The 72089-nt window shown below is 36.5% G+C and overlaps 1 long non-coding RNA gene across 1 annotated transcript; it reads left to right on the top strand.

Annotated features, from left to right (window-relative positions):
- The first annotated feature begins 12775 nt into the window (after nt 1–12775).
- On the top strand, nt 12776–30873 carry LOC107977204. The gene is made up of 3 exons (XR_003480860.2): nt 12776–13085; nt 17427–17549; nt 29900–30873. It is a non-coding gene; the product is annotated as an uncharacterized LOC107977204 (long non-coding RNA).
- Nucleotides 30874–72089: the final 41216 nt, after the last annotated feature.

Genomic DNA, 72089 nt, shown 5'->3' on the forward strand with positions numbered 1-72089 from the left:
GGGAGATGCATGAGACATTCTCAATAATGTTACTTGTAAATTTCATACACTTACAAGTAGAAAATTTCAGCATGATGAGGCACAGATCTAAACATCACAGCATAGGGACAAACCTGTATAACTCACCAAGGACTGAAGATATTTTCAAGCAAAATATTAAAATCCACATAGCACTTAGTATAGTGGATTGTTCAAATTGTGTTCATGCTGTAGAGCATTGCCATTTAACCAAGTGTAGTTTTCTATGTTTATTGGCATTAGTATAGATTAGTGCAACAATCTTAATTTGAGGCACCAGTCAAATAAAAAGCAAGTGTGCCATGCTGAATAACACTATATTTAACACCAACCTAGACTATTTCTATGGACAATGCTGCCAGCTAGGACAGCTTTTCTAATGGGGGAACACAACAGATAGTGACTAGAAGTTCAAAGAAGGAAACATCGGGGCTTCCCACCTGCAAGATAACCTGGTCAAATAGTAGGACAAACTTGTGGGAGTAACCAATCAATATTAGATTTGAAATGAAAATACTATTTCTCTATAAGGGAGTCACTCTGGACAAACAAACTACTCTTCAGGTAGGCTTCATATGCAGTAGTAGTTGACCAACAAAAAACATACTCAGTGGTGTCTTTGGAGAGACTTTGTCTCATAAAGTTGTATCAGGGAATTTCTCTTTCTTTTACCTGTCAGTTACTTTGTGTTTCTTATAGGGTTTCTATTGTTGGTTTTTAATTGTATTCTTGTGGATTAATACATAAATACTGTATATCTCTGTTTATTATGTCTTCCCTTTGCTTTTTCTTTGGTCTATTTCTTTTGTTACTTTTTTTCTTATTCTGATTTGTTTGTTTTTTTTCTTATAATAATTTACTTTATTTAATTATTATCCCATAAATGATTTCATTTTCTGTCAACAGAAAAAATGGAGAAGATTTGGTTGAGAGGCAGAGTTAGGAAGGAACTAGAAGAAGCCAGAGGAAGTGAAAATCATAATTAGAATATATTGTATGAAAACTATTTTCAATAAGGTAAAAATAGAAGATTCAATGCAATCACAATCACAATTCTAATGCATTTATCCACACACACTGATGGGGAATGTACTGTGTATGTTTATATTATTGATTGTTAAATAAAATACTGTTTGGACAATGAGACAGCAAGTTAGACAGGACTAGGAGTCAAAGAGGATTCTGGGAAATGTAGTAGAGAAGTGGTGATCCATGCAGGAAGTGACATAGCAAGGGGGCTCATATCTAAGTGAGGAAACAGGAAGTGGTCCCTTTTTCCCATTCACCTCCTCCAGCAGCAGGATGTGATCCACCAGCAATGAGGGACACCATGTCCAATAAGATAAGTCTTATAAAATATATAGATTTGTGATAATTAAGACTGAGCTAACAGATGAGGAATCCTAGTCATTGGCCAAGCAGCTTTGAACCTAATACAAATCTCTGTGTATTAATTTGGGCCATAACTCGGGTGGGCAGCTGGCATAAAGCACACATGTGGCAGCAGGGGTCAGCGGCTTTTGGCAGAAAGATTTATCATAACAACACACACATATATAAAGAAAAGGAACATAAATATTTATATTGAGGCCAAAAAGTCCAAGGGTAATGAAAGCAGTGATGAAGGAACAATGCTCTACATCACCATATCTAATTTCAGGTTATCCTTCAAGGCAACAATCTAAACAGAATGACACTGGCAAATTCTGAGTAATGTAGATCAATGGAATACAATTGCAGATTCAGATGTGAGCACATGCAACAACAGCTACCTACTTTTTTGCAAATATATTAATGAGTGGGGTCAGTGTCTTTAATAGGCGTTCTAGGAAAACTGGATTGTCCCATGCAGAAATGTGAAGCTATATCTTCATTACTTACTGGGCATAAAATTTCAACTTCAAGTGGATCAAAACTTCAACACAAGGCCTGATACTCTGAGATCACTAGAGGAAAACACAGGGAGCACATTTCAAATGTCAAGTAGAGGTCAGGACTTTTTCCTTTGAATAGGACACTGGTCACACAGGAAATAACTATCAACACATGGATCTTAGAAAATTAAAATCTGTACCACAAAGGAAATGTGAAACAAATCAGAAGGCAAACCACGAAATGGGACAAAATCTTTGCAAGCTTTTTCCCTGAGAAAGGATTAGGTTCTATAATATATAAAGGCAAAAGAAATAAAAGAAAACAACAACAACAAAACTCAGCCTAAGCAGTAAGAAAATAAACATCACAGTTTGAAAAGTGGTCTATAGAACTGCCTAGAAATACCCCTACACACACACACATTTTACTTTTTAATTAATTTAATTTTTTGGCTTTTCAAGACAGTGTTTCTCTGTGTAGGCTTGGCCTGATCTGAGACATGTGCCTGCCTCTGCCTTATAGGTGTTGTAATTAAAGGCAGGTGCCATAGCCACTCATGGAATATTCTCAAAAGAACAAATGTAACTCATTAAGAAACACTTGTAGATAGAACCAACTATCTTTGCCTTCAGCCACATGAAATTTAGAGCTATTTTAGACTCAACATCTCCAAAGTAGAATGGCTATTTCTTAAGTGCAAGTTTGCATATGACTGATGTAAAGGGGGACATTACATTCAGTTTGTTAGATTATTAGTTACAATAGACACATTGTTAAATAGTCTTGAAGCTTTTTAAAAATAGAAATAAAACCTCAATTAAACCCTGATGTACTTCTCTTGGTTCTCTTCTCATTAGACTTACTATCTACTACAGAGATACTTTGATTCAGTTCCATTGAATCAATTCACCTGTCTATTTTTATGCAAAAACCAGGTGTTTTTTTATTGCTGTAGATGTGTAATAGTATTTGAAATCAGAGATATTGATCTGTCTTGAAATTCTTTTATTGTACAGGATTTTTTTCTTTCCTGGATTTTTTGCTTTGCTATTTTCAATAATGTTCTTTCAAGGTTTGCAGAGACGTGTGGTGTGATTGTGATGGGGATTCCACTGAACCTGTAGATTACTTTTGGTAATATTACCATTTTTACTAGGTAGGTCAATCCTACAGATCCATGTGCATGGGCAATTTTCCCACCTTCTGATTTCTTCTTCAATTTATTTATTCAAAGTCTTGAATTTCTTGTCATACAAGTCTTTCACTTGCTTGGTTAGAGTAACACCAAGATACTTTATATTATTTGAGGTTATTATAAATAGGTGTTGATTCTCCATCTTCTTTCTCAGCCCCTTTATAATTTGTATATAAGAGGGCCACTGATTTTTTTATGCAGCCCCTCGACTAAAAGGTGGTGTGACATAGGAGTTCCCTGGTGGAGTTTTTTGATTTGCTTATGTATACTATCATATCTTCTTGACTGAAGGCAAGTGGGGTGGTAACATGAGTGATCAGATTGATTGGGTATGGATGGAGCCTACTGAAAGAGACTATTAGAAAGGGGGCATTTCTCAGAGAGAAAAACTCCTGGCACTGTAGAGTCTCCCAGTAATCTATAAAGATGACCCTGTCTTAGACTCTTAATGATAGCAGATACATAGCCTGAACTGGCAATATCCTGTGACCAGTATGATGCCTAGCACAGTTGTCATCACAGAGGCCTCATCGAGTTTCTGGTCCACAGACAAATATTAGGCAGATTTACGGGAATTCTGCAGAAGAGGAGGAGAGAGGGTTGTAGGAGCCAGAGCTGTCTGAAATATCATAAGAAAACTCACAGAATCAACTAACATAGACTCATAGTGGCTCACAGAGATGGGGATGAAAGTCAGGGGAGCCCACATGGGACTGACCTAGGCCTTCTACATATATGTTATAGTTTTATGGTTTGGTGTTCTTCTGGGACTTGTAACCATAGGAACAAGGGCTCTGTCTCCTGTACAGGCTTTTGTGGCCCTACTCCTCAGCCTGAGTTACCATTCCTAGCCTTAATAAATGGGAGGTGCTTAGTCTTAGTGCAGCTTTCTAAGGCATGTTTTGCCAGATACTCATGGGGGATTGCCCTTTCCTAAACAGAAGGATAGGAGGAGTGGACAAGGGTGTGAACAGAGAGGCAATGGGGGAAGGGACTGGGATGAGAGGAGGAAAAGGAAATCGTGGCCTGGATGTAAAATAAATAAATTAAGTAAAAATAAATTTAAAATATCTCAGAGAAATATTCACCAATATCACCCTGTCAAATCATTGCATATCTTCATTACTATATGTGCTTCCTCCTCATTACATTGTGTGGAGTTCAAATTTGTATGTTAGTACTTGATGACACGCTAAGATGCTTTCATGATAAATATCTGTAACAGCAAGTCACTATAGTGGGAAATCCTGCCATCTGATCAACTATTTCTTCTAAGATGTTCATGTGTGAGGTATGAATTCCAAACCTAATGTTTGAAGATCCAACCAAGGTCACATTTTAAGATCAACTATAGGATATGCATTTGGTAGTCATTTAATACAAGAATATGTCACAATTGTCTAATTGCATAGTGTCTGATATACTGGCCAGTTCTAGGCAACAGCCTCTGAATTACCTAAGCTATTTGAATACATGCAAACGCTTATTCCAATTCAATGCATAATGAGTGCTGGGTGGGGCATTGCATCAGCATTCAGATGCTTTCCCAGCATTCTCTAATATTTCCTCATACATCCCACAGTAAGTCAAAAATTTAATGGAAAAGCACAACATATACACTTTCATATGTCTTGCCTACAACTCGCTGCCTTTCAATAGCATCCATGTTTAAAAGAGGAATACTGTTTTAAGGTATACACAACTTATCATAGGATAAAATGAATTCAATGTGGAAAACTCACAAGGAAAATTGACCTTACAATGTGTATTACTCAAAAGTGATATAAGTAGTGATGGTATATGTAAGGATTTTAAAGCAATTCATTCTACCTATATTTGGATATTTGAGAAAGTTTTTCATTCTGTGCTAGGAAACTGTGCATGGTGTAAAAATAATATGAATTTAAATAAAAACACAGCAGGATTTTGCTTCATGAATCCCTATATTAATTTTAGTATCTATTTTAATCAATAATTAAAGTAATTAATACTTAAATATATAAATTTTGTACATTTTTCAGGAATGTCTCCAAGTTCATAGAGTTCTTGTAAAATACTCCCACCATATTTGTTAGTGCCAACAGTACCTTCCTATTGTTTTCACAAACCTAAATGGGCCTCTTTTTCAATAATTGTCCAAATGTAAATTATCCTGATTATAAATCAATAAGTTTTCAATAGATATTGGTATTACTATTGCCTCATTTTATATATAATACAATGATTTGAACATAATATTTTAGTTGTTTGGCAGAATTGTTTTTAATTCTATGTAGATTGTAAATTGTTACATCATTTTACTTAGTCAATAAATAATTGTTTTATTGTGATAGCTTGATTCTTTAAGATGAATCAAGCTCTCCATATCTAACACAAACCACTGGAGTAACAAACCTCCACACTGAGGGCTTTGGTATTCTGACTTCATTTGTCTCAGTGAGAATGGAGGAAAGCTAATAGTTAACTATGCACATGAATAAAATTAATTTGTTTTACATCTAGTACATGTTCCAGAATATAAATGATTCTACATTATTTTTTTGGTTTTCAAAATTTAGAAAGATATAATTATGGATTAAAGAGTATCACCATTGTGAACAAAGTGAAATGATTTAATTGTAGTTTTCAGTCTGCTTCCTGGAACTGGGCTTAATTCCAATAATCAATAGCAAGCTTGATATTCAGTTGTTTTCACTCTAATTTCCTATCCCATTAATAACTTATTCAATTTTATAGGCATAATCTTGGTTCCCAATACAGTGACTTTGAAGAATGTGTTCCATGCTGATATGAGTCACCATAATCAATCTCCAATTAACCAAAACGACAGACTTACTAAAGCTGTGTGTTTCCTCTTAAACGGCAGTACATATAGATTTAAGGGATGAAAATGAAACAACTCAATTATAAAGTGACTGTGTTTCAAGTGTTTCTGAGTTTAATTAAGTCCCCACGTCTCATGCAGAAAGATCTTACTATGCTGGCAACATTGAAGGACACATGAATCCTTAGGTCTCACTGGCCAGTGAGCCTAGTCTATTAGACATATTCTAGGTAGTGAAAGAGGGTGATGAATACTGAGGAAGAATTCATGTTCTTGTCCTCTTGTCTACACACACACACACACACACACACACACATACACACACACACTCATGTGTAGGGAGCTGCAGAAAACCGCACCCAAAAGATGGCGCCGGTTTCCACCCTCCGCCAGCCCGACGGTGAGCGCTCTCTGTGGTAAACAACTCCAAATAAGGCAAAGGTCATGTATCCTCTTAATTCTGCTTGGAGACAACCTATCCTGGCGCGCCACGTAGGGTTAGGTGATTGGTAGATGTAGACTATATCAAGCCCCGTCTCCCTCGGCCCGGGGCCGCCGCCGCAGCCACCGCCGCCGCCGCAAGTGGTGGCCCGTACGGGGACGCCGTCACTGCCGCGAGTGGTGGCCAGTACGTACGGGGAATCAGAACTTCTCACAGTCGGGGGTAAGTCCCCAAGGTAAGTGGAACTGTAAAAATCCGCGGTGAATGCGGAGATAGGTCTCCGGTAAAGGAGCACCAAGGTCCTCGGGAAAGAGGCGATAAAGTCTCCGGTAAAGGAGCACCAAGGTCCTCGGGAAAGAGGCGATAAAGTCTCCCGTAAAGGAGCACCAAAGCCCTCAGGAAAGAGGCGATAAAGTCTCCGGTAAAGGAGCAACAAAGCCCTCGGGAAAGAGGCAGTAAAGTCTCCGGAAAGGAGCAACACTGTTCACGACAAAAGCGAACCGAAAGTAAAAAACCTCGCTTCTGCTTTAATTTGCAGAGTGAGAGTAAGTTAATGGACCCCGCTATTATAATGGTGTTTTGGCTGCCTTTTAACATCGCAGTGTGGGCTTTTATTTTCTGGTGGTGTTATCCGACTTGCAGTGAGAAATCAAAGGAGAAACAGAAAAGGGATAAGAAGCAAGTTTATCCTTCTCTAGAAAGGTTGAGAAAGGAGTTAAAAGAACCAGGAGAGGATTCAGAATCAGAGCAGGATATATGTGAGGATGAGGACATCATGGAGGAAGAGGAGGAAGAGATTATTGAGCTCATGGAAAAACATTCATTAAAAGTATCAGAAAAACAGCGTCCTAAAATGGCGACTGTAAAACAAGGGCACCGCCCTACCGCTCCTCCCCCCTACTGCTCGAAAGAGGAAGTAGGAGGTCCTGGTTGCTCCACCTTCTGTCCGGAAGTGTGGCGTACGGTTCGCACTGAGCTTCAGGTTACTCAACCACTGGCTTATCCAGTTTTTACAGACGGTAACCAACAGAGATATCATGAACCAATTGACTTTAAAATTGTCAAAGCTCTGGCAGAATCGGTACGCACCTATGGGGTGACGGCAGCTTTTACAATTGCTCAGGTAGAAGCGCTCGGTCGCTACTGTATGACACCCAGTGATTGGACAAATTTGGTAAGAGCTTGCTTATCACCAGGACAATATTTAGATTGGAGAGCTTTTCAAATTGAGTTTGCCAATGATCAAGTTGTGATTAATCGCGCAGCTGGTGATCAATATTGGGATGTGGACATGCTTCTTGGTCAAGGACGTTTTGCACAGCAACAAACAGGATATCCTCCTCAAGTGTATGATCAGATTAATCAAATAGCCATTAGGGCTTGGAGGTCTCTGCCTAACAAAGGTGAGGTCAGTGGAAATCTTACAAAGATATTACAAGGTCCTATGGAACCCTTTTCAGACTTTGTGGCAAGAATGGTAGAAGCTACAGGAAGAATGTTTGGGGATCCAGATACTGCTATGCCTTTGATCAAACAGCTAAAGGAAATAAATAGATGCAAGTCATGGGGACTGTGCAGCGTGGTTTACCATTGCTGTCAGCCCTACCCAATCATGAAGAACCTGATTTGTGATGTGTGCAGGATAGTGTTAGGTTTGCTTTTACTTTACCTTCTATTCTCCATACCATTATATGAGTGGGTGGTTTTACCCCAGGGTATGGCCAATAGCCCCACTATGTGTCAGCTTTTTGTGTGTCATGCTATTGCTCCTATTAGAGAGAAATACCCTGCTGTGAGATGTGTTCACTATATGGATGACATTCTCTTAACTAGTAAGGAGTTGAAATTGCTGCACTTAGCATATGGAGATTGCATTGGATATCCAATCTACCCTTAATGCTCAATTGAAAGGTGGCATTATGGTTTTGAATCAACACATTGATCTATTGCAGGAACAATTGGATACTTTATGACAACTGGCACAGTTGGGATGTGAATGGAGAATGCCTGGTTTGTGTATAACAGCTGTTTCCTATCAGAATTATTCCTTAGCAGCAAACATGTCTAAACAACCTTCATAGTATCTTCTAGGCAACTGGTCTGGGGATTTTGACAAGCTGATGCAGGAGCTGAGACTCTCCATAGTGCATGTGAATTCCACCAGGGTCGACATCTTGGTTGCGGAAGGACTGTCTGCGTGGATCACTCAAGCCATGAATCATCTGAAAGAGTGGGCGGGAATGGGTGCCCTGGGAGGAATGCTTATCCTAGTTAGTTTCATAGCCTTATGGTGTATCTGCAGGATGAGGGTCACACAGCAGAGAAGTAATACCATGATTGCACAAGCCTTTAGTTTAGTTAAGGAATGGGCTGGAATAGGGGTTATGTTTTCCATGATGCTGTTAGCCATTTTTGTTTGCCTGTGGTGCCTATGCAGGATCAGGAAGTCACAAAAATCCCAACCTGTTATGTTGGTACAGGCCTTTGCTGCTGTGGAAGCAGGACAGTCCCCTCAAGCATGGTTATCCATGCTGACAGACAAATAGATGTCTGTCTCGCCCTTGCTGAGTGAGTGATGCGTATCTGAATCAGTCATGCTCAATGACGGGCACCTACCCTCATGCTGAGCGAATAAGCATACATGTGTTCCCTTCAACCTAAGACATGAGCCTGTGAGGGCGACACAGTGACTCTTTGACGGGTAAGATAGGGACACTGGGGTTGAACCTAAGACAGAGATGACTGAAATCTGACAACAGATAGATACTGCTACTCCTATAATATTAAAACAAAAAGGGGGAACTGTAGGGAGCTGCAGAAAACCGCACCCAAAAGATGGCGCCAGTTTCCGCCCTCCGCCAGCCCGACAGTGAGCGCTCTCTGTGGTAAACAACTCCAAATAAGGCAAAGGTCATGTATCCTCTTAATTCTGCTTGGAGACAACCTATCCTGGCGCGCCACGTAGGGTTAGGTGATTGGTAGATGTAGACTATATCAAGCCCCGTCTCCCTCGGCCCGGGGCCACCGCCATTATACATTGTACAAAGCAAAGAGGTTCCCGATTAAACTGTGTTTGAAGAAGATTCCTCGGTGTGGCGTCTTTCTTGCTGGTCAAGGGTGGACGCCGCACTCATGCACACTCATGCACACACCCATAAGGTATGGGGAGAGAGAGAGATTTTCTGATATGAACACATATTCTGCTCTTTCTTTTTCCTAACAAATTTAACTATCATTTGTTGTCTATCATGTTGTATAACTAAAGGAAAGATGTTTTTAAGAAAGAATATCTGTTTCTGAAATGAGAGCTCAATGTTTGAAGATATAAAATTATGGAATCATCACTATAATAAATGACCACTGGATTATGAATTCTAGATTGGGAATAAAATTGAAAACACAAAAAATACAGAAACATATTCCATATAAGGTTTTCATTCTTATTGACTTATATCTAGTTTCCTCTGTCTTGTTTTGATGCACTATTTAGACATGGTATCAGGGCTTGCTGAACACACTATATATAGCCTGTGGTAATAACTATGAATGACGAAGCTATGCCTGAAATAATTACCTTATAAGAGAAAAGGTCTATATAGTTTGTACTTTGGAAATTTAGGTGAAAGATTATTTATGTCATTGTCTCCTCAAATGCAGGAGATAATTCCAGGGACACATAATGGAGCAACTGCTCTTATTATGAACTATGATGTATAGAAGAAATGAGGAGGGAGAGCCTGTTCTCATGGCTCATTTTATGACCAATATATCAGGAGTCACTTCTTTATTAATTTTAAGTAAAACATAATTGCCTCATTTTGTCCATTAGAAATTCATCCTTTCAACTTCTCCAGTGTCCCCCACCCTTGTTGCTTCTCAGGTTAATTTCCTATGTAGATAGAGAAATAGACAGAAGACAGATGTATGAAGATGATGTGAGATGGAGGTGATATGTGATAGATAGATAGATGATAGATAGATGGATAGATAGAAAGATAGATAGAAGGTAGAACATAGATCTATACTTAAATATGTGTTGAAATCAACATAGGCTTATTCATATGTGTCACGTGTGAATAGTACTACTATAAAGGAATGCACACTGCTCTGTGACTACTTGACTCTGATTTATTTTGGTATTGTGTGGTAGGATCACATGGGAATTCTATTTTTGTTTACTTTGAGGAAATTTTCACAGTGGCAATACCAGCTTTCACTCCCACTAGCATTGATTAATGATTCCTCTTTCTCCTAGTCTCACCACTATTTGTTAATGATGCTCTTGGTGAGAGTGAAATTTACTGGGGTGAGGGAGAATCTGAGAGTAGCTTTCACTTGTCAAGTGTCCAGAGATAATGGACATCTTTCTTTAAAATACTTATTGACTATTTTTAATTCTTCTTTTGAAAAATGATCAAATCATTTGTCAGTTTCTTCAGTCAATGACTATTTTTGATTAGGTGGGTACGAGCTGAAGGTGAGACTTGCAAATGGGATGTAGAGTAGATTTCAAGACCTGCAGTTAGTCTATTTATTTCCCTGACCAGAATGATGTTTACATATATCTTGACTCCTAAATTTTTGGTTCTTTAAGGTCCAATATGAAATTATGCCTAATATGCAGAATCATGATACAGAATCATGATGCACACTGATTTATCATTTATTAGCAAAAGTACTTAATAACTATCATCTACAAGAAAATATATAAAGGGTTACTTCTACATTAACATAACATTACATGTGTTCATTCATAAAGACATATATCATTAATGAGATCCATACTTTAAACATAATGCTGAATAAAAGACATATAGCAGAAAAGTACACTTCATTTGATTCTCACTAACAAATATGCAAGATTTTCTCCTTTTTTGTTTTTTGTTTCTTGAAACAGGTTTTCTTTGTGTAATAGCCTTGACTCACTAAACAAAAATAGTCACAGAACTCACTTTGCAGACAAAGCTGGCCTTGGACACAAATAAATCCACCTGCCTTTGTCTCCCAAGTGCTAGTATTTAAAAATTTGTGCTACCACGGCCAGCTAAATTTTTTATTAAAAGCAAAATAAACAAAAACCATATTTTATTATTCTGTTCCTATCAATCTATATCTTTCTTAGTTTGTCATAGAACCAGATACTTGAAAACACTGAAAAGCCACAGTTTTATTTCTGTTTATGAATTGACTGTCTCTAACTGGGGTAAATTGTTGTATTAGCTTCTGTTCTATGTTCTCTTCTGCCCTTCCTTGTTTTAACAAAATTATTTATTTTCTGCATAATTTTTATATTCTATGTGAGCAACTTTTGTTATATATTCAATGCCTTATTATTTATAAGTGAATAATAGAATATCTAAAATCACTGGTTAATATGACTTCCTGGTATCCAATTGGGAAAACTTATTTTCTATTTTGTAACTAAATTTTCCTCATTAAATTTTTACTTGAAATCTTAGAAGCTATCAATACTTTAATTCCCTTATCTGAATATTAGCATATGCTTATTATCAAATGTGTTATTAAATGGTGTTTTTATTAATTCACCTTAAAATCTAAGTTCAAGTATATAGCTTTTAAGTAAGTAAAATAATATAATTTTCTAGAGTATGCATAAGTAGCCACTCTGAGTTTTAAAATTATGCATACGTAAGTTCCAATATCTTCACTATAGAAATACTTCACTAGAGAAACAGATATTTTATTTGAATGATGTTCATTTTATGTATTAATATAATGTTAAGGAGTACAATAATGATATAAAAATAATACAATGGAATTTAAAAGGTATATAATTGTTAAAAATGAGTATTGTTACATATTAGAATAGGGGTATAACACTGGATTAAAAAGAGACTGTTAAATTAATATCAAACAAAATACTCTAGGAGCCTAAATTTAGAGAGTGTTTATTATTATGGAAAAATTAATGAACAATAAACATTTTCTATTGAAGATCATGCATTTAGAAAGAATCTATCCCTATTGATTAATTTCAGTAAATAGGGGTTTAACTGTCTGCTTCACTTTGCTCTTGGAGGTAGAACCTAGGAATAGGTCCTATCATCTGAGTGAAGAGAATTGAATTTGACAATGGAGATGGAATGTGTTACTATATGGCAAATTGCCTCTTCAAGTATAATTATCTATTAAAGACATAAACCCAATATAATTCGCTTTGGTGTGCTTCTCTATAGAATTTTCCTTTCATTGTTTTGTTCACCACATGGAATCTATATTGTTGTATAAAAATATCTTCTTTTCAATCTCTCTAGATGTTTGAATTGGATACTAAAATATTTTTTCCATTTCAAACATAGAAGCCATCCATGTTTTTATGTAATCTTGTTTTCAGAACATAAATCTTTGTTGCAAGGTGGAAAACGTATTTTGGTGAATAAATGGATATTTTATGACTTTGTTTAATAGGATATTAACATTTATTTTAATATATGGTTTCTAATAGTTTGGTAGTGGACACATGCAAACATTTGACTGAGACAGGGATATTTTCAAGTCAAGACTCACCTGTGCTTCCCTCTGAATCAAGACTCACCAGTGCTTCCCTCTGAATCAAGACTCACCTGTGCTTCCCTCTGAATCAAGACTCACCAGTGCTTCACTCTGAATTCAAGGCCGCCTTGGACAATTTAATGAGATCTGGTGTCAAAACAGAAAGAAAACTGGAGTCCGGAGATATACCATAGAGTTCCCCAGTTTATCCAGCATGTGTAAGTACTTTTTGAATTTCAGTAAAGTATTCTACATTTTGAAACATTTTTAAGATTATGAAAATTTCTTGTCCCTTCATCCAATTACAAGTAAAGAACTATACCCACTCTCACACACAAGGGGACACAGGATAATCTGGATTTAAGATGAACATGAGACAGATCCATAGAATGAGACCTCTGACTTCATTCTGAGTAGAACTACACTGGAAATATCAGTAAACTAGAGAAAACACAAAGGCTATTAACATAGTTTTACATGGGAATTTTTGGTTGTCTACTTGACTACACTTGGAATTAAGTAAAAGGTATGCAGATAGGTATACCAGTGATGGGCTAGTTTTTTAATCAAATCATTTGAAGTGGCAAGACTCATTGTTAATCTGGATCTTGTGAGGCAGAAAGACACAACTTTACTCTGGACCATATCATAGGGTGACAGCCTACATAAAGCATTCAGGAAAAGAGTGCTTCCTCTCTTTGCCTGCTGGCTTTCACTCTCACTTCAAAGTTCATTCCATGGACAATAGAAGTAACTTTTTCAGCATTTTGGTATATATTGAAAACCAGCTGAGAAATCCAAACTTGTGGGCTCAACAATTGCTGGATTCTTGGATATTCTTTTGGTAAACAGACATTGTACTAGCTGGACCACAACTTTTAAGCCATTCTAATCAGTATTATTTCCATATTTGTATTTATTCTATAAGTTCTCTTCCCTCAAGAACCTTATCTAATACACAGTTCCATGTTATTTTTAACAAATACTATATAATGTGCAACATCTGATTTGCTAAATATTTATATGACTTTGAACAGAGTGGTTTTGCTTGTGGCAGTATCAACACAAGCATGTACGACAATATGACTATTGTGTCAGTACACTTCTCAATTTACTCTAAGATCAATTTGGATTTTCTGTAAATATTGACTTTCAAATTATAGTATATTAGAATGCAAAAATTGACCCAGGCCTATGGTTATATCTGCTTATGTAATGCAAGATTGCATGTGATATTGACATTGCAATGAGTTAAAGGTTTGCTTTTCATGAAGATCAGAACATTGAGATACAGGAGCAACTGTTATTCAAGGGACAGGTGTGATAAGTAAAAGCATCTCATTTAGTTGTTTTATGCCAATGATGCAATGAACACAAGGCTTGACATATGTATATTGTGTTTAAGGAAGCTCTTCAGTTCTTTATTTTAACTATAGTATAGCTAAAGTTCCTGAAGAAAGCAACTGGAAACATTGAGACTTAGATTGAAAATTATTTTCAAAGGCAATTTTCAGATATTATTGCCATTAGCAGGAACAAAGAATGGAAATAGTTACTTAACCTTGGACATTAAGAACTGTCTGTGGGGTCAGATGCTTATTGTGGAAGAAATTTTAAGTCTAAATACACAGGAAACTCAGTTGTCATTTCCTCATGTTCCATGAACACAGACCATGTTTAATTATGGACACTTTCTTCAAAGGCTACATAAGGCTCAGAGATGCAGTACTGAAGTTTCCAGTAGAGAAGTAATGACTATAGAAGTGCCGGCCCTATTTGAAGGTGAAACTTCATGATGACACGAACAGTATTTTTAGATTCAGAGATTTAATCTTCCTAGGATTAAAATATTTCATTGTTATCACAAACTTCCTGATAAAACTAGCAACACATGCTTTGGCTTTTTACAGTAACTGTCCTTTTAAAATTATGGCTATCATAATTAGTACTTATTAAAACAGAGAGTTCAAGGGAAGTTATGAGGCTTTCAGTGAATGCTTTGGATACTTTTCTCTGTATTCTCAGAGTAATTTATCAATGTTGGACATGTTATTTATCAGTAGTATTTTATCATAAAATCATGAGAAATGACTTAAATGTCCTGAAGATCACCTTTCCTGCAAACATAGAGGTACCTGGAAGATTCTGGAAACATATCCTTACTTGAAAACTAACCAAAGAGGAATATTTGATTAGATTGTGCCTGCTGGTTAGGCTCCACCTAATGATGTGGTTGGGTCATGAGAACTCAAGAGGTTTTCATGAACTAGCTTGCTTGTCATCCCTTTGGTAGTCACTTTCTTTAACTACCAAAGTGTTATCATCTCAGCTGACCTCTAGAGCTGATTGATATTCCACACATACTATATATTTTATTAAAATCAAATCATTAAAAGACCAAATGCTGTGAAATCTTTTCTAGATCTTGCCTGGTCATGAGATGGCCAGTTCATCCTACATATACTCTATTTCATTGGGGTCATTCTTGCAGATTGTTGTGACATATATATATATATATATATATATATATATATATATATATATATTCATCCAATTTCATTGTGTACAGAGTTAATAGAATACAAATATATTAGGTAATAATAGTTTTAAATAATATTTAGATGTGTAAAAATAGTTTTAAATGGAGATATTCTTTTGATAAAGAAATTATTTGCAAAATACTACTGTTGGAAAAAAAAGAAAGATAAATCAAGAAAAGAAATTAAAGGATAACCTAATGCAATGTGAGAGAACAAATAAAAGTCTAGGTATGAATCCCAGAAAAGTTTTGTCTCAGCTCATTGATAATGAACTATGGATTTTAATAACTGGGTTAATGTTCCAATAAAGATTGAATATGAGAATAAAATTAGAGAGAGAGTGGCATGAACCATTGTTTTAAAATAGACCCCCTAGAGAGATAATCCCATTTCACCTGGCTAAGCTTCTGTAATGGGCACCTGAGCCCTCCAACCTGAATTTTATATTGTACTTTAAAATATCTTATTGAAAAACATGTATAAAGAAGATTACTTAGAATGCATAGTGAAACTTTGTCCAAAACAGTAGAATTTCCACAAACCTGTAATTCAAGTAGAGAAACCATTCCAGGAAACACAGAGACTCTATGTTGAACTCTGAAATTAATTAATAAATAGCAATTATAAAATGTGCAGCTCCTATTTTCCTAGAGATAATTTCTCATTACTTGAAAGGAAGAAATGTGAGAATTCTAGCATATTCTTTGTCAAAGCATCACTGTATGGGGACAGAGAGAGGTGCAAATATTTTATTATTGTAGATTTGAGCAACACAATTATAAGCATCAAAATCATCAAGACAAAGCCGTATTTGCTGAAATATGAAATTTCATAAATCATAGTACTAAGTTCATGAACCAAAGTGTTTTTAAATAGAGGATATGTAAGTTTTGGATCAGGAAAGATCTGCCTAGAATGGGATTCTCTGAGGGGTAAAATATGCCATCAGTTAAAATCTTCAAAGGACTTCACTGCCCTGGGGAAAAAAAAAAAAAGAGGCTGAACCTTACCAAACCAAAATTTAGAACTAGCTCAGCTCAGCCACGAATTAGGATAAGGATGTAAATTCCTATACTAAGAGAGTATGTAGATTCCTTCATGAGTGAGAAAAATACTGTTGGAAACTTAATCATTATTATATAGGATATGATAGTCAACAAATGAAATAATTATCGCATATTTACTTATAATTTAGAAATCACATTTCCTATTCAATTATATTCAAAACAGCATAGAAAAACCATTGGATAAAATAAACAATTTTGACAAATTATCATGTTTAAGAACTATTTTATTATTATTTTCTAATTTTATGTGTACTATCTTGCTTATGTATATTTGTTCAGGTGCCCTTCCATGGAAGTGATATTCTCATCTACTGCAACTGGACTTACAGTTATGACCCATCTTACATGGCTAATGCAAACTGAACTTCAGTCTTCTACAAGATAGCAAGAACTCTTAACCACTGAGCTATCTCTCCAGCCACCGATGTTCTGATTTTCAAAATAGACTAGCAGAAAGTTAAATCATGAGAATTAAATTTCTAAAAGAAAGGTTTCATTAGAGCTCTTCACATACTAAAACAAAACAGAAAAAGAAAAATATGTCTTCTAAATGATAAACAAATATAATTGGAAATGTAGACTTCTATGTCTAATAAAAGCACCTTCATAAGATAAAGTTAAATTGAAGACAATGTACAAAAATTAAACAAATTAAATTGACCAAAGAAATTTTTCTCTAACATATCTGAATTAGAACATATAATGAAAATTCTCAATTTCTGATTTCAGAAAAGAAACAGAGAATAAAAAAATAAAAAAACTATATAAATAAAAACATTTACCTGTGAACACACAAACTGATCTAATATCTTTGCATGTCAGTAGTATCTTCCTCAGTTCATATTGTTCTATAATGCTAAACTATATGACAATAAGAGACAAAGAAAATGGAAAAGTGTCTTTCATATTAAGATGTGTTTGACATTGAACAGTTCTCTTCTCATGTGCACAGTGTCATTCCAGTTGAATGTGTATGAAGATCGATCAACACCAGGAAATAGACGTGAAGATCCTCATTCAAACATTAGACTAAATTCATGAATCCTGCCCTTTCTTGCGACCGATCCGCAGCTAGGTGAGTGAGCCCCTGGTCTTACCCAACTCCTGCCCAAAGCGTAAGTCACCCAGATCCCCCTGGGCTTGTGCCTGCTTGGAGTAGACACGCCCATGCAGGGAGGAGCTCCCTGAATCTGGGTTCAGGCTACTCTTCCTTCCCTTTCCACCTACCAATCTGCAACTAGGTGAGTGACCCCCTGCTCTGACCCAACTCCCGTCCAAAGCGTAATTCACCCAGTTCTCCCCGGTCTTGGGTCTGCTTGGAGTAGACATGCCAGGCAGGGAGCAGCTCTCTGAACCTGGGAACAGGCCAATCTACCTTCCATTTCCACCAACCGTTCCGCAACCAGGTGAGTGATCCTCTGCTCTTACCCAACTCCCTTCCAAAGCCCTATCCACCCCGATCTCCCCAGCCCTGCTCCTGCTTGGGGTAGAACTGCCCAGGCAGTGGGGAACTCCCTGAGCCTGGAACACCCCACTCCTCCCGCACACACCTGAACCCTCTGGAGGCCTAACTCCTTCAGAGTGAGGAAACTACCAGGAGAGGCAAGACCGTCCAGAGCTGCAAACATTGAATTCCTGGCCTACAAACACCACTGGGTAACAAGAGGAGATAGAGAGACCCCTCCTGCACTCACTGAAAGAAGATATGGAAAGAAGACAGAATAAGAACTCACTCAACAACAGAAAGACCAATATGACACCACCAGAATCTAGGGACTCCACTCCAGCAAGATCTGAAAAGCCCAACATGAAGAAGAGATTGACCTCAAAAATTGTCTCAGCAAGATGATAGAGACCTTTAATGAGTAAACAAGAAAATCCCTTAAAGAAATAGAAGAAAAAGCAAGCAAAAAATTACATGAAATGGAGGAAAAGACAAACTAAAAAATACAAGAAATAAACAAATCTCTTAAAAAATCTGAAGAAACCCAAGAAAAAACAACCAAACAAGTGAATGAAGCTCTTGAAACAGTTCAAAGCATGAAAGCTGAAATAGACACAAAAAAGAAAACACAGAATGAGGCGATGCTGAAAATGGAAAGGCTGGATAAATGATCAGGAACAAAAGATGTAAGTATAACGAATAGAATCCAAGAGACAGAAGAGAGAATCTCAGCTATTGAAGACTTACTAGAGGATATACATTCATCAACCAAAGAAAACCACAAGTCCAACAAATCCCTAACACAAAATATCCAGGAAATATGGGACACCATGAAAAGACCAAACCTAAGAATAGTAGGTATAGAAGAAGGTGAATAAACATTGCTAAAGGTACAGAAAAGATATTCAACAAAATCATAGAAGAAAACTTCCCCAACCTACAGAAGGATATGCCTATGAAAGTACAAGAAGCTTACAGAACACCAAACAGACTGGACCACAAAAAGAAGTCCCCCCAACACATAATAATCAAAACAACAAACCTACAGAATAAAGAGAAAATATTAAGAGAAGCAAAGGAAAAAGGACAAGTAACATATAAAGGCAAACCAATCAGAATCACACCCGACTTCTCAGTGGAAACTCTGAAAGCCATAAGGTCTTGGATAGATACCCTACAAGCATTAAGGGAGCATGGATGTCAACCCAGACTACTGTATCCAGCAAAACTTTCAATCACTATAGATGGAGAAAACAAGATATTTCATGACAAAACAGATTTAAACAATACATATCCACAAATCCAGCATTACAGAAGGTTCTGGAAGGAAAACTCCAACCCAACGTACATAACTACACTCACAAAAACAAAGGCATAGATAATCTAATTTTACCAAACACAAAAAGAAGCAGGAGGGAGAAATCCACACACAATGACACCACCAACAATAAATCCAAAACAAACAAGAACCAATGAAAAATGGACATTAATATCCCTAAATGTCAATGGTCTTAACTTACCCATAAAAAGATATAGGCTAACAGAATGGATATGAAGACAGAATCCATCCTTCTGTTGTTTAAAAGAAACACACTTCAACTTCAGAGACAGGCGATACCTCAGAGTAAAAGGATGGGAAAATATTTTCCAATCAAATGGGCTCAAGAAACAAGCTGGTGTAGCAATCCTAATATCTAACAAATTAGACTTTAAACTAAAATCAATCAAAAGAGATGAAGAAGGGCATTTCATACTCATCACAGGAAAAGTCCATCAAGATGAAATCTCAATCCTGAACATCTATGCCCCAAATAGAAAGGCACCCACATTTGTAAAAGAAACATTACTAAAGCTCAAGCCACATATAAAACCACACACACTTATAGTAGGAGACTTCAACACCCCCATTACACCACTAGACAGGACCACCAGACAGAAAGTTAACAAAGAAAAAAAGGATCTGAAAGAAGTTATGACCCAACTTGGGTTAAAGGAAATCTATAGAACATTCCATCCGAACTCAAAAAATATACCTTCTTCTCAGAAAATTAAAGGCTTCCTAGAATCTAATGAGAATGCAGACACAACATACCCAAACTTATGGGACACTCTGAAAGCAGTGCTAAGAGGAAAGTTCATAGCACTAAGTGCCCACATGAAGAAACTAGAGAAAAGTCACATTAGAGAACTGACAGAACAACTGAAAGCACTAGAGCAAAAAGAAGCAAACTCACCAAGGAGGAGTAGACGCCAGGAAATAATCAACCTGAGAGCTGAAATCAATAAAGTAGAAACTAGGAAAACATTACAAAGAATCAATGAAACAAAGAGTTGGTTCTTTGAGAAGATCAACAAGATAGACAAACCTCTAGCCAAACTAACCAAAAGGCAGAGAGAGAGCACACTAATTAACAAAATCAGAAACGAAAAGGGGGATATAACAACGGACACTGTGGAAATCCAGAGAATCTTTAGGTCATACTTTGAAAATCTGTACTCCACAAAATTCGAAAACCTAATGGAAATGGACAGTTTCCTGGATAAATATCACTTACCAAAATTAAATCAAGATCAGATAAACAGTTTAAATGACCCATAACCCCTAATGAAATAGAAGCAGTCATCAAAAGCCTCCCAACCAAAAAAAGCCCAGGACCAGATGGCAGAATTCTACCAGAAATTCAAACAAGAACTGATACCAGTACTCCTCAAACTGTTCCGCACAATAGAAGCAGATGGGATATTGCCAAACTCTTTCTACAAGGCTACAATCACTTTGATACCCAAGCCACACAAAGATAAGACTAAGAAAGAGAACTACAGACCAATATCCCTCATGAACATTGATGCTAAAATACTCAATAAAATATTGGCTAATCAAATCCAAGAACATATCAGAAAAATCATCCACCACGATCAAGTAGGCTTCATCCCAGGGATGCAAGGATAGTTCAACATACGAAAAACCATTAATGTAATACACCATATAAACAAACTGAAATATTAAAAACACATGATCATCTCACTATGCCGAAAAAGCCTTTGACAAAATCCAACATCCCTTCATGATAAAGATCTTGGAGAAAACAGGAATAACAGGAACATATCTAAACATGATAAACACTATATACACCAAACCAATAGCCAACATCAAACTAAATGGAGAGAAACTCAAAGCTTTTCCTCTAAAATCAGGAACAAGACAATAATGTCCACTCTCTCCATACCTCTTCAATATTGTATTTGAAGTTCTAGCTAGAGCAATAAGACAAGAAAAGGGTATCAAATGGATACAAATTGGAAAGGAAGAAGTCAAACTCACTATTTGCAGATGACATGATAGTCTACAGTAGTGACCCAAAAAACTCTACCAGGGAACTCTTACAGCTGATAAACACCTTCAGCAAGGTAGCAGGATACAAAATTAACTGAAAAAAAATCTGTAGCCTACTGTATACAGATGATAAATACAATGAGAAAGAAATCATCGAAACCTCACCTTTCACAATATCCACAAGCAACATAAAATATCTGGGGGTAACACTAACCAAGAAAGTGAAAGACCTGTACAGTAAGAACTTTGAGACTTTAAAGAAAGAAATTAAAGAAGATACCAGAAAGTGGAAAGATCTCCCATGCTCTTGGATAGGCAGAATTAACATAGTAAAAATGGCAATCCTACCAAAAGCAATCTACAGATTCAACGCAATCCCCATCAAATCCCAACACAGTTTTTCACAGACATTGAAAAAACAATACTCAACTTTATATGGAAAAATAAAATACCCAGGATAGCCAAAACAACTCTTTACAATAAAGGATCTTCTGGAGGCATCACCATCCTTGACTCCAAGCTCTGCTATAGAGCCATAGTTCTGAAAACAGCTTGGTATTGCACAAGAATAGACAGATAGGCCAATGGAATCGAATTGAAGACCCAGATATTAACCCGCACACCTACGAACACCTTATTTTTGACAAAGGTGCTGAATCTATACAACAGAAAAAAGATAGCATCTTCAACAAATGGTGCTGGCACAATTGGATTCAGACATGCAGAAGATTGCAGATAGATCCATACCTGTCACCATGCATGAAACTTAAATGCAAATGGATCAAAGATCTCCCCATAAATCCAGCCACACTGAATCTTCTAGAAGAGAAAGTGGGAATTACCCTTGAACAAATTGGTACAGGAGACCGCTTCCTGAACATTACACCAGTAGCACAGACACTGTGGTCTGCAATTAATAAATGGGACCTCCTGAAACTGAGAAGCTTCTGTGAGGCAAAGGACACAATCAGTAAGACAAAATGACTACCCATAGAATGGGAAAAGATCTCTACCAACCCCCCATCTGACAGAGGGCTGATTTCCAAAATATACAAGGAGCTCAAGAAGCTAGCTACCAAAACACCAAACAATGACATTAAAAAGTGGGGTGCAGAACTAAACAGAATTTTCAAAAGAGGAATCTGAAATTGCTGAAAGACACTTAAGAAAGTGCTCCAAATCATTGGCCATCAGAGAAATGCAACTCAAAACAACTCTGAGATACCACCTCACACCTGTCAGAATGGCTAAAATCAAATATACCAATGACAATCTATGCTGGGGAGGATGTGGAGATGAAGGAACACTCCTCCATTGCTGGTGGGAGTGTGAACTTGTAAGACCACTCTGGAAATCAGTATGGCAGTTGCTCAGAAAAATGGGAATCAATCTACCTCAACATCCATCCATTCCTCTCTTGGGTATATACCCAAAAGGTGCATGTTCATTCAATAAGGACATATGTTCAACCATATTCATAGCAGCATTGTTTGTAATAGCCAGAACCTGGAAGCAACCTAGATGCCCTTCAACTGAAGAATGAATACAGAAAATGTGGTGCATTTATACAATGGAGTAGTACTCAGCAGAAAAAAGGAATGGAATCTTGAAAATCATAGGCAAATGGATGGAACTAGAAGAAACCATCCTGAATGAGGTAACCCAGTCACAAAAAGACAAACATGGTATGTACTCACTCATATATGAATTTTAAACATAGAGCAAAGGACTACCAGCCTATAATCCTCTTCACCAAAGAAACTAGGAAACATGAAGGACTCTAAGGGATGAAGAGACCCCAGGAATGGGAAGAGGCATGAACTCCTGAGCTAATTGGAAGAATGAGGGTAGGGGAGAGGGAGCTTCTAGAATAAGAGCATGAGAAGAGTAGAGGAGAGGAAATGAAGGAGCAGAGTTATTGAGTATGGGAAAGAACAGAGGAGAGAGAGCAGGATGCGAGATACCATATTAGAGGGAGCCACTATAGGTCTGAGAAGAGATCTGGAACTAGGGAGATCTCCAGAGACCTACAAGGATTACACAATCTATCAATCCAGGCAATGGTGGAGAGGATAACCTAAAAGCCCTTCCCCTAAAATGAGATTGATGACTTCTCTTTATGCCATCCTAGAGCCCTCATCCAGTGGCTGATGGGAGCAGAGACAGACATCCACAGAAATACACTGAGCTGAAATCTGGAGTTTAGTTGAAGAGAGGGAGGAATGAAGAGTGAAGGGGTCTGTACCCGGTTGGAGAAACCCACAGAAACAGTTGTCCTGAACAAGGGAGAACACATGGACCCCAGATCCTACCTCGGAGGCCAGTACAAGACTGATTCAGCCCCCTGAACATGGATGCTAATAAGGAGGCCCCTGCACTCCAGGGAGCCTCTGGAAGTGGATTAGCATTTTTTCATGGTGGAAGAAGGGACTTTGAGAGCTCATCCCACGTGAAGGGATACACTCTGGCCTGGACACATGGGGAAGGGTCCAGACCCAGCACAGGAAGATTTGGTGGACTTTGCTGAGCCCCTGTTGAGGGCCCTACCATGCCTGGGTAGTGGTTGGTGAATGGGGTGTGGGCTATGTTGGGGGTGGAGGAGAAGAGATGGGGGTGAGGAGAGTGAGAGTGAGAAGGGACTTACATGTGAAACAGGCTTGTTCCCTAACTTGAATTTATAAAAAAAAAAAAAGAGAGAGAAAAAAAATTCATGAATCCTGCTGAAGACTGGGAAGAAGCAGTGTAGCAACCAGAGGGCTCAAGTCTACCAGAGGAAAACCAACACAATGAACTAATTCGGGCTCATAGGAGCTTACAGAAATTGAAAGGACAGCCTGGGAGCCTGCATCAGACTCTCCTAGGAACTCTGTATATATCTCAGTTGTGTAGCATGGTCTTACTGTGGAACTCCTAACAGTCAGAGCAGGAGATTTCTCTTTTTATTTTTCTGGCTTTTGGGAACCTACTCCTCATATTTGATAGCCTTTCTTAATCTTAATACATGGGGAGATGCTTATTCTTACTGCAGCTTGATATGTTTTGTTTTGTTGACATCCATGAGAGGAGACCTTCTTTTTTCCGAAAAGAAATGGGGAGGAGTGGATAGAGGAAGAAGGCATATCGGAGGTTGGGAGAGGGGCAGGGAGAAGATAAGGAGAAAGCACAGTCCAAATGAGTAATAAATAATTCAATAGTAAATAAATAAATAAATAACACTGAAATCCAATTACATTTACCTAATGTCATCATAAAGAGGGTGTAAATTCAACCCCTGAATTTTAAATGACATCACATTTACCCCATAAAACTTCATAAAAATTATTTTTAACAAATTAATTTAAAATTCCCACAATGCATCATGAATGCCATATCTTTGTATATGTTTTAGTCATTGTGGCTCAATTAACCTCTAACACAACATTGCTTATTTGTTTTTGTAGTGAAAATTTCTTAATCACAGGTGTAGAAGAACATAGACACTGGTAACTTAGGATCTTATACACTTATTTATGACCAGGAAACTGTAAACTGAAACATACTTGGGTTTTTATTTTTATTAACTTTTAAGTTTATACAGTAGTTTTAGATTTATAGCGTGTTTACAAACATAGAATAATGTCTTCCCAGGTGTTTATAGGTATGTGGTTTGATATCAGGGTCTTCAATTTGATTCCATTGGTCTACCTGTCACTTTTTGTGCTAATACCAAGCTGTTTTCAGGACTGTAGCTCTCTAAGAGAACTTGAAGTCAGGAATAGTGATGCCTCCCGAAGTTCCTTTATTGTACAGGGTTGTTTTGGCTATGCTGGGTCTTTTGTATTTCCATATGAAGTTGAGTATTATTCTTTCAAGATCTGTGAAGAATTGTGCTGGCATTTGATGGGAATTGCATTGAATTTTTAGATTGCTTTTGGCAAGATTGTCATTTTTACTATGTCGATCCTACCTTTCCAAGAGCATTGGAGATCTTTCCATTTTCTTGTATCTTCTTCAATTTCTTTCTTTAAAGATTCAGAGTTCTTACTATACAGGTCTTTCACTTGTTTTGTTAGTGGTTCCCCAAGATATTTTATGTTGTTTATGGCTTTTTTAAAGGGTGATATTTCTCTGATTTTTTTCTCAGCCCTCTTGTTGTCTTGAAACCTGATTTTTTACAAAGCAGCTAAAGATGTACAATGAAATAATGAAAGCTTCTTCAATAAATGGTTCTGCTATAACTGGATGCTGGCATGTAGAAGACTGCAGATAGATCCATGTCTATCACCATGCACAAAACTTAAAACTTAAGTCCAGATGGATCAAAACCTCAACATAAATCCAGCCACACTGAACCTAATAGAAGAGAAAGTAGGAAATACCCTTGATCTAATTGGTGCTGGAGAGGACGTCCTGAACATTACACCAGTAGCAAAGACACTAAGATCAACAATTAATAAATGGGACCTCCTGAGACTGAGAAGCTTCTGTAAGGCAAAGGACACAGTCAGCAAGACAAAATGGCAGCCTACAGGATGGGAAAAGATCTTCACCAATCCCACATCTGACAGAGAGCTGATCTCCAAAATTTACAAAGAACTCAAGAAGCTAGTCTCCAAAACACCAAACAATCCAGAAAAAAAGTGGGGTACAGAACTAAATAGAGAATTCTCAATAGAGGAATCTAAAATGGCTGAAAGACACATAAGAAAGTGCAACATCCTTAGCCATCAGGGAAATGCAAATCAAAAAAACTCTGAGATATCATCTTATTCCTGTCAGAAAATGGGACTCAATATACCAAAAAATCCAGCAATTCCACTCTTAGGCATATAACTAAATGATGCACATTCATATAACAAGGACATCTGTTCAACTGTATTCATAGCATCATTATTTATAATAACCAGAAACTGGAAGCAACCTAGATGCCCCTCAGCTGAAGAATGAATAGAAAAAATGTGGTAATTAACACAATGGAATACTACTCAGCAGAAAAAAAATATTGGAATCTTGAAATTCCCAGACAAATGGATGTAACTAGAAGAAAATATTCTGAGTGAGGTATCTAGTCACAAAAAGACAAACATGGTATGCACTCTCTTATGTATGGATTTTACATGTAGAGCAAAGGATTACCAGCCTAAAATCCACACCTCCAGAGAAGCTAGGAAACAAGGAGGACCCTAAGAGAGAAATACATGGTCCCCCAGAGAAGGGGGAAAGGGATAATATCACCTGAGGAAATTGGGATCATGTGGAGATAGGAAAGGGATCTAGAGTATGAGAAGGGGAGAAGAGGAGGGGTGAAGAGGACGTAAGGGAGCAAGAAGTTTGTGTAGGGGAAAGAATAGAGGAGACCAAAATAAGAGATACCATAAGAGAGGCAACTATTATAGGTTTAAAGGGAAATCAGGCATTAGGGAAATGTCCAGAAATCTACAAGGATGACACCAACTAACAATCCAAGCAGCAGTGGAATGCCCTCCCCTGATAATGGGATTGATGGCTAACTTATATGCCATCCTAGAGCCTTCATCCAGCAATTGATGGAAGTAGAAGCAGACACCCACAGCTAAACACTGAACTGAACTGGAATCCTGTTGCAGAAAAGGAGGAGTGATGAGCAAAGAGGTCATAACAAGGCTGGTGAAACCCACAGAAACAGTTGACCTGAACAAGAGAGAGCTCTTGGCCCCCTGATTGATCCCTGGGAAACCAGCATGGAACTGATCCACACCCCATATATGTGGATGTCAGAAGGAGGCCTTGAAAATCTATAGGGACTCTTGTAGTAGATCAGTACTTATCCCTAGTGTAGGCCTCACTCTCCCTGGGGAGCAGAAATGGTATTTGTTAGGTAGCATGTTAGTTGAGTCAGGGAAGGAGAGGGAAATGGGATTGACATATAAAATAATGTTGTTTCTAATTTAAATAAAAAGTGGAGAAAAAATAATGAGTTCCCATATCAAATATACAATTAAACCTATTACTAAATTCTTATATTACTAGTAATTATTTTTGCAATTAATTATTATCAATACAAAAATTGTGGCTAAATTCAAGGTCAGTTCAGCCACCACAACACATTTATGTAGATTAGCCATCCTCTCTCCCCTCTTATGGACAGGGACAAGTTTTCCAATTTCTTTCTCTCAAATGTCAATTTGATGATCAATGATCAGGTATTTGTAAAGTGTCACTAATTTAGGATTAGACTAATGTTCCTATCATGAAGTGAGCATTTGAGGTATATGGAAACAAAAGAAAGCAGTATGGACATATAAAATATTAATAAGTAAAGTGATTTTCATTTCTGTGTTAATGAATATTATAGTTAATATTTAAATGAATAACATTGTAAAAAACAAATCATACTAAATTTTATGGTACAAAAAAGTAGATAACCCAGCACAGATATATCTGTGATAGGTACTGAACTTTATACTAAATCCATCCATAAATCTCATGCCAGTCCTTTATTATTTTTCCTGAATTTCAATATATATTTAAACAAAAATACACAAATTGTAAGAAAGGAAAATGAGTGTTTTCCTAGGCATCATGTAAGCCTACCATTTGCTGATGGCAACAGTACAACAAGACTATATTACTAAACTTCATCATGAATTGATACAAAAATATTCTTGGTACAATATTATTAGTTCATGTTCTTAATATATTGTTAATACAGCTTTACATTTTTTCTAGAATTACAATGCTTAATTAACAGTAAAAACAAGTAATTTATTATCATGCAAATAATATCAGAAGCAGTAAATACACATTAGATTCTTAAAAACGAGTTAGCAAAAAATCTATTTCTGATATCATTCTCAGATATATACTAGGAAGTAATATTCTCACTACTATAAAGGATCACTGAGAGTTATTTCAATTTAAGTTTTCAGTCAGGTTGCATAATACTTCTCCAGTTTCCACCGTACTCATGTCACCCTTCTCCTGCACCATGGTGGTCCTTCATGGAGTGTTTACTAATGTATGATGGAAAATAAATCTTTCAGCAGACTATTTCAATGTGTGAAAAATAATCCCATTGTGCTGGGTTTCTCAGCATTTATTACTAAATATTCAGAGCTTTATTGTTCTTTAAATGTTTATTGAAACAGTCAGGTGAAGATCCTTTTCTGCAGTAAGTCTGAATCTCCTGTGAATAGGTTTATTCAAATGTAGATTTTCCTAGCCACTGTTGGGCAATTAATACATGCCAGGCAATTTACTAGGCATTCTCACACAATTTCTATGTGGAAAATGATGACTAATACTTTCCATTGTCAGAGGAAGCATTTCTTTTTTCATTCAATCATCCTTTAATAATAACTCCAGCCATACTCTACAGAATGAAAAGTTCAGCCTTGGGAACATATACAGAGTTGTGCTCTGCCAGCAATTTATAACTAAAAAATAAATATGTCTGACAGTCTTTAATCTATGAAAAACATTATTTTATGTAACAAACTAGACACAATTTGTGCCAAAAATGTGTTTAAATAAGCCAAACTATTCGCATATTAGGAATCTTAAAATTAAGAGTTGAGTCTAGGAAATATTTGAACATGAAAATTTTGTTGAGTTGTCAGGGTAGAGGCTAAGGTTGAAGCATGTACAAACTTAAGCATTGCTTCACAGGAATTGCTACAGTAAGTTGAGGCTCATCTTTTAGAAAAATGGAGAAAGTGATGTAGCTCATTAGAAAATTTATAATTTGTTAATCAAGAAATACATTTCTGGTGCTCTATTTGGCAGCACATACAAGGTCCCCCAGTGAAGCAGAAAGGGACAAGAGTCCCTGAACAAATTGGGAGCATGGGGGAAAAGAGATGGATGTTGGAGAAAGAGAAGGGGAGAAGAGGAGGGGGGAGGAGGACATGAGGGAGCAGGAAGGTTGAGTCAGGGGAAGAATAGAGGAGAGAAAGACAAGAGACACCATAATAGAGGGAGCCATTATAGATTCCAAGAGAAATCTGGCACTAGGGAAATGTCCAGAGAGCTACAAGGATGACCCCAACTAGGAACCTAAGCACTAGTAAAGAGGCTACCTTAAAGGCCCTTCCTCTATAGTGAAAATGATAACTACCTTAAATGCCATCCTAGAGCCTTCTTCCAGTAACTGGTGGAAGCAGAAGCAAAGATCCACAGCTAAGCACTGAGCTAAATTCCTGGAATAGAGTTACAGAGAGGGAGGAGTGACCAACAAAGGAGTCAAGACCATGCTGGGAAAAAACACAGAAACAGCTGACCTGAGCAAGTGGGAGCTCATGGTTACCAATCTGATTGCTGGGTAACAAAACCAGACCCCCTAAACATGGGTGTCAACTGGGAGCACTGAACATTATGGGGCCTCTGGCAGGGAACCAGGATGTATCCCTAGAGTATGAACAGACTTGGTGAGCCCATTTCCCATGGAAGGATACTCTATTAGCCTAGATACACAGGGGAGGGCATAGGCCCTGCCCCAAATGATTGACAGATTTGGGAATAACTCATGGGAGGCCTCAACTTCCTTAGGGAGTAGATGGTGGATGGGATGGGGAATTGTTGTGGTGCATGGGAGTGGGAACTGGGATTGATATGCAAAATAAGATTGTTTCTAAATTATATATATATATATATATATATATATATATATTTCTGTTTTCTCATCTTCTAGAATCTGGAGGTGATAATGTTCAAGAAAGTTTGAAGCAATAATGGAGCAGTGTCTGAGACAACATATATCTCCAGCTACCAGGTTCACTCTTTCAGTTTTGAATCACTGATTTGGTCACCATTTGTACCTTCATAAGGAGTTTTTCAAAATCTTTGAACTTGAAAACACACAAAAGCAAAGAGCCCAAAATTCTTTAAGTTTTCTCAGAACAGTTAAAGTGAATGATTGAGGGAAATTGCAGGTCCATAGGATTTGAGTATTTACAGAGGTTTGTTTTAGAATAAGTGAATCATTTAATTTCACTATTACCTTTTACCTGTTTTCAATCCTTTCTACCAAACGTTAATTCTACTTTTGTATATTTTCTATAATTAATTTCTAGTATAAAATTTACTATATGTTCTAAATTTTAAAATAAATATTATAAAGTGTTTCTAATTAAGATTTATTTACTATTAGAGTCCCTTCATATACACATATATGTATATATATGTATAATAAAATGGTTTATAGAGATACCTGAAGCCACAAATTTCATGTGTGTGGAAAACCTCTATAATCCAATTGCAGCCTTGCCTGAGATCAGTAAACTCACTGGAGCCACTGCAAGTAGGATTCCATGAACATCATGGTCTCAGGATTGCTCTATTAAAAGTGTGTAACAACTCCATGGCTGTTGCTGAGGGAGGTTGTCTTTCATTACTAGTTTGTGAGGACCTTTTGACAGGATGTGATCTGGGTCTCCGAACCATCTTATTGATCATGGCAGTTTCTTGTCCTTCTGTTATAGCTAGGAATCAGCTTCCTACCCATAATTTTTAATAATCAATACAGAGAATTCTGAGAACACGTGTCTGCTTGAAAGTTGATAAGTGATGTCAATATGCTATAAATGACAGTGGAATTTAATTTTAATTCAATACTCTCAATAATAAATATAATTGTTGTATTGTTTCATGTTTTTGTAGATATTTGAAGAGGTTACTAAAACTGCATAAAATCCATTTCTATTCCCTTTAAGTATGTGTGTGTGCAGGTTTGTAATTTAATTTTATATTGAATTAATGTCTAGATTTATATAAAATAAAAACAAAATAATTGTTGTTTTATGGTATATTATTTTAATACAGTCTTTTTAAACAGCTATTTGCAGAGGCACGGATAATAATTCTCATGACTAGGTTCAAATATAGGTTACATATAATTTATTTCAGGGAGATGTCACTAACACAAGAAGCAGATGGCTGCCACAGGTTCCCCCTCTAAGGATCTCACAGGCTACTCACTCTGACCCAACAGGTTGCAAAACAGAGCCAATTGCCTTGACCACAGACCTAAAACTATGCTGTGTCTGCACCTGTGACCATGCCCAATCTGGGATGGTCAGTGCTACAGGTACAGGAGGGGTGTATATTTCACTACAGCTATTGGCTAGAATAAGTCATGTATATTATTAGTCAAATTGATAGGGCTGGCTAAAAATCTGCTTTTTTCATTTCTCAACCAAATTATTTAGTATCTTTAGGTTCTAGTGACAAACATTGCTATGTTCATGGCTGCTAGCCATTTACAATTTGTCAGATAGATTTATTTTACATACTTGTACAGACTTAAAATTATGCATGTGCTTAGGCACTGTGTTTACTAAAGTATTAAATGAAACAAAACACTTAAAACTAATAGGTATTTTTTCCAACTATTGTGAATAGATGGTATTTTTTGCATCGTGAATCCTAACAAATACACACACACACACACACACACACACACACACACACACACACACTCCCTCCCACATATCTCCTGAATTTTATTGCACAAATAGAAAAAACCATTCCTAGGAGGGAAAGAGCAATGAAAGTAGAAATACTGCAATTGTGTCATTTACATTCTCTTATTTATCATCAACCTGGTGAAACAAGATTGGCTTATTTGTTACCTTATCAGAGTAGAATTAAAGAGGATAGCAACACAGAAATTCATAATTATGTGTTATAATATTATACTGATGTGTTTAAAAGTTCATGTAACTAACAAAATGAATAGGGAAGTCTTACAATTTCAATGAGTTGGTAGCTAGAAATTAAAGCAAGAAACAGCAAGTAGTTGTATTCTTTAAACTTAGTAATCCAATCATGATTAAGAACAGTCTGCTATAGTCTAAGATTCTGTATGTAGCAAAAACCTGACTCATATACTCTATGTATTAATACACAGATGTAATTACACTGTTAAATTTGTCTATATATCCCCTAAAATTCATAATGTCAAATAATAATATCAAGTAACTTCACAGGGTCAGAATTATAATGAAATTGTAAATTGAATCCAAACTAAAGTAAATTTTCAAAAGAAACAAGTATCTTTTAGGAAGGCTTAAAAATAATGTTGAGGTTTGACATTGAGGGGTATTCTGCAGTCATTTTTGTTTTAGAAAAAGACTAATATATTTACATTTTTCAGATTTTTGTGGTATGTCAAGTATGAAAACACATTTCTAAGCACAGGTTGTAAATATACAGAAGACAAGTGCTCCATCAATAAATATATAACTGCAAGATATATATATATATATATATATATATATATATATAGTATAATTTTAGATTCTCATAATTGATGAGTCATGTGCAAGAGTAGACAGAGGTACAGACTTTGCTTTATAGGGTTAGGAAGGTTTTTTACAGGAAATTTTTTATTGTATTCATCAAAGAGAAAGAGGCATATCAGAGAGAGAAGAGAGTCTATGCAGTATTAAAAACCTGACTGAAGAGTGAAAGTTCTAATTTGATATATAACAATTGGCATATTTCATACAGGTTACAATGCCCAGAGCTATTCTCTTGATACCAGAATTAAACTAAACATGTAGACAATTATAGAATTTCAGAGAACATAAAGACATTTCAGAGAAAGTAATTACTATACAAATGGTAAGAAAAGCAATTAAGACAAGGCAGCAACAGCATCAAATTTGTGTTTAATAAAGTGATTGACAGGCACAGCACAAATGACAGGATAGTGAACAGACTGAAGGCTGAGGAGCAACAGAATGTCTTCCTAGTAATACATACTAGATGTGGAACAAGCATAAGTTATTCTCAGCTGACATGATGGGAGGTAGACACAATACACTTATATTGGGAAGGAGAATACAGAAAACCTCAACAATTCCCAGTGAAATGTGAAGAAAGAATACCTGTGTGGTGCAATTCAGAAAAGTCCTACTAAGCTTTGGGAATATAGGAATATAATCTAATATAAATAGTTCTATCATAGGTAAATTAGGAGAGTAATCTTATACTGTATATTGTCAATGACACAAGAAAATAAAGGTAAGGAAGACATACAACACAAAGTATAACTGTGTTTTACTCTTACATTCCAAGTAAAGAGAGGTAGAGGAAACCAACATTAAATAATTAAGAAATGCAGGTAAATGAAGGAAAAGTTGAAATCAGTTTTTATGACTCTGTATTAAATGAAGAACAGCAGACTGCAATCACAGCCACATTGAAAATACTCCCCCTTCCATTATACAGGCAATGGCAAATATACCATATGAAACAAGAGTTTATGACAGAGACAGAAAGAGAATACATTTTGGCTCAGTGAACTGCCTGGCTTCCTGAATGGATTTGTCAGGTCAGGACTTCTCTGACTGTAGAGAGAATAGAGAAGCATATGATATTTCAGAGTTCAAGAGAATAGATAGTGGTCTTATGTCAGATATAAAAGAAATAAATAAGGAACCGAGGAAAGAGTTTTCTATAGAAAGATTAGATAATCATTATAGTAGATTAATAGAATAATAAGGATACACTTGATATAACAGGTAGTAGGAAATAACATCTAGTCTATGAACTTAGTCAAACTTAGAGACATTCTGTCTAGTACTTCTGTAACCACAAGGCTTTGGGAAACCAATTTTAAGGAAAAAGATACTGAGATAAAAGAATTGATTTTTATCATAATGTTAGATTTTACTTCTCAGGGAATTCTATGTTTACTGGTTGTGTTTCTTTTCTTTTAATTTGATATACTTATGCAACCATGGAAGATGCAAGAAAAACATATATGATGAAAAGATTTTGTGATCAATGTTTAATTCATATGAGGAAAATGAACTTGTTTATAAATAAAGCCTGTGAGAGATGTAGGTTGTCAGAATAGGTCAAGCCATCCTGAAATGTGCTTCCTCCATGTCCTGTAAAACAAACCTAAGATGTATCCCAAAGCTGATTTCTTCACCATAGCTCTTTCATCCACTTACTTTAGAATCTAGCCTCATCCATAGACAGACTCCAGCAACCATAGGCCTTTAAATACAATAGGTACTGTATACACATCCTAGTATATACACTACAGTATACAGTATTGTTTTCAATAATTAGAACCCTGCTACTTAACTCATAAAAGCATCCAGTAGAGCACACCAAACTCTAACAGCATATAAGTTTCTAAATTAAATAAACACTGCATATATATATATATATATATATATATATATAGAGAGAGAGAGAGAGAGAGAGAGAGGAGATGGAGAGGGAAAGGGAGAGAGAGGTGAAGGATGAAGTATATACTAATTTAACAAAAATGGGAGAGACATCTCAGCACTACAGGAATTTTGATTTTGTACTGGAAGGATCAGTCATTTTTGAGGCTATTTTGAAGAAAGCAATAATCCTGAAAGCTAATATTGTTTGTATAGTTTTAACTTATATTTTCAATTTATCCTCAAATCAAAACATTGCCCAAAATAATGGGAATGCCCTAGCAAATAATATAGAATAAACAATATTTAATGCTCTAAATGCAGCATAATTTGATCTCTTTATCTATGCCATCATCTTCTAATAGGTGTAGCATCACCTCCAAACTAGAGCAAAGCATACTTCTCACACATTTAGGGCTTACTCTAATCAATGTGTAGGATGTGTGAAATCACATTTCCTTTTCAGCACACTTTCTACATAGATTTCTTTACAAGGAATTTTCTGTTCTGTCCAGTCCCACACCTGTTCAGTCCCAAATAAACACACAAAGTCTTATATTAATTAAAAACTGTTGGGCCTATTGCTCAGGCTTATTACTAACAGACTCTAACAACTTAAATTAATCCATAATTCTTATCTATGTTTGTCCCAACCTACAGGACATCAACCTGGGACAAGAGAGTCAGGAATAGGAAATGATGACAAGAGACACAGAAAGAATGACCACAAGACAAAATTCTGATCAAGTGGCAAACTTTAGTTTTTTTCTAGGCTAGCTCTTATGTAGTCAGCAGAGCAGGATATGGGGAGGGGTAGAATGGGTTGTTTGTGAGCCAGGTGTTAGTGTAGGCAGGATACTAGGAAGCCACAAAGAGGATGTTTGGCAGGGTAAAGAGTTCAAGAGTAAGAGGTCCAGGAAGGGTTGCCTAGGTGACTGAGCCTGTGGGTGGAGGACTGGGTCAAGTTGTTTCTTTTCTTGAGCTGAGGTTCTAAGGTACTTCTATGTAAAGGTTAATTATGTGGCCTGCCAAGCATGGCCTAGGATCTCATGCCAAGCCCTGAGATTTGGCTCCCAACATAGGTTTAATCACATTGCTTGGTACCTTGTTCTCTGTGATTTTCATCTTGCTTTCTCTATGTCTGTCTGGTGACTGCCTCTCTTCCTTTGCTCTTCCAAGAATTCTACTAGTTTGGTCACCCTGCCTTTACTTCCTGCTTGGGTACTGGCCAATCATCATTTGATTGAACCAATACTAATGACAAATCTTTACAGTGAACAAAAGTATTATTCCACAAGATTGAACACTTTTTCTTTTCAAAACAGGAACCCTGTATCCATCCTCCATTGTTTAGCTTTTCTTCCTGACCAGTATCCATAATCAATATTCTGAACAAAGACAATCAATAATCCAGTTTCTGAGAACTTGGGCATAGTTTTCTAGACAACTTTCTGAAGATGTGGGTCCTTGCAATTTGTGGGTGACCCTGAGAAAGTTTAGGATTTTGACCAAATCCTGACTGGAGTATTCTGTCAGGCTGGATCACCTCAGGCAATCACCTTGAAGCTGTTTTCTATGCAGAAATAGAGGAACGTGAAACAAAGGGGCTCTGTGATAATGGATGCTTTGTCTGCCTGCTCCCATTGGAGAATTTTCAGGTTGCCTTCCTTGATCAAACCTGACTTTTCTTAATGCAGAATTAATCCACAGACTCAAATTTCCTGTGGAATTAAAAGCAGAAAGTCTTTCACAAAGCAACACAACCTTTGACTTAAATCTTGAAGTGAGGTCATTTTTAAAATGTATAGTGTCTATTAATCCAGCAACATTTATAATCAAATATCTTTTAACAGCTGTTGCTCCTTCCTCAAGAAATTCAAAGACAACACAAGAACATATGGTATCCACACTCTCAGTGTATTTTTCTATCTTCGTGGGTTTTTTTAAAAAGCTTTATTTCTTTTTATTACAGCAGAAGCTTTGGCATCAGGGTCCACCCCATTCCTTGGCTTCCTCTGAGTTTAGGCTTCTTGGCATAGTTCCTGGCCAAAGATACATTTATTTCAACAACTCTGTTGAGTTTCTAGGTCGATGCCATCACTATGAAGCATGTTGAGAGCTCCTCATAAACAATATTAAAAGAAGCTTGTGGTTTTTTACTTTAAAATGGAGTCAGGAAGCCTCTATTAAAGTAGTCAAGCCTCTGCTTGTCTCTGAAAAGCAGAGTAATCTGAGAAAATGCTGCTAAAAGAAACCATGCTTGACTCTGTTCTTTTGTGTCTAGATTTATGTGGATGTAATTGCGGAACTTTGCATAGCATTTGTAGATGGAAGTTTCTGTCCCACCCATTCCTGCAGCTGTTGAGTCCCAAATAAACACACAGATACTTATATTAATCACAAACTGTTTGTCCTAATCATCAGGCTCATTAGTAACTAGCTGTTTCAACTTAAATTAACCCATTATTCTTCACGTTTCTTGGTACCCTTCCTTGGTAAAGGCACTCTCATTTTTCTTGGTCTACATCTAGCTGGTGACTGTGTCTCTGCCTTTTCTCTTCCCAGAATTCTCCTTGTTTGACTGCCTCACTTATTCTTCCTGCCTGGCTACTGGACAATCAGTGTTCTATTAAATCAACACCAGTGACAAATCTTTACAGTATAAAAGAGCATTATCACACAGTAAATTTCCTTTCTTAACCATAATGATGCCAATTTGTGTTAGACAATGGATTTGAAACTTGCTAAAATTCTTACAATATATTTATTTCAAAATAAGAATTATTTCACTTTGTCTATAGAGATATTAGAAAGAAAATGAGTTTCCAGGTTCTCAGAAGGGCATAATATGAAGCTTTAACACCTAAATAGAAATCTTAATCTATTAATGAATGAAGAGTAATGCCAGAAAATGCAAGAATCAACCTGAGGATTGTTTATTTTGAAGGAAAACATTGAATTCTTAATAGAAGAAAATCTCCAAGGCAGAGCCAAAAGGAAAGAATTGACTAGGTTAACTAGTAGATATTTCATCTGTAGCATCATACATTATCTGACAAATACATAATTTAAGTTTTTGTAATTACACAATTCACAGCATAATTAAAATTATGTATAATTACAACTACATGTGCATAATTGCAATTATGCATAATTACTAAATTATAATAATGCTATTTCTGAGACATGCATCCATGAAACTACATCAAGTGCTGTTTTCTTTCATAGGAAAGGAAAATGGATAAAAGGTTTAACAAAATGGCTTTACATTCCTCACATCATAATTGCTGAGAAAGTGATAAATGGTAAAATTGAGTGTTCAGATAGATTTTTCTGAAAGTTACAAAAAGAAATTTAACAAAATACCTTCATTAACAGTATGAAAATGAAATATTTTCTCTCTTAAACCCCTACTTTAGCCCAAGAAGTCTTCCTGAAAATGCATTTGTTTTAATTTTTCTTGGTATATTTTTAGGGGAATATTATAGTATAATTCATTATATATGCTTTTTATTACAAGAAGTGTATGGTATATTTGTAAGGATTGTATATATTTTTCCTACATTTCGAGTTTCATAAGCTAAATAATAGCTGAACTTTATGGCTTAAGGTTGTTCTTGGTGATTGTAATTAATTCAAATTTGTCTATTATTAAGTAAGCCTTAAAAAGTTGGAAACATATGTAGATTTTTTGCCAATGCCTTGTTTCATAAGCTCAAATAATTAACACAATATCACACATCATCACATGTATGAAACTTTAAGTTTGGGATGATGGTTATACAATTTTACAATGTCTGTTAAAAGGCCTGGTTATGTTTTTGAAGTATTCCTAACCCCCTAATTGTGTTCACATGTGTCAGAAAAAAATACATATTTATTGGTAATGTAATTTTAAGATATAAATATTTATAATGGTTTTAGAAGAATAGGATTGAAGAAATGAGTTTTATTTTCTTAAATTTGTTTTACGGAATCTGAAATGGCATATCTAAAAAAATACAACAGGTATTTGATTAAATCTATTGCCAATAGTTATGAAAGGCTGCCAGGTTTGCTTCAGCAATAGAGATTAGAAAACATCAGTTAATCACAATCAAACTCAAAAGCACACATGGATCTGAGAGAGTGGGCATACAGTACTTTGGAATATTTCTGTCCAATTCAATAATGCAATTAGGTGGTGTGTTTGATCTCAATGATAATGGATAATATCTAGGAAAAATAAAAAGAATTGGGATTATTAAACTCTTTACTGAAGCACATATAAATTACCTGGAAGATTCCAAGAATGTTGTAATAGAGATATTTATCATCCATAATTTGCTGAGAATGTTGAATGTTGACCTCACAACCTTATTTGGAAATCAGCTCTATTATACAAAAGTGGAATTCCCATGCTCACAAAATTTCTATTGAAAAAGAGAATATACTGGAAATAGTGGTACTCAAATGTATTGAGAACACAAGGGTAACTTTGACAAACTGGGAACAGTAGACCTGTGAATCCTGATAGAATGTCATTGCCAAAATAAAACAGAACAACATCCAAAAATCTCTCCATCCCCATTAGAGTTTGATAAATAAAACATCAGTTGTTTCTGCTAATTTACTAACCACAAACAGCAGTGCAGATTTTTCCCCATACCCAGCTTGTATATTTTCTTTGTCTTTTAATTTTTTACAACACTCTGGTTATGCAGGAAGCCCACAAATAAAATGTAAAGTGTGATGTATGGTATGATGACACGCTCCAAAATGACGTTTGAATCGAATGCCCTCAACAAATCTTTAACATTTTTGAAGAAACATCTCTGGAAGCTGGGTGTTATATTTAAAAAATCTCAATCCTTGTTTAGTGAGCACTCTGTTTCCTGTTTGTGGTTCTAGATGTGATTTCTCAGCTGTTGCTCTAGCTGCCTGCCTGCAAACTGATACCTCTTTGCCAACATCATAGACTTAACTTTTTGGAACTGTGAGCCCTAAACAAACACTTTCTCACATTAGCTGCTTCGGTCATTATGTTTAATCATGGTAAAAGAATAGCAACTAATATATAGAAGAAAAATTGGACAGTGTGACATTAACAGTGTTAGAAACTGAAGAAGACACATAGCATTATTCAAGGCAAATACCAATATGAGATCATTAGGTGAAGTCATCAAATTTCCACCAATATGAGCAAAGCATTCATGAGAAGACCAGCATGCATGTTTGAATATTTCTTTGTTTATTAGACCCTACATTAGAAACTAGGACAAGACGGAGAAATATGAATATGGTGTGAGTTATTACATTCTATAGTATAATAATTTGATACAAATACTTAGTCATGAAAGATGGGTGTGGTTGTATGGAGAACACAGAAGAATCTATATGAAATACAAGAATTTGTGAACTAAACAGACGCATACTGTTGTCTGTTTGTTCATTTAATTCTTTTACATGAAAGAGCTTATTTTCTACAAATTCTTGTTCTCCTATGACATCCTAAACTTTTGTAGATGCAACAAGCAAAACAAAATCTTACCTACATATTAAAAGCAGAGACAAAGAGTATCCATCAATTTTTTATTTATTTTTTGTGACAGATGCAGAACAAACCAAGGGAAGAATCTTGATGCTTGAATAAACTAGGATATTGCCACAGGTCTACAATTATAATCTTGCAATAACTTCCAGAAGTATCTATGGTCCTTTTCTATAGAAACTATAAATTAAGTGATGAAAATAAATAATTTGGCTTTCCAATATTACTGAGATTCCTTGACATTATTTCTCACAACAATATCATCTAACTTCCTCAGACCTTCAGCAATCTTTTAGAATTATATATCTGAACTCATCAAGACTTCAACAACATTTCAAATACAGATTTCATGGAAACCATATTGTCAAAGGTATTTTGGTTAAGAACTGTCTCTCTGTGGGCCCAATAGATACCTGGGTGTATTTTTATTATTTTCTTCTAGTGTAAGTTTAATAATTAGGATAAGCATATTCAAGAATTGATTCATGAGTTTTACTTAACACTCATTCATTTCCCCTATTTGCTATGGACAAAAGACAGAAGACACTTTCAGGGTAGTGGAATGTTATAAAATTAATTATGCTATTTCTTTAGTTTCTTTTATACAGGAGAGTTTTATTGTGTAATTACCTTATCATGAAACTTTATATTCAACTCTTAATATGGAAAATTTGCTGTTCTCCATAACTCTTTTAAATTCCTATTCAAATCTTTGCATCTGGCTGGTAGGTTAAATTAAAAATGACAAATTTGCTGTTTTAATCTTCTTTTATACTAATTCTCTAATATTATATCCAAATTTATTACTTAGAGAAATTGGGTTCATTTCATTTTTATAAGGTATCATAATGGATCAAGATATTGATGAAATTTGGTTTGGTTAAGGGAGCAAGATGTGTATTCTTGATGACTGACTAAAACATTTGCAGAGGGTTTTGAATATATTTGATGAAAATTCAAGAGATTCCCAAATTAGAAAAAAATGTTTTGATTCTTTGAGAAAATCAACAAGTTAGGTAAACCCTTACCAAACTTACTAACAGACAGAAAGAAAAATTCCAAAAAAATAAATCAGAAACCAGAAGGGATATATGATAAATACACTGAGGAAATCCAGAGAACCATAAAGTCATAATTAAAATACTGTACTCCACCTAATTGTCAATCTAAAAGAAATTAATAATGAAATGCAAAGGATAAGATGGAGTTAGATAGTAGAGGGAGGTACTGCTGGAATTACAGTGCTTTTGGGGGAGAGGTGTGGAAGTCTAGTATAGTGAACACTTGCAGGAGTCAATGAGGGTGCCTCTAGAGTGGATTCCTAGTGTAACAATGTTTGTGTATAAACATAGATATGAAAAATAAGGTATCCAATTGGAGAGGGAATGTGAGGCATGGGAAGAGCTAAAAGAAGTAAGGATGGGGAAAGTGATATAAAAACAGTTTAATAAAATTAAAAATAATTTGCAAAGTAGACAGGTCTGTCATTTTATTCTTAATCTCTAGAAATAATTTAATCCCATTAATAAGAGTCACAAATGCATATTCCTAAAATTTTACCATTTGTTTCTCATCCTCTACCCATGGATACAATGAGACTTCCTACATGAAGTTAACAGAGCAAGTGTATACTAGGCCTGGATTCTTGAGTATGCTTGATTTTCATTTAAGAACTCCTAACTAAGCACTGAATGAAAATGCCTGAAGTGGTGGAGGAAGATATGCTTACTGGGCCTAATTCTGAAGAATGCACTAGACTATTAAATCTTCTTGAAAACAGGGCAGTTAGATATGAAATTATGCATGCATTAATGATCTGGGGACATTTTTTTGACTGAAGGGACAAGTACCTCCCTGGAACTTGAGTAAAAATATTTGAAAGAGACTGTGGAAAGAAGCATGTGTGGTAAAGCCTATTCCAGGCAAAGTTCTCTTTGTCCAATGAGATATATAAAGATATAGGGGTTTTTTATAGTGTTCATTAAATTGCAGCATCTGTAGAAGAGAGTTGAAATAAGCAGAGAGCGTATAGTGTTTTTAATAGATGTGGTTGAAGTGTTCTCCAGAATTCCCCTATTACCATAGACAGAGTGACTGCATTATTATGGCTGAGGTCAAACGTTGGCACAGCCCCATCTTCTTAACAAAGGTGACTTGGCTTCATCCATCACTTAATACCAAATCTTCAAGATGCATATATGAACAGTGAATCCTTGGCAGGCCTCCATTCAAGAATTGCCTGTCAGTCACCTGGATAGAACTTGGTGACTTCATTTCTTTCATCATGAAATGAAGAGTTTTGTTTCTGCTATAATCGGGCATTTTTATGGATATGGAGTTTCTTTCCTTATATAAAATATTTTGGCAAATAGTGATATCAATTAAAACATACAGAATTATCTTTTGTATATTATACTGTCCTAGGACTTATCTGGAAACTAAACTCATATAAATTAACATTGCTGCAAGGAAAACATCTTTAAAGAATTTCTTGACTTTACCATGCCTGTCACCAACCAGACACAGAACATTTGAACGAATGTTGTGATGTCATCTTGAAAACTCAATTGCTGTGCTAGGTAGTTAACTGCACCTTTCAAAATTGAAGAAAGATTTTATGGAAGGTTGTATAGTCTTAGAATTATTGTGAGCACGTGTCCAATGAAACAGTGTACCAACACACAAATAAGTAAAACACTAAAAGTATTAAATCTGAGACTTACCTTTCTTAACTTCCTTATTTTCCTAGATATAAATAGTAAGAATGACTGTAACTAGGTGGTTACAGCTTTATACACAATGCAAAAATTTGTGCAACCTTCAGTATGGTAAATCAAAACAAATGGCTTCTAAACTAAACCAAAAAATGCAAAAAAGCCAAATCTATATTTCAGAAAGCTTTCCATCCAAATTTTAATGAAAAAATTAAGTATATTTATTTTTTATATTTATGGAAGAGTGCCTGTCGCCTTCCTATGAAATAGTGATATATTTGTAAAATTAATGGCTTGAAGTAGAAAGGATGTTGCAGAGTACTTAAATAGTAACTTTATGCATATGTACTTTCCATGTTTTTTGATATTGGTTATAGCCATAAACTCCACACTATTTATAAAGCTGTATTTGTTTGATTTTGTTTTTTAGTCCTGAATAGCTTCTGAAATTATTTTTGATACAGTCTTCTATTTAAAGATGTCCTTTTCTGAGTTTTTCTAGCATTATTTGCTCCTTTTATATCACTAATTCCATGAATTGACTTAGTAAAATTAGACATTGCTATAAGTAGCATTTACAAAAGTAATTTTAGAAAGCAATTAAAAAATCTCATATTGGTAGTTTTGTGTGATATTCTTATTTCTGGAAGAAAAATAATAATTCAAAATGCCTCACTGGTGTGTAAAATACATTACCATACTCTAAATTGTGTAAATAATAATCATGATATGATCCTCCAGTTGAAAGGAATAAACTAAATGACAAATAAATTTTGTTTATTATTAATTATACTTAATATACCCAAATTATTTAGATTTCACTGGACACTTGTCTGTATCTTCCTTTGTCACAGCAAATTCTAGCGGAGATTAGAAATATTTGGAGATGGAGATGTGTTCTTTGAATTGACAATTATAATAATCATATAGAACATATAACTGCAATTTTATTTCCTCGATTTCTTTTTTTCATTACTACCAAAAAAACTCACTTCACTTTTAAAACCATTATTATTATATCTCTCCTTACTTTATTTTGATAATAGCAAGTACTTATCTTGCCAATTTAAACAATTTTTAGCATTACATTTGCAAAAGAAGATTATATAGGGTTGATCTGAAATGATAGATTTAGTACTAAGTGCATATGTAGATTTCAAAGTATTAAATATCATGTTTGATTACAATGAATTAATTCCTATGATTCAGATATACTTTGGTAAAAATTACTATTTATTATTTTAGGTAAGTAAAAATGAATTAGGAATTTTCCATCAAAGCTAGGACTATTTAGGCATCTGATATGTATATTAAATTTTTAGGCAAACAAAATACCCATCTTTGCACTCTATGTCCTTTGTAGCCATTCAATACATTTCTTACCATGTAAGATAATTAAATAGACACTTAATTGCTAGTTCTTTAAGGCAGCTCTGTAGAATTTACAAGGAAGGAAGAGAAATGTCTAAGTTGATGAATTTCAAACACACACAAACACACAGCTCAAGGAGAGGACAAAGTATATGTGGACATAAGCTATTATCTGCCAAGTGATCTGCATTTTGAAGTCAGCTGTCAAATTTGATTAATTGTGAGTTCAGGGGACAGCCAGTACTCGGTGGCCTTCATTAGATCCAGAATTTTTTATGCCCTTCACCAATAATCAGGATGGATCTGCTTACACATTTGACTTGTTCTGCAGTGCATATAGATTAGGAGGCCCTGCAGAGGGGCAAAATGGATTTAATTATATTCTTCATGTTGAAAAACATAAGTGTAAAGCTAGAAATATGTCCTTTGAAACAATTATGCACATCTCCAGTAGTGTCAAACTCTAATTGCAAGACAGGTAATTCAAAGTTTAATTAATAGCTTAAAAGAATATGTATTGTAAAACACTTTCTCATGACTATTTGTAATCAAAACCAGCACAGTACTTTTTAATGAAATAAATTCTGTTTCATTTTAATGAGAACTCAAGAATGTCCTTCAGATTTATCATGTCCAATAACATCCATTTTAGTATGCATATTTATATTATTAATTTAGGTTTCATTCCAATCCCAGTTCCTCTCCCTCCTCTCCTACAGCTCCCTCCACTTCATCCCCTCCCCACTTCCCATCTGCCCCTGGGAAAGGGAAACCCTTTCCGAGGAAGGCTAAGAATTCTGTCCCATCATCTCCCATCCTCTTGTGAGGTAGGACCAAGGCACCTCCCCACACCCCACAGCCCTTTGTCTAGGCTGAGCAAGGTATCTCTGCATATAGAATGGCCTCCACTAAGTCAGTCTGTGATCAAAGTTGGATGTTTGACCCACTGCCAGTGGCCTCATTTATTGCCCCACTTTCATCATTGTCAGCTATATAAGGTAGTCTGGTTCAGTAATATGCAGGTTCCCAACTTTCAGCTCAGAGTAAGATTCTTCATAATAGCCAGAATTTGGAAACAACCTAGGTGTCCCTCAACCAAAGAATGGATAAAGAAAATACGGTACATTTACACAATGAAGTACTACTCAGCAGTAACAAATTAAGACACCCTAAAGTTTGCAGGCAAATGGAGATAACTTGGAAAAAAACATCCTGAGTGAGGTAACCCAGACACAGGAAGACAAATTTAGAATATGCTCATTCATAAGTGGACACCAGACATAAAGCAAAAGACAGCCAACATGATATCCACAGTGCCAGAGAAATTAGAACCCTCTTCCAGAAACAGCTGGAAGCAGAGGCAGAAATCCACAACTAACCATTGGGCTGAGCTCCTGGAATGCAATTTAAGTGAGGGAGGAATGATAATATAAACAAAGGAGTGAAGGCCATGATTGAGAAACGCACAGAATCAGCTGACCAGCGCTGGTGAGAGATCAGTCACATCTATTTTAACCTTCTGCTATAAATCACATTTACTTACTTATTAGAATTCATTTATTATTAGACATGCATCAGAACACATAAAGGAAAGTAAAATATTATATAACTCACACTATTAGAATTAATTACTACGCAAGAGCAAGTTTTATTCTGGGATTGTATGAAGTTATGTCTTCTCTTAGCATAGTAACATGCTTTTGTAAGGTCAACATGTGAGCAACTGAGAAAGGACTGAGAACTTAGGGTCAGCTAGGTCTTCCAAGTTTGTTAAAGTCCAGTGCTGTTCCCCACATTCACACATGTTTCATAATGTGCATTCATGGAGACACACATGCACACAGGGTGTCATGCACACATGAACACATGCACACAGAGTAACATGCATACATGCACACAGTGACATGCACACCACACACATGCACACAAAGTGACATGCACACCAGCACACATGCAGAGTGACATGCACACATGCACAATTCATACAGTGACATGCACACACACACACACACACACACACACACAGAGTGACATGCACACCAGCACACATGCAGAGTGACATGCACACATGCACAATGCATACAGAGTGACATGCACACATGCAGACAGAGTGACATGCACACATGCACAATGCACTCAGAGTGACATGCACACCAGCACACATGCAGACAGAGTGACATGAACACACACACACAGACATGCACACATGCACACATGCACACAGAGTGACATGCACACACACACACACACACACACATGCAGACAGAGTGACATGCACACACACACACACAGTGACATGAACACATGCACACATGCACACAGAGCGACATGCACACACACACACACACATGCAGACAGAGTGACATGAACACATGCACAGAGTGACATGCACACATGCACACAGGGTGACATGCACACATGCACACAGGGTGACATGCACACATGCACACACGCACACATGCACACAAAGTGGCATGCACACACACACAACACACACATTCACACAGAGTGACATGCATGCACACACACAGAGTGACATGCACACACACACAGTGACATGCACACATGCACACAGAGCGACATGCACACACGCACACATGCACACAGAGTGACATGCACACATGCACACAGAGCGACATGCACACACGCACACATGCACACAGAGTGACATGTACACATGCACACAGAGTGACATGCACACATGCACATATACACACAGAGTGACATGCACACACACACACAGATTACATGCACACATGCACACACACACACACACACAGATTGACATGTACACATGCACACATGCACACAGAGTGACATGCACACATGGACACATGCACACACACACATTCACACAGAGTGACACGCATGCATGCACAGAGTGACATGCACACATGCACACATCCACACTGAGCGACATGCACACACGCACACATGCACACATGCACACAGAGTGACATGCACACACACACACACACACACACACACGCGCGCACACAGACTGACATGCGCACATGCACACATGCACACAGAGTGACATGCACACATGGACACATGCACACACACACACACACATTCACACAGAGTGACATGCATGCATGCACAGAGTGACATGCACACACACACACATCCACACTGACATGCACACATGCACACATGCACACATGCACACAGAGTGACATGCACACACACACACACACACACACACACACGCACACAGAGTGACATGCACACACGCACACAGAGTCACAGGAAGGACAATGGATGCTACAGAAAGGATACTGAAGTTCAAAATGCGAGTGACACAAGACACTGAAATGTGTAGGCTTTTCTTTACAAATTTGTATTTACTCGTATTAATGTTTGGGTTACCCCAAACCTAAGTGATAAATCTTTAATCTTCAGTGTGGTGCCATTTGTTTACCAGACATTTAGGTGTCAACTAGAGTATATGGCTCAGATGTTAAAGCCTCCTGCCACCTCATAGAACAAGCATGATAGAGAAGCCAGCCACTAGAGCTCCTAATCTCTACAAAATTGATAGAGAAGCACTATATCCTTCCACCAGAAACTCAACCAATTGGCAAATTGCTCTTGGCCTAGGGCCAGAATACCTTCAGAACTTTGCTGTGCAACTAGTTATGCCACACAGTCAATAACATTTTTATTACATTGGACCTCAGGAAATAATAAATCAATTGATATTAAATATAAATATTTATTATAAAAGTATTTTTAAAGAAAAGTTTTGCTGCAGTGAAATCGCAATTACTTTGTGGTAATATTTAAAGCAAGGACCACTCCATCTCAGAAAGAAAAGTTTATTGGTGGATGAAATTGTCTTCTACCACAGGGAGCACAGGACAGAATAAGAAAGGAAAGCCTTCTCAGTTTTACAGAGACATGTGCTTGAGCTAGAATTGTTAGGAGTTAGAGCAGGGATTCAGGACCAGACCAGAACAGCCTGGAGGCTAGTGTGGTGAGTTGAATCACTTGCAGGCTATCTAGTTTAATCAGAGACTAGATGGCCTCTGCTGTTGATTGTTGGAGTCTGATAAGGAAAATAATGTGATGATATCTTCCTTATACTCTAATAAATAAAGCTTTCTGAGTATCAGAGGGCAGAGCTAGCTACTAGATAACCAGAGAGGTCTGGAGGTCTGTACTCAGAGACAGGAAGTGAGATTGCTGGACAGAGAGGGGACAGAGAAGGGACTTATGTTAGAGGAGACAGGAACTCATGATCTTTTCACTCAGAGGATTTTGTAGAGATTAGGAGCTCTAGTGGCTGGCTGCTCTGCTCTCTGATCTTTCAGCTTTCATGCCTCAATAACTGAGTCTGGATTTCTATTATTAAGATCAATTAGAACTTTTGTTCCAAATTAGCACCCAAAGTAGGTCATGAACTCAAGACCCTGAGATTGAGAGTCTCGTGATTTTTGGTTTGAATCTCTATCAGGTAACTAATAATTATGCTTTTGTAATCTGGATTGACATATCAAGTATTGATCCCTTTACCCCTTGAGATCTGTTGCATATGACATTTAAAATGTTTAAGATTTCTGCAGTGAACCATGACCATGCCTAACAATGACCTTTGAATTCTCCAAAACGATTTTAGGGTACCACAATGATGATTCCACTGGGACTCTGATAACACCAAGCTGGAAAAACATAATCTAAAGGTGGACTGCGGACCACAAACTGCTCAGGACAGTTTTGAGGTAGCTAGCAGATATGATCTAGCCTTATAGGCTACTCTAGCCAGGACTTGAGACAAGCCCTAATCTTTCTCATTATGCAGATGGGACAGCAAACTATATAGCTACCTTTTCTAGGACTTGAAAATTAACACCATTTTTTTTCTTTTCAGTATCCCTTAAGATGCCACTGCCCCAGATAGAAGGAACTACATTTAAGAACACAATGTCCACTTTCCCAAGAGGAGGGGTGAATGGGTTTTGATCATTCAATAGTTTATGGATATTTGCCATTGTTTAGGAGGGTTGGTTACAGGTTGTTATTGGTAATGGTCAGGAAATATGTTTTACAAAGGAATAAGATCCAGAGTTCTTTTTGAAAAATAGGAGATATAGACATGATAGGATATAAGGGTAGAATATTGAATCTACTCTGAAAACAAAAAGGATAGAGAAGTAGAATACAAAGGTAAATTATTAAATATAGTTTTATGTTTTAATTTTCCAAACAGTGTTTCCCTGTGTAGCTTTGGAACCTGTCCTGGAACTACCTCTTGTACAACATGCTGGCCTCGACCTCACAGAGATCCTCCTGCCTCTGTCTCCCAAGTGCTGGGATTAAAGTTGTGTAGACCAGCTTGGTCTACAACAGCAAGTACTAGGACTGTCTTGAAACCCTCTTCCCCCAAAAGACACTGTACATTAGTTACATTACTAATATTTTCAACATATGGTACCTATAATAATAATTTAACAAAGTAATTTACAATTTTAGCCCCTGAAAGTTGTTATTACCAAATATTTAGGAAAAATAAGGAAATGCAGGCTGACAATTAGTCACCTATTACAATCGAACTTGTAGTCACATTAGGTATGTTTTCAATGTCAAACAAAATTAATTTTAGATATCATGCCATCTTCAAACACTTCATAGATCTACGGAATATGGCATTTAAGATTTTTTAATAATATATGTACCTTTCTTTTTCATAAAAATGAGACATGCCTTTTCCTGGCACTAGTAATCTTCTTCAGAGAACATGATGGGCATTGAAGAAACTCCACATGGAGCTGACTTTTTTGGTGGAAAAAGTTGGCCAGTGGACAAGATAGTGCTCTTGCCTTGGCTGTTGACAGTATGCTGTCCAAACTAGACAAGCAGGACTCAGAAGAAAGGACTGCCAGGCTTTGACAAGAGAAGGTGAAGACAGTCCTTCAGAATGTATTGCTTTTATAGACAAGTGTGTCAGATGTGCTAGTTCTGTAGGCTGCAGATGGATGCTCCAAAGGTGTAGAGGACCCTTGTGTGCAGGTAGCCAGCAGTTTCTGGTATTTCTCACATTTTTTGGAAGTCACTGGCTTGTATATACTGCTTACACAGTAAATATTATTTCCTTCTAGGGTCTCTGACAGAGTTGAAGACTGTATAGTCTTCCTTGTTACCAGATTCAGAAAAGAAATTCACTAAAGAAATTTAAAGTGTTTAAGTTTGAAATACATAAGAAAGGTAGTTTGGTAATGCAGATAGGTTACAAAGAAAATTAAAGTACAACCTTTTGAACACACTAAGATAGGATAGTATAATCTCTGAGTTTGTAAATTGTTAATGGACTAGACATTGTTGATGTATTTATTGCCTGTATATATTGTATAATTTTTATACTTTTTCCATTTTTTATTTAAATTAGAAACAAGATTGTTTTACATGTCAATCCCAGTTCCTTCTTCCTGCCCCCCTCCTCTACCCTCCACTAACACCCTACCTATCCCATACCATCTCTGCTCCCCAGGGGGTTGAGGCCTTCCATGGGAGTGGTCTACAGAGTATGTCATATCCTTTGGCATAGAGCCTAGGCTCTCCCATGTGTGTCTAGGCTGAGAGAGTACCCCTCTATGTGGAATCGACTCCCAAAGTCCATTACTATGCTAGGGATAAGTACTGATGTACTACATGAGGCCCCATAGATTCCTGAGGCCTCTTCACTGACACCCATGTCATGGGATCTGACTCAGTCCTATGCTGGTTTCCCAGCTTTCAGTCTGGAGTCCATGAGCTCCCCCTTGTTCAGGTCAGCTGTTTTGTGGGTTTCATCAGCCTGGTCTTGATCCTTTTTCTCATTGCTCCTCCATCTCTGCAACTGGATTCCAATTCAGTTCAGTGTTTACTGTGGGTGTCTGCTTCTACTTCCATCAGCTACTGGATGAAGGCTCTAGAATGTCATATAAGGTAGTCATCAATCTCATTATCAGGGGAGGGCATTTAAGGTAGTCTCTTCGCTGATGCTTAGAGTTTTAGTTGGTGTCATCCCTTGTAGATCCCTGGACATTTCCCTAATGCCTGATTTCTCTTTAAACCTGTAATGGCTCCCTGTATTATGGTATCTCTTATCTTGCTCTCCTTTGTTCTTCTCTTGACTCAACCTTCTTCCTCCCTCATGTCCTCCTCTCCCCTCCTCTTCTTCCCTTCTCATTATCTTAGTTCTCTCTCCTCTCCCCACATGATCCCAATATGCTCAGGAGATCTTGTTCCTTTCCCCTTCTCTGGAGGTCTCTCTTAGGGTCCTCCTTGTTTCCTTGCTTCTCTGGCAGTGTGGATTGTAGGCTGGTAATCCTTTGCTTTATGTCTAAAATTCATATATGAATGTAGTTTCTCCACTTATTGTATATAGTTTTTCTTATGTTTTAGACAAAAATGTGGAATGTATTGATATCTTATTTATACTATAACAAATGAAGCTTCCCTGAAGATCAGAGGGTGTAGCTAGCTACCTACTAACCATAGATATCTGAGGGCTATCAAGACAGACAGGATGTTATAAGGCTGGTCAGAGAGAGGAATACAGACAGGAGCAGACAGGAATTCTGTCTCTTTCAGTTTGAGGATTTTGTAGAGATAAGAGTTCTGGTGGCTGGCTCTTGGCTTTTCTGATCTTTCAACCTTCATTACCTAATATCTGACTCTAATTTTATTATTAAGACCAATTAGAACTGTTATTTTTTTAAAAAAAAAAAAAAGCTTTTTTTCCCTGACATACAGAAACCTACTTAAGAGGAACTCAAAGGAATACTGAGTTAAGTTTCTATCTACACAGTAGTAGCTCACTTGTTCAGAGTTCTCTTGAACTGATCCCAAGATGTTATTTAGATGTCTGTGGCATTGCCATTTTGGGGTGCTACTTTGGACCTAACAATAATTGTAAAAGTATCCAAATTGCAACCATGTTTTAAATTTAACTTTATATGCAGTATTTCATGGTGACACTACTGTTAAATCTATTCTCTAATGACAAAGGCATATTGTTCTGAGAAAATCAGTCTGAAATTAGGCATGATCACACATATATTCTAATTTTGTTGTGGATAGAGTAAACATTTTCTTTGTGGTTTAAGAGCTAAGGCCATCAATGAATTCTCTAATGTGTTATTTCTATATGGTTTTGCGATTTATATTTAACATATTCAGAAAATTATGTCTATAATATTAATTTCACTAATCATTAAATATGCTTAAAATATTTTTAACAAGGTATGGATATCCAAATAGCAAATCTTACCTTTAGAAATATAGGAAAAGTCTAATACCATCTCATAGAAAAACAGAGCTGGGGACCATATGATTTAAGTTATAATAGGGAAAGAAGACGCCTGTGAGAATTGGCATGGAACTCTAAATTTGATGGTAAAATGATGATGACATTTTGTGTCTAAGTGAACAGAGGTCAAATTTGTCTATCAGTAATTCACAAGAAAAATCACACAGACATAATCAAAAATGTGATTTTCTTTTTTTTTCTCAAAAGTGCCTGACAATACATTAAAGTACCTTCATTATATCTGACTCAGCATCTCCTTCACTCACTACCCATATTCATAAAACAGTCTCGGTTGTCATCAGTTGGTCCCAGATCGATCCTTTTAAGTTTATTTGAGAGAATCAGCAATGTTGCAGCAGTCACTCTTAGTTTCTGTTCAAGCACTAATGGCATAAAAGCAAGCTCTGTATGCCTAATATTCAAAATTATTCAGGTAGTTTTAGCTACTGGTGAGAAAAGAATCTCTTAAAAAGAAATATTTTATTTGAACCAAATAAAAGAAGTAAAATTTTGATTATTCCATAAAGAAACTAGCTTTTCATAGTAATTTATGTAATGGATATCACATTTGCAATATGTGTTAAATCAAAATTTATATTACTTCCAGGAATATATTTGTTTCCACCACACTCTCTAGACTGTGCTATACATCTTTATTAACCAGTGCAGAATTTATTTTGTCATCAAAAATACTGAAGCATATATAGTACATGTTGTATCTAATTATAAGGGTTTCCTCAACAATGGAATATAAATGTTTTATCCCCAAAGTTCATTATAACTTGACCTCATCCTGAAATATCCCAGAACTGATAAAATAACCTGTGTGAAGAAAGGAAAGGCTGGAGACCCATTAAAAGAGAGAGAGAGAAAGAGAAAGAGAAAGAGAGAGAGAGAGGGAGGGAGGGAGGGAGAGAGAGAGAGAGAGAGAGAGAACTGGTTAACAAGAGGAGAATAAATTCAAACTGGTGGGGCTATGTCTGGGATTTAAGGGGAATTCTAGAATTGTTATGAAGAGTATTCAGGGAGACAGCTATAAAAACACAAGTTTACTCAAGTTTGCAATTAATTTAGCAGTTGCTATGACAAAGCTACAGGCATAGAGCTAGCTAATAAAATGTGTCAATCACAGGGCCTTTAAATAAAGGAGCAAGGGAGTAGTTGCTGTAAACTTTAATGTTACTGCAATATTTAATCTTTTCTTCCAGACATGACCTTGTATAATAGATGCTGGGTTGTTTTCTGGGAAAGAGATCTTTATTATAACTCTACAGATGTCCTATTCCAGTATTCTGATTTCCCTTTTATCTTTATGTGTGAAGTTTCTAGGTTTAAATTAACAGATTAATCAAGGTATTGGTGTTTTATATAGTGAAGGACTTAAGCAAGATTAAGATGAAGATATGAAGAACATGTCAAATTATCTGCAAACTGTTCTGAACAATTTCCTTTCGGCAGAGGTCAACCATGCATTAGAAATTGGAATTACCTTAGGAATCTGAATACTCATACATTCAACGATGGCTTAGATTTGTAGCATAAATCTATATCAATTTAACAGATTAAATATGTTTGTTTTTCAAGTGATTAAAATCAATGAAAGTGAAAACAAATATATGCTCTGATATTTCTCCAAATAAATAATAATTGTGTTTCCTAGATAAATATTATAATATTATAACACAGTAAAACACATGGCTGACACTGCAAGTAATTATGTTTTGAAATAGACTCAGCATAAAAACAAAATCATCATGATAGTTTTTATATGCGAAATATCCAACAGCCATAAACAGAGGTAAATTCATAAATAAAAACACATACTCATCTTCATGCCACAAATGCCTACTTCACTAGAAAATTCAAAACATGATAGATATATTAATTTTTACCATGGAAATTAAATATATATTTAAGTTTTTAGTAAACTTTCTTTGATTTACTCTGTAGCATTTAGATGATACATCTCAATTCAATTTATTTCCTGCTCCTTTACATTTTCCCTCTGCACTGACAATTTTCCTTCAAAATAAAATTTAAGAGGAAAAAATAAAGCAAAAACGTTAAAATCTCACCATGTAAGCCGTAATGTGACATAGTCAGTCAGTCAGTAAACCCTTTAAACCTTATATTTTCGTTTAAGTTTTCATTGTAAAGAGGCAATGATCTGCCCCGCGGCCTTTGGTTGCTGCTAGGCTTGATCCTCTCGAGAACTCCTCTTGGTTATCTTTTGCCCTGTGTTCTGAAAATCCTGCAGCTTTGTGTCTGTAGGAGCCGCCACTTCGTATGCTGCAGCAGATAACCGATGAGGTGGATGCTGCATTCAGCCGACTCAAACCCTTTGTTCTGGGCCTAAGTAATTGCAGGGTTGGTCACCTTGCCAGCTCTCCTCCATCTGAGCCACCAGGGTGAACTCTACAGTTTTGCACTGGCTAGTTCAACCCTTGCAGCAATGAGCCAGAAGTGAGGCCAATTGGGCTTTCCTACCTTCAGGGGCAGCTCTCCCACACTTAGACCTTCAGGGCTTGCTTCACTGTGTTGCTGGTATGGGGATAGTCAGCAGGTCAGCTCTCTTATGTATCTCAGATGGTGAGGGGCTAAGAGTAAGGAGGGCATCTCCCCCAACACACACACACTGCCATATCCACACCCTCATGTGACAGATGAGTGTTGGGGACAGTTTGCCACACTCACAATTTCAGGGCTGGCTCACCCACAGCACTGCCAACAGTCTTGGCTCTAAAATGCTGCCCAGCCAAGGTGCAGGGCCTGCAGCTGGTGAGGGGTCAGTGGCAGTTCTCTTGCTCTTATGATTTCAGGGATAGCCCTCAAAACTTCCTTACATGTAAATGAGTGGGGAGGTGCATCTCTCCCATGCCCATGCCGCAGTTTGGCAGATGAGGACCAGGGCCACATTTCCCATGCTCACGTTCTCAGGGTGGTTCAACCTTACTTCTCACTCTATCGGGTCAGCTCAGCTGAGCTTCCTGGACAAAGTACATGGCCCATTTTCCTGAATGTTACAGATGGTAAAGGGGAGAGTCACATCCCTCATCAGCTGGACGTGGTAGGAGCAAGGGGAGGAAATATTTCCACCACCAAACCACAGATGAAGGAGACAGTTCGAGTCATGCCCCTCTCATTCCCTCAGGGGTGGCTCACCTATACCTATGTGGGCAGGATCAACTCTACTGTGCTTCCCAGGCAAGGTGCAAGACCTGTTCTCCTGAGTGCTGTAGCTGGTGAGGGCTTGGAAAAGAACTTTTAAAGTTTTTCAATTATCCAAATCTAACATCAGAAACACAGGTTCTCATTGTTTTAGTTGCCCAGAGCTTTGGAAAAATTTTAATTTAAGTAGACCCTTCTCCTTATTGATTATATTAATTAGGTTACCATATTATATTGCAATAATTGTTATGTTACACTATGTTATGTTATATTATTTATTGTGCCACAGTTATCAATATCCAGTCCTCTTACCACCATTCAACTGAAGCTATTTAACCTGTATTGTGAGTGACAAAGCTACAGCTATTTCTCTTTTCTTGGGATTAACCACCAACTTGTCAGCTTAGTCATGTGTTGAAAAATATGTAATGGGCCTGTAGCATTTCAGTTAGATTGAATCAAAAGTGTGTCTGAGCTTTGTGTATATCAGGCCATCTATCCAAACTTAAGAATATACAAATAATAATCAACAAAATAAATTCTCATTGGCCTTCCCAGGTCCCTGAAAATATTCCCTAGTGAAGCCATTCTGTACCATATTGTCTACATTTGGAATAGTATATATCAAATAACCAACAAATTAGGATACCTTTCATTTTAATCATAAGATATATAAGTCCCTTTTATTTTCTTGCCTTTTAAAAATTTGCTTTTTGATGTTCATTAAACAGTCTCTCCCTTAAAATGAATTCTTATTTTATCCATCTGGGGGAAAAAACCACTGATGCACTACTTTTTTAACTCATAAGGAACAAAATTATGTTGAGTTTTAATATTTTGTGCCTAAAGACATTCTATATTAGATAAAGTCCTGATACTTAATATTTTCCAAAAGCATATTGTTAGTATTTATTTCATTTTAATAATCTCATGCACATACAAAGCACAGTCTCATTACTGTACTCCTCGCCCTCTTTCTTTGTTGTTTCTACCTCTATTGACCTCACTCACTTGTCTAAAGCTTCAGTTTAAAAGACATTTAATATCTACTGACTTTAACCAGATAGAAGCTCAACACTGAAGACATGACTACATTTCCAACAAAATCAATCAGTACCAAAAGCTCAGCAAGGAAGCATAGGGACCCAAGAGGTACTTCCTAAACCCTAATCAAAAACTATGAGGACTGCCTTATGTAAAACTATTACATAGATCTACCAAGTCTGGGAAATCATGTGTGCTTTGATTGTGCCATAACCAGCATGGCATGGCCTGATTCCTGATTTTCTAGATCTTTACATCGCTTCTGCCCCTTTTTCCATAATGGTCCTTGAGTCTTGGAGGATGGGTAGTAGAAATGAATGGTTTATTTAGGGCTGAGCACTAGCAATCTTGTATCCTCAGCACCCCAAGAAGTTATGAATCTATATTTGCTATGATTCATTGCAAAGGAAGGTTTTCCAATTGAGTTGAAGAATCTTTGATCAGCAACATGAATATTAATAGGCCAGCATTGTTACATAGAAGTACACCCAATCAACAGTAGGAAGTCTCTGCCAAGATCTAAAATCTCCTCAGTTTGGGGTGTTTTAATATTGTGGAGCAGCCTGAGATTTGTTATTTATCCTTTGCACAGTCATGCCACTATGATGAGGGTGGACACATACTGACTTTCACATTGTTATTGTAGATGACCGAGTTCCTTACTAGGTACAAATGTGGATGCCTTACTTCCTGGACAGGCTTGTATGTCACCTTTCCACCCTACTTCAAGCCAGCCTTACCAGCTGGAAGGAAGCTTGCTTATCAGTACCAGCTCAAGTTTTCAATACTTTGTGGCCAATGTATATTGTTTCTTCAGCAGCAAGATCTTAGAAACTAGTTCCTGCAGGTGATCTAGAAGAGTTGAAAGGCCCTGTATTTCTTTGAAAATGTTTGGACTTCCTTGACCAACAACTCATATAGAAATGACCTGGAAGATCTTGGGGTTACTCTCAGCTTTCAAGAAAATAATTATCCAGACCCACAGGAGGTCTGAAGGTCTGATGGGGCGGTCCTTCTGTGTATATGTTTGTCTTGTTGGTTGATAAATAAAGTACTGTTGGCCAATAAGGCAGAAAGATAGGTGGGACTAATAGTCGAGGAGGAGTCTGGGAAATGTAGGAAAGAGAAGTCTTGTGATCCAGGCAGGAAATGACATAGCAGGCAGATTCAGAATTTAAGCAAGGACAAGCAGGAAGTCATTCTCTCTTGCTCTTCCTCTTCTCTTCTGCTCTGTATGTAATCCCAGGAAGAGGACGCCAGTGGCAGGCATCCTCAATACGTCTTATAAAATATATAGATTTATGATAATAAAGACTGAGCTAGTATATAAGAAATCCTAGTCAATTGGTCAGCAGCATTGTAATGTAATATAAGACTCTGTGTGTTATTCTGGGCGCCCGCGTGGCAGGCACTACTTGGGTGCCTTGGCGGAAATACTTATCTTTAAAGAAGTTTCCCTTTTTTTCTCATTTTTTTTTAAAAATATAATCAACATTTTTAATTGGATTATAAAATTCTAAATGTCCAAATGTCCACATCACATTTTTATGCAGCCATAGGTTTAGCCTAACCTTCCACCTTCTCATCTCTTATAACACCTGACCTAACTCCTGCTTTGAAGTTTCGAAAGCTTAGCATCTTGTATTTCTTTAGTGAAGCACAGCTTCTTCAACAGTATGAGGCAATTGATGTTACACAGTCATAGCATATCGTCCTAGAGCTCATAGAGATGAAGGCTCTGGTTTTCACCCCATGAGTCAGATGCTCATGCATATACATGTACATTCACACACATGCACATGCTTACACACACACACACACACACACACACACACACACACACACACACACAAGACAAATAAAAAATAATGATACTGATAACTGATCAGGAGGTCATGAATAGGGCGCTGCATGGTAAAATATTAAAATTGACACTCCAAATACTCTCTGGCATATGAAAATCTCTCTGTAAATATTAGATTTTATCTTCCTCCAATTTATCCCATATTGATATTGTACTTGGTGGTTTTCAAAGCATTACCTCAAATACAACCACTTTGGATGAAGGCAAATAAGGATCACTTTCCATTCTTAAAACATGATTAGATAAGACTTTGGGAAAGATGGGGGAAGCCCTGATCTTCCCTTCTGAAAGGGATGAAGAACTTAAACTACTTAGAGAATTCTGATGGTGTACTGAGGAACAGGACTTACATTTCCTATCATTGAAAATCATAGCCTGTGCCAGACAGAGGCAGGTCTCAATAAAGAAAGCATGTCAAATTCCAAAGGAAATAAGAAAATGAAAAGCATCATATAAAACCCCATATCTAACAGACACTCACACACACAGTAGGTAAAATGCAAGGAAATAAAATATCTTAATGATAGGAAAATGACATGGGCATGGCAGAGGGGTCCTGAAAACACAGCAAACGAATTGTGTATCATTTGATTCAGTTTTAGCATATCGTTATATTTCACCATTTTACTTTATTTATTTTAGCTACTATGTAAAATAAAAGCTAAGATTTCTGTGCAAATTAATGATCCTACAGTAACCAGAACCGTAATTGCTACATGGCCAGTTCAATTTGCCTTTGTTTTTGGTTACTTAATAAAATAATATAAAGATGAAACAAAGAAAACTATTGATATTACTTTCACTTTAATTTGCCATTGATCTACAGATTTGGCCATTAAAGCAATCAAGTTTCAATATAAATTTTTCATTAATTTGTGTGAATATACTAATCACAAAAATCTCAAAAGAAGTATTTCACTTTGTCTCATCCAATGCTCTAATTACATGAGAAATAGTTTGACCTACTTATCAAGTATGAGTTGTATTAAAAGATGAGGTAGATGTATGACATTATGAAAACTTGCTATGATGTAATAAGAATCAAGTTATGGAGCTATAATCAATATTTCCATTATTAGTGTTTTCCCTTCTCCAGACAACTGATCTCTCTTTTGCCAAATAACAAGAAGATTGATGAAACATCTCAATGGCTACAGAAAACACCTTACCCTCCATCTCCTTCCAGTAATCAAATGGGTTGGAGCTCTATGGATTTTTTTCCAATGATGTATAACAATGCTCTCGTGGTTTGAATGGGTATGGCTCCCAGAGACTCACATGTTTGAATGATTGGGCTATAAAGAGTGGCAATATTTTGGGTGTGTCCTCCTTGGAATAGGTGAGGCATTGTTGGAGGAAATGTGTCACCCTGGAGGTAGGCTTTCTTCTATTCTTCAGCCCCACCTAGTGGACAGGCACCTTCTGCTACCTCTCAGCTTCTCCTGTATCATATCCACTTGCAGGGAGCCATGTTCCAACATGGAGATAATGGACTAAACCTCTGGAGATATGAGCTGCTTTTAATTGTTTTCCTTTATAAGAGTAGATGTGGTCAAGGTGTCTCTTAAAAGCAATAGAAACCCTGATTAAGACAAGAGGGGAAATGTGATCATGAATAATAAGAGAAATGTTGGGATAGAGAGGAATCCTTTAGCTACTCACTCTGAGAAATATAAAATTCACCTCTTCTAAACAACAGATACGTTGGAAAGTTGTGTAATGTGTCTGCAACATCTAAAAGAACAAGGACACAATGGGAATGCGCTGCTATTGACCCACTGACCCTAAACTGCAGAGACCCTGTAAAACCAAGCTGATCCAAAACCAGGTGCTTCTCTGAAGAAAATCACTGGCTCTTGGAACAGTAAATATGTATCAGAGTTTCAAATACATTCAGCCGAGTAATATTTTTAAATTCTCCTGGGAAATGAATTTGCTTCTTCTGTCTTTCAATAGTTCTATTTTTCTTTAAATTCTGCTTACAGATTAACAGGTTTCTCTATCCAATTTGCTGTATATATTTAACTTTGTTGATTATTTTTCCTCATGAATGAACACTTTTTCCATTTCATGAATGGATTTATTGATAAATTCTATCAGACATTTAAGAAATACAAACTTCATCAGAAGGTTAAGAACATAAAATTCAGATACAATTTTGGTTTCTTTGAGGAGCTTGCATACTCAAAACTGAGTTTAGTGTTGAGGGAATTTAACAGCACTAACTACAACACTGTGGAAAACATCTGAATTTTATTTCAAGGCACTATAGTGCCACCAGAGGTTTTATGAAAGAGACCACCATAATCTGATTTGTGTGGTAGGATTTCACACTGACTGCTGTGTGGAGAATGGATTGTAAGAGTGGAAATGAGAAGGCAAAAACAGGCATCAAACACCATTCCAGGTACTCAGGAGGAAACGTTGAAGGGCTTGGGAGTCACTCATGTGCTAAGAAACACTGATTTACTGAAGGCCTTCCCTCTAGAACAAAATGATCACCTGAGTAATTTAATTACTGTGTTATACTAATGGATGAATTGTAGCCTGCTCCTGCTTTGCCAAATTGGACGTGAGAGAGATAAGCACAGTGTAAGACAGCACACGACAACTGGTATTAGTATTTTCAGCCTCGAGCTACATGAGTGATTACTGGAACACACTATGCAATTATTAATGTAAAGAGCAGCACAAAGTGTGCCCCACAGCAGAGCAATAAGGCATTTTCCAAACTCCACTTTCAGAAGAATTTCGTAAATCACACTTTTGAGGGAATAAACGGTGTGTGTCAAGCCAAGGAAAAAGATTTCTCCTTTTCTGAAGAGGTTAATGAAAGGCTAAAAGAAAGACAGTGTGGAAAACAATGTGCCAATGGAAAATACAAGTTGTGGTATACTGTAATAATTTAGTAAGAGTTGCAGGGTTAGCTGCTGTGGAAGATTTTTAAGATAAACCTCCCATGCTCTGCCTAATTTCCACCAGTCAGAGCCTTTAATATTTGACTAAAAACAAACCAAAGATTTTTAAAGAACTTTGTTTTAATTATATTCTTATGGAATATGTTTAATACAACATTCATGACATTTATAATGCACATTCCACAAAACCACTATTATGTATGTATACACACATAAAACCATGTATGTACATATGAACATGAATCTAGCTACAGCCTATATGTACCCATAAAAGCTGTAGCTGAGCCTGTGTTCATGGTCTTCTGACAAGACTGTGCTTGTTTAGTTAAATATGTTTGATATGTAACAACTTAGGAACAAAGATATAATCCTTCGTCTTTTTAAGATCAGAGAACCTATGTCTCATATTGGAGCAGCTATACATTTTAAATTTACCAAATATTCAAATGGAAAGCGCTTGATATGTGCATTGCTGGAGCTGTTAGAACACAGTTCAAGCACTGGGAGGCCCTTTCGAAGGAAAATTGGACTGGACAGCTTAAACTGAGAAGCAAAGTTTCATTGAAGACAATTGGAGTAAGGGAGATTGGATTCAATTCTGACCAAACAACAGGAGGGAGAGATTTCAGAAGCAGAAGCAAGCTCTCAGAAAATCAGTAGAGGTCATTAGAGGGCAAATTGGTTGGCATAGTGAGATTTTCTGTATTTTTTCTAACTGTAGCATAAACAAGTTAAACTTCTGGTCTCCTTGAGCAACAGAGAGGTGTTATAAGGGTTCAATCATTTTAAAAATGTAATTTATTATTTCTAACTGTATGTTTCAGGGTGGCAGAAAATTGTGTCCACTTGAGTGAATGAACAAGCAGAGTCCAGAAATGACCAGCTGGAGTTACAGGCAGTTTTGAAACACCTGTCTTAACTACTGGGAATGGGAGCTAGGGACTCTTTCTGGAAGAGCAGTAATACTATTAACCACCATGCCATCTCTCCAACACCAAGGGCTCTATATTGATGTTTACATGTAATGTGTATGTCTGTGTATGTATACGTGTTTGTGTTTGTATAGGTGAACATGTGTGTCCATACATTTGGAGGCTTTGATTTCTCCCCACCTTAGTTTTTGAGAACATGATACTCACTGAACCTGGAGATTGGCAATTCATTAAAAATTATAGCAAGGCATTACAGGAGCCTGTTCTTCTGCCTTTCTTTCTGAGGACTTGGATCATGAGCATGGTTGGTTCTCTATTTATCTTTCTTATGAACCTGTTGGAAATCTAAACTCAGCAATCCTTCCAGTTTTCCAAAGTGTAGCTCTCAAATACTTGGGAGAAGTAATGACTATAATTTGTAAGAGAATGGGATAAGGTTTATATTTCTTCTCAAGAGATCAGAGAAAATTTAGAACACCAACATTGATTTTCATCAATGCTCTAAGGATATGGAACTCAGAACTCTACAGTCAAAAAGTGAATCATCAAATTCATTCAGGTAAGAGAGGTGAGCAAGATCCCCCTTTTGCTCTGCCCAGATTTTAAACAGTGTGTGTGTGTGTGTGTGTGTGTGTGTGTGTGTGTGTGTGTGTGTGTGTTTGTGTTTGTGTAAAGAGAGTACACAGGCCATAGCCTATGTGTGAAAGTCAAAGGACATCTTACATCAGTCTGTTCTCTCCTTCCACAATGCGAGTTCCAGGGATCAGGATCAGGCTGTCAGGTAAGTAATCATTTGCCTTTACCCACTGAGTCATCTCTCAGCCTTTCTTTTCTTTTTGCTAGAGTTTCCTTTTTAGGAGAGTTTTATGTTGCCAGAAATGTCTAATGGATGATGCAGGTATCGCCACTGCTCCCTGATGAGAGATAGGCACCAACTTCCTCAGGATGAACTTCCCACACTAGAGTTAGGGCTCCTGCTCTGTAACAACAACATTGGATGATTCTGGGAAAATGCTCTCCATGTGCATTACCTGATATGACTACTCTATTCTCTGCACACCATTATTATCCTATGGTAAACTGTAGCTTTACTTTTTTACTGTGCTTATAATTTTGACTATTGTTAAAGGTTTTATTGTCTATCTTTAAAATATTATTTTTATTCATTCTTTGGGATCTTTTTTCATGTGTATTCATCATATTCATCCAATTCCTATTCATAACACAGCATGTGTTCTTTCCAACAAAGCTTCTTTTACCTAGTGATATCAGCTTAAATCTTTTCTTAGTTTCTTCCTGGCTCACCTAGTTAGGGCCTTTTCATACTGTATTATACTCCTTTGTCAAGTGGGTAATGCACAGGCCTAGTGCACACATTGAAAGTCAGATATTCGTGTGTATCATGGTCAATTAACCTAGGAGAACTCAGAAATTTTAATTGTTTTTCACATTAAAAATCATATAAAGCATACTTCTATGAACTTGTCTGTGCAGACATTGATATATTTGGTTGTTTTCAAGTGCTTTGGCTGAAATCGATCATGGACTATCATAAGGCTGTTTGGCTTTCTGAGAAGCTAACAGCCTCTCTTCTAGAATAGCCCTAGCATCTGTGTTTCCATAAGTAATGGAAGAATGTTTTAGAATGATGCTTCACCACCTGTTTCAGTGTTATGTGGTTGGGCTTTCTTGTAGGTGGCCTGTGGTATCTTAATGGTGCTACAACATACTCATCAGATGATGTAATTTAGAATATTTTATAAGTTTTACTTAAAATGGTACAGTTTCTCTTATTGAGATAGGAATCCAAGATTTTGATCTATATTATATCTACATGAAATTTAATATAAAGTAATCAATCTCATGATGCTTATATTTATTGGTGATATAAGTGGTATATTTTGTATTATAAGTGTCCCATTATCTGTTGATTCAACAGATAAAGAATCAGAGGATTCTCATATCAAAGTCATCTCTTCATTTCATGTATAGTGAAGTGTAGTGTTTATTATTGCTGCTACACAAAATACAAGTAAATCTACAATAATCATCAGCACCTGTCAATACATTTTATAGTACTAATTATATTAAAATGTCTATAAGTTATGTCTAAAGTTGTAGGTTTTTCTTTCATATTTATTACTATGTATTGAGCATGTTATTACATGTCTGAAAAACCAAATTATTTAGTTTATATAGTGAAGTTGGTGCATTGAATATAATTGCAATGTATGCATATAAAGTACTTTTGTCACTGATGGAATGAGATTACATAAAATATGTATATAGACATGTATATGTTCTTATTTTAATCTGGATGTTATAAATTGGAAATGTTGTACACTGATGGAAACAGAAACAAAGACTCATGGCCAGATATTAAGCAGAGCTCTGAGTTTCCTGCTGAAAATGAGGAGGGAGGATGGTCAGAGACAGAGAGTTACAGAAAACCCACAGACTCAAGTAGCTGGCGTGGACAGTGACTGAACCAGCAACCAGGGAGCCTGCATGGAACTGAGCTTGGCCCTCAGCACATAAGTTATAGTTGGGTAGCTTGGCCTTCTCACCATATCCTAACAGTGAGAGAATGTGCTGTCTGTGACTCTTTTGCCAATTTTTGGGACAATATTCATCATACTGCATTCCCATGCCCAGCCTTAATATGAGGAGATGTGCAAAGCCTCGCTGAAAAATGATATGCCATGTTTGGTTGCTATCTATTGAAGGCCTGCCCTTTCTGAATAGAAACAGAGGAGGAGGCATGGGGGCAGATGATGGAGCAATGATTAGGAAGGGGATCCTGCTATTAAGCCAATCAGAAAATCAACTCTACAGAGGAAAATGACAATGGAATACTGAAAGATGTTTCCATCCAGTGTGGGTGGTATAACTGCCTTGTAACAGGGCATTCTCAGTGCAAAGATGTGAAGTACTTGGGTTTTCCTGTTCTTCTTCTTGTTGTTTTTGGAGGTATTTTTGTGTATGTGTTTTTGAAATTCCATAATACAATCCTCATTTAGAATTTTAACAAAGAGGAAATAGCAAATATATTTATGAATATAAATGGCAGAATATATTTGAAAAATATAAACACAGAGAGCAATGGACAATTATGTAGGCTATGGAATTGTTTATGTGGTTGATGTTTTGACAAGGAGACCACTTTCCTAAAGTCCACATGGAACGGTTCTCTTAAGTTTGTGTCTGAGTGAAAAATACAGCCCTAAGAGTTTATACACTTACGTTTTGTTGATCTAGAAGTGCTCTGAAGTACCTAACATACTCCTTGATCCCTAAGGTTGAAGTGAGTCATGATTGTTGCAGTATGATAACACTTGGGAGAGAATGATACCATGAAAAAATGAGGTAAAATTTTTCAGAAGAAGGTGTATTCATAGGGAAATTGAGTAAGATTGGACAGTGAGTAACCCTCCAGCCTAACAGCATAAATATACTTAGTGACTGTGGAAAAACGAAACAGTGACAATAGAAGAATAAAATGCTATGGAGAATATTTGGGTAAACACAAATGATACAAATGAATTTATATTTCATGCTAGAGAAAATTTCTGTTACAAAAAATTGGGTGGGGACATCAGGAACCTTAATTAACCATTTGTTGCCTTGTAAATCCACAGCTAACTCTACTTAAAATGTCCCAATATCTGGGAATTCTCAGATTTGTGAAGACGGTTCTATGCCTGTCTTACTAATTACTCCTGTGATTAAACATTCTGCCCAAGACAACTTACAAAAAACATTGTTTGATTTAGCCTACTGTTCATGAGCAATAGAGTTCATGATGGCCTTGTCAAAGACTGGCTGAGAATTATATCTTGATTAACATTAACTAGGCAGTAAGAGCACAGGGAATTACAGGAGACCTTTGAAACCACAAAACCCACACCCAGGTTTACAACTACTCATAACCAAAACATTTCTACCAAGTCAGGCTCAAGTATTCAAGGATATGTTCCTGGGTTGGGGGCATTTTCATTCAATCTACCATAGTGTTGTGGCAGTAGATTGAGTTTCTTTCCTTTACCCAATATACTTCACTCTTAGGGTTATCCTTCCCATATGATTTTTCATGTTTATTTCTCCACTTTCTGATGCCTCTCACTTTTTAACTTTTAATTCTAAAAAGGCTTTCTTCTTCATCTCAAGTCTTTTAAGCATTATAAAGAATATTAACATCTATTTAGATATGCTTATATAAAATGGCAGAGAAGTTAATAAAGGAAATAAGAATTCAGTGCTATAATGCATGCGGTTTTATCTGTAAGCCTGAAACATCACACATAAATTCCTTTTTAAATTTTATTTTACCTCATAGTTTACCAACCTCAGGATTAATTTTTAATGGAAGCCTTATAATTACAAATAGAGATTTAAGTGAAAAATTTCTTCAAAAATTTTGTGATTACAAAAATAAATTGAGGGGAAAATAAAAAATCAGCAGTATTTTTCTTGGGCATAAGTAAAACAAAGAAAATGGTTGGGAAGATGTGTCTATATTTTTAACATCCACAAAAATGTTTGAGGCATAGAACAAAATGTAACTTAGCATAGTTCAGGAGGGGTAACTCTACTTAGTGTGACTAAAAATGTTAGTATAGAACCTAAGATTAACAGTCCAACAAGACCACAAAAGCTGAACATAACCAAAGACGCTATGGTGGGATACCTTGCTCAATCTTGATATAAAGATGAGAGAGTCCTATCTATGGAATGTCTTTAGCCAATAACTCAATTGTATTGTAAACAGCCCTGGTACTGGAATCTTTGTCTGGTGACGTGAGATGACCAGCTGGGACTCCATCTCCACCACTGTTTGAAAACTTCATTATGATCACCTTCATGTATTTTAATAAATTTCCACTGCATTTAGGTTTGTATAACACCCCTCAAAGGAATCTCAACTGGAACTGCCTCTCCTTGTATTGTCTCCCTCAATGCTATCTCTACTCATTCTTGCAACCTGATATTACCATTCCTGTCTTCTTCTCAGGTCACCCATAAAATATTTTATATTTTCCCTTCCAAAGAGATTTATGTGTCCTATATAGTCCTTTAGTTTATATCTAACCATCTGAATCAAGTGAATTCATGGACCTTGGAATAGATGCAAATATCACTATTTTAATAGATCAACACAATTATTAACTATTTTCTCAAATAAGTATAGATCTCACTAAGTTTTTTTAAAAGCATCTCTTTGTGATGAACTGGGACCATTATAGACAAGCACCACTAGACACAATGCAAAAACAATGGACCCTGGGGAGAATGGCACAACAAATTCATCCACAATAATATTGCTGCACCTAACACAAAGAACATCATAGAATAGAAGGCAGAAAAATTTCAAGAGACAAGAGACTAGAGATTCCTCTGTAAGATGATATCTGCTAGAAAATGACTGCCTAAAGAAGACCTTAACAATAACAATGTCTAAATTTTTTCTGGGTAGCTCTAAAATATTGGGCTGATTCTTAGTTTAACTAAATTTGTACCTGGACCAAATATACACCTATTTATGCTTCTGTTTATATTTTATATGTTATATATTTACATACATGTATATGTAGTAAATTACACACACACACACACACACACACACACACACACACACACACATATATCATGCCTCCTTAAAAATTTCCAATTACTTTTTTTCTCTGACTACAATTTTATAAGTAGCACAAGTAGCACAGAATTTTTACCTAATTATATTTTTTGTGTCAACTCTGGCTCATCATTTCAAATATTTTATTTTATTTTGGTTTTTCGAGACAGGATTTATCTGTGTGGCTTTGGAGCCTATCCTGGCACTCGCTCTGGAGACCAGGCTGGCCTCGAACTCACAGAGATCCGACTGCCTCTGCCTTCTGAGTGATGGGATTAAAGGCGTGCGCCACCAACACCAGGCTATTTTTTCATTCTTGAAAATTTCATTCACCTATTTAATTATACATAAACATAAAAGTATATTTATAAATTTACATATACTTATAAGTATTGGCATATATGTATATATGTGTTTCATATGAGAACATATAAAGTTTCAATTATGTGATCATGTAAACATGTATAGGACAATTACAATATATAGGAATATTCTCATTGTATGTGAAGCTTGACCTGGGCATTTTAATACTCATGGAATATTCTTAGAGTGAATGGATATATTAAACATCTGTAGCAATTGTGTATTAAACTATTTCATAGATGTCTTTAATATAAAAATGTTAAATGTAGAGTCATCATTTACCTGAAGATGTACTAAATGTTTAAATATTTATTGAATATGCATCATAATGTCATAAAATAGAAATAAAACATACTTATTTTATATCAAAAATATTTTTATAATATTAAGAAAGTGTTAAAGGAAAACTACAATAAGAAACATTTCTATTCATTGAGAGTTCTTATATCCTTTCCCCCCACTTGCATGCATATATTTTTTTCTTTCAAATTATTTTCTTCTCTGGTAACACATGCCTTAGTGTCTGATGACATTTTTGTGTGTCTTTTCCTCATTAATTCAAATATTTTAATTTTTTGTTCTTGAGAATTTTGTATATATATGTAATGAAATATAATAAAAAATAAAACTTTCTTATCCTTCCCAAACCATCTACTGGAGCTTGGGGATAATATCAGTGCCTACACTTTCCTTAATAAAAGAAGATTCTTTCTCTCTTAAGAATATTCATAGACAATCTCTCCTCAAAGTATTCCAATATGTTTTAATTGACCTTATAAAATTTAAAATGACAGAGTAAGATGGTATCTCAAAGTTGTTTTGAGTTGCATTTCTTGATGGCTAAGGATTTTGAGCACTTTCTTAAGTCTTTCAGCCATTTTAGATTCCTCTGTTGAGAATTTTCTATTTAGTTCTGTGCCCCATTTTTATTTCATTGATTGGTATTTAGGAGACTAGCTTCTTGAGTTCATTTTATATTTTGGAAATCAGCCCTCTGTCAGATGTGGGGTTGGTGAAGATCTTTTCCCATTCTCTGGGCTATTGTTTTGTCTTACTGACTGTGTCATTTATATTACAGAAGCTTCTCAGTTTCAGGAGGTCCCATTTATCAATTGTTGATATCAGTGTCTGTGCTACTAGTGAAATGTTCAAGAAGCAGTCTCATGTACCAATTAATTCAAGAGTATCTCACATTTTCTCTTCTTGAAGATTCGGGGTGGCTGGATTTATGCTGAGATCTTTGATACATTGGGACTTAAATTTTGTGAATGGTGACAGATATAGATATATCTGCAATCATCTGCATGTCCTAATCCAGTTGTGCCAGCACCATTTGTTGAAGACTCTTTCTTTTTTCATTGTATAGAATTAGCATATTTGTCAAAAATCAGGTGTTTATAGGTGTGTGGGTTAATAGCAGGATTTTCATTTCGATTCCATTGATCTATCTGTCTATTTTTGTGACAATAGCAAACTGGTTTCAAGACTATGGCTCTCTAATAGAGCTTGAAGTCAGGGATGGTGATGCCTCCAGAGATTCCTTTATTGTATATGGTTGTTTTGACTATCCTGGGAATTTTGATTTTCCATATAAAGTTGACTATTGTTCTTTCAAGGTCAGTGAAGAACTGTGTTTGGTGTTTGATGAGGATTGCGTTGAATCTATAGATTGCTTTTGCCAAGATTGCCATTTTTACTATGTTAACTCTACCTATCCAAAAGCAGGGGAGCTCTTTCCATTTTTTTGTATCTTCTTTAATTTCTTTCTTTAAAGACTCAAAGTTTTACTTTACAGTTATTTCACTTATTTTGGTTAGTATTACCCCAAGATATTTTATGTTGTTTGTGGATATTGTGAAGAGTGATGTTTCTCTGATTTCTTTTTCATTGTGTTTATCATCTGTATATAGTAGGGCTACTGATTTTTTTTAGTTAATTTTGTATCCTGCTACATTGCTGAGGGTGTTTATCAGCTGTAGGTGTTCCCTAGTAGAGTTTTTCGGGTCACTTATGTAGACTATCATATCATATGCAAATAGTGAAAGTTTGACTTCTTTCTTTCCAAATTGTATCCCCTTGATCTCCATTTGTTGTCTTATTGCTCTAGCTGGGAAGTCAAGTACAATATTGAAGAGATATGGAAAGAGTGGACAGCCTTGTCTTGCTCCTGATTTTAGAGGAATCGCTTTGAGTTTCTCTTAGTTTAGTTTGATATTGGCTGTTGGTTTGCCAGAATGGCTAAAATCAAAAACACCAATGAAAATCTATGCTGGAGAGGATGTGGAGAAAAACGAACAATCCTCCACTGCTGGTTGGAGTGCAAACTCATTAGATCACTTTGGAAATCAGTATGGCAGTTGCTAAGGAAAATGGGAATCAGTCTACCTCAAAATCCAGCAATTCCTCTGTTGGGCATATACCCAAATAATTCACATTCATACAGCAAGGACATAAGTTCAACCATGTTCATAGCAGCATTGTTTGTAATAACCAGAAACTGGAAGCAACCTAGATGCCCCTCAACTGAAGAATGGATAGAGAAAATGTGGTACATTTACACAATAGTGTACTACTCAGTGGGAAAAAAACAATGGAATCTTGAAATTTTGTAGGTAAATGGATGGAACTAGAAGAAACCATCCTGAGTGAAGTAACCCAGTCACGAAAAAATAAACATGGTATGTACTCACTCATATATGAATTTTAGACATAGAACAAAGCATTATCAGCCTAAAATTGTCTTCATCAAAGGAACTAGGAAACACAAGGACTCTAAGAGAAAAATGTGTGGTCCTCAGAGAATGGGAAGGGCCAGGATCTCATGAGCTAATTTGGAGCATTAGGTAGGGGAGAGGGAGCTGGCAAAATGAGAGGACAAGAAGAGGAGGGGAAAGGAGAAAATATAGGAGTCAAAGAATTAAGTTTGGGGAAGAATAGAGGAGAGTAGCACGAGAGATATAACTGAGGAAGCCACTATAGGTCTGAGGAGAGATCCGGCACTATGGAGATTTCCAGAGATCTACAAGGATGACACCTTGTAGATCTGACAATTTAGGCAATGGTGAAGAGGCTACCGTAAGTGCCCTTCCCATATAATGAGACTGATGACTACTTTATATGCCATTCTAGAGCCCTCATCATGTGGCTGATTGAAGCAGAGCAGACACCTACAGATATACACTGAACTGAACTCTCTAACCCAGTAGCAGAGGGAGGAATGAAGATCAAAGGGGTCAGGACCAGGCTGATGAGTCCCACAGAAACACCTGGCCTGAACAAGGGGGAGGACATGGACCCTAGACTGCTGTCTGAAAGGTCATCACTGGACTGATCCAGACCCCTGAAAGTGGATATTAAGGAGGAGGCCTCTCCACTCTATGGGGCCTCTGGTAGTGGAGCAGTATTTTTCCCTGGTGTAAGAAGGGACTTTGAGAGCCCATCCCACATGAAGGGATGCTCTCTTGGCCTGGACACATGGGAGAGGGCCTAGGCCTGGCAAAGGATGATGTTGTGGAATTTGGGGAGCCCCCATAGAGGGCCCCACCCTCCATGGGGAGCAGAGGTGGGAGGCATATGGGGGATGTTGGAGTTTGGGGGGAGGGGAGGGAGAGGGAGAAGGGATTGACATGAAGCAAGCTTGTTCCTAATTTGAACTAATAAAAATTAAAATAAAAAAAATTTAAAAAGTCAGGACCTGTTAATCTTCGGTTCTGGAGCCCTGGCTATTAACACTGAGATAATGAAGAAAGGACAGTCACAGAGGCATGTACACTTAGATCAACTTGGATTTTGTAATGCTATTAATACTGCCTGGTCCTGGAACCTCAGCTTCTCTCTTGCATACAGTCTAGCTGTCCTGTTAGATAGAC

The sequence above is a fragment of the Cricetulus griseus genome, assembly GCF_003668045.3.
Source record: "Cricetulus griseus strain 17A/GY chromosome 1 unlocalized genomic scaffold, alternate assembly CriGri-PICRH-1.0 chr1_1, whole genome shotgun sequence".
In the NCBI taxonomy this organism is placed as follows: domain Eukaryota; kingdom Metazoa; phylum Chordata; class Mammalia; order Rodentia; family Cricetidae; genus Cricetulus; species Cricetulus griseus.